The 72,089-nt window shown below is 39.3% G+C and overlaps 2 protein-coding genes across 2 annotated transcripts in view; one reads left to right on the forward strand and one right to left on the reverse strand.

Moving 5' to 3' along the window:
• Positions 1–749: 749 nt before the first annotated feature.
• kcnk10b (potassium channel, subfamily K, member 10b) lies at positions 750–29,565 on the forward strand. Its single transcript, XM_059352523.1, has 7 exons — positions 750–1,330; positions 5,443–5,858; positions 20,099–20,216; positions 22,464–22,624; positions 23,890–24,082; positions 24,950–25,092; positions 27,569–29,565. The coding sequence occupies exons 1-7, from the start codon at positions 1,276–1,278 to the stop codon at positions 28,208–28,210; spliced, it is 1,728 nt and encodes a 575-aa protein (XP_059208506.1). The 5' UTR covers positions 750–1,275; the 3' UTR covers positions 28,211–29,565.
• Positions 29,566–67,402: 37,837 nt separating this feature from the next.
• LOC131988611 (psychosine receptor-like) overlaps positions 67,403–72,089 on the reverse strand; it is a 4,742-nt gene continuing 55 nt past the window's right edge. The window contains exons 1-2 of the mRNA XM_059353763.1: positions 72,051–72,089; positions 67,403–69,752 (exon numbers count right to left, since the gene is read on the reverse strand). The exon at positions 72,051–72,089 is cut by the window's right edge and continues 55 nt beyond it. Of these exons, the coding sequence (XP_059209746.1) occupies positions 68,774–69,742 (969 nt within the window). The 5' untranslated portion in view covers positions 69,743–69,752; positions 72,051–72,089 and the 3' untranslated portion in view covers positions 67,403–68,773. The remainder of the gene's footprint in view (positions 69,753–72,050) is intronic.

Genomic DNA, 72,089 nt, shown 5'->3' on the forward strand with positions numbered 1-72,089 from the left:
TTAAACTTGTGTAAATACTGATTGAATGGGTGTACAAAAACATGCAGAAACAGTGACATTTTGCAGCACCTGTAGCATTTTTTTTAAGTAAATCATAAGCAAATCTGCAGTTATATCCTACAAATGTTTTCAATTATATTTACTCACTTTGTTAAGTGATTCTACTATATTCTACTCAGTTTTCCATATGGTTAACATAATATTTCAGTTCCATTTAGTCAATTTATGTGGTAATTGAGCCAAGTCAATTCATTCAGACGTACTTGAATATATTACTTAAATTTACTCATTACTCATGTTTTGTTTAGCTCTCAAAATCAATTTTTAAGTGTACAAATGTTGCACTGATTGAATGAAGTAATATGCAGAATTATTTTTTTGAGTGCAGAGTGGAGTTACACATAGAATAAGTCAGAATGCTTTATTTCCTAGAAACAATTTGGCCTCTACAATAAAATGCTCAGCCTCGTCATCTGACTTAATGCACATGCAGTTTTAGGGTTGTGACGCCAGGATGGAGGAGGAGGAGGATTGTCTTCAGCTGTCCAAATTCATAAATAATGCACTATTTCCCATTGACGTGAATGATGTAATGGTTTAAGTCTGCTGCTGATTTGGCGTACATCTCTGACTTGCCGCCCTGCACCATGTGCTCCGTCGCCGGTTGCCAAACCAAGAGAGGATAATCCTGTTTTGGGGGGGGATAAAACAATAGAGCGGTTATTCAAAAAAACTGCTTATGGAAATGATTGAAAATGTAGGCGAGTCAAGGCTAGAGGGGCATTTCCTCCAGCTAATTAGGATAGAGTAAAATGCAGGTGGAGTAGAGCGCTTTGGGAATGAAAGGGAGGAGGAGAGCATCCTTCCCCGTTGTTCCTGCTGTCGGCGTAACGCGTGGGTAAAGTTGCTTTTTTTGGACGCACTCTGGCTGCGTTTGTGGACCGGACCGCTTCAGTGTGTGTGTGTGTGAGACGTGATGGTGTTTGGTCCTGTGAGTGGTGCGACAGCCCAGTGAAAGGTCTCACAAGTATCTCTGTTGTCAGACGAACACGGCGCGTCCAAGCGAGGAGGAGGGAAAAAAGGAGGGGGGACAGCAGAGGCAGACAATGCGGTTTTGCGATGCGTTTATTCCACCCTACTATTTACACCCAGATCCACGAAAACATGATGCCCCGGAGATGTGGGAGAACGCCTCGTGATCTGGCTATTTTGCCTCATTTTTTACAATCGGATTGAACAAATTCCCTCCCTTTCTGATTGAGAACAAAAACAGAGATGAAATTTCCAATTGAAAACCCGAGGAAACAAGTTAACTGGGACCCCGAACAAGGTTGGTGAATACTGCATTCTTATTTTCTCACAACTTCATTTAATTAGCTTTTACTCCCAATCTCAGCAACATCTCATGGAGATACCTGAGACAATAAATTACTGCGGGCTGCAACAAATTTGCCCAAATTCTTATTCATTATTTGGTTAATTTCACTTGGTTTTTCCTTTTATTTTTTATGTTTCTATTCTGTAAAAAAAGACCCCAACACGACTCAATGCGGTTGGGGGGTATTTCTTTATTCTGTGTACATCCTCCCCAGTTGTGCAGGGAAACGCTGCAGGGAGCGGAGCTTCAACAGCTTCAATAGTAAGGAATAAGGAGCGTAAAACCGGAAATTGTATCAAAATAAAAGCATGGAAAGTTGACGCTCCAAGAATACTGTATAAAAGACTTGTAGGATAAAAAAATATCTGCATAAACTATAATTTCAGCCTTAACTACCAGGCAAGGCTGGTCACATACGGTACAAAAAATATTCTCAAAGGAAATAGTGTGCACTAATTAGGCGTTATAGCCTTTGGTCGATGTCATTTTTATTTATTTACTTTAACATAAAGATAATGAATTTGCTTGGTCTTTAACTTCTGTTTGAATTGAAAATTCCAATTTTGTTTTGAGATGCAGTTTGCTTGATAGATGGACTACTTGCTGCTTCCTTAGTAAATGTTTTATTTTGAAATGTGTCTCTGACGGAAGCCCATGTGTAATTTAAACTGGCTTCACGCTTAATTTTGTGTCTCAGCTGGTGAGTTTAACGCCTAAAACCTGTCTAGTACCTCAGGGAATTACTGGGCCAAGAGCAGACCTGAGCCAACCCAAAATCTGCCCTCCTGTTTACTATTCCTACTTGTTTTGTAATTTGTTAACCAGTGGGTAAATAATGATTTTTAACACGCAATATACAGCTGACATGCTGAAATGTTGACAAACTGCATGTTTCCAGTGTCTCACGACAACTATGCACCACTAAACCCTGTGGTAAATGCTTGATGCAATTTTTTCCTCCATCAAAGTCTTCATCAGCATCCAAACATTTTTCCATTCTTTGATGGACCCGAGTCTCTCCAGTGAACCTTTCCTATGCTTTGCCCAGACATGCTGGAAACAGAGTGATGGCCGAGAGAGACAGAGTATCAGATACCATCAGATAAAAAGCACTGCTCTCCACTCAGGTCTTATTCAATTTGCGAAAAATCAATATGAAGCAAATTCAGTGGTTTGAAAAGGATTTTAGATGAATGCAGCCTCGGAAATCTGAATCTGAAATAATGTTAATCACAGTTTTGGTTGTGCTAAAACATACATATATACATATAGGATATTTTACTTTGATTTTATTACTTGTACTTGGTTTTTTTTTTTATCACTTAGCTGTATTAAAGTCAATGAGATCCAGCTTATTCACATCTGCTGCTGCCCTGCTGCAGCTGATTTATTCAATTTCTCTCACTCATAAGATGAGATGAAAAGCAATTAATGCTTCAGTAAGACTGGTTATGGACTTGGCCCAATTTTTGCAATGAATTTACAAGTAGATGTTCAACTGCATCCATCAACTTGACTGCACCAAATGCACCAGAAGATATTAATGTAGGGTTATATTATTGTTTCTGCGGCTTCACCTCTCAGTATTATTTCTTCTAATTCATCTCGTGTTCTAAAAATAGCCAGCCGCCGCCCTTAAAGACATGTACTATAAATTGGAAGTGGCAGTTTTGCACCTTTCAAAGCTTTTGCCATCACTTTGCAGTATTGATTCACTCATGATGCAAACATTAACTAACAAGATTTATAGTTCCTGGATCAGTGACTGAGGCTCTTCCAGGATGCCCTTGACTCATCAGGGTGTGATGTGAGCGTGAGTTTACATTTTACTTAGTATAAGTGATCCTATCCCGATAAACAACAGAGCACCTATCTCCAACAAATCCGTTTTGTATCCCTACCTATACAAGAGTGGCGTCATTGTAAACAACTGGCTCCACCCATGGCTGTGAGGCGCACCAAGCTCTCTGATCTGAGAGAGAAGGGGGCGTTGGAGGTGAAGGCCGGAGCTCTGGATAGCTTATACAATGCTTTATATACGTTAAAGGAATCTAAATTTGGCTTCCTGCTAGGTGCTGCTTGCCACTTGGTTGACCTGCTCCAGCACCCATGCATTTATAATAAAACCCATCCTGAAGCCAATGACTGAAAGTGGCACTTATCCTTCTCCCTCTTACTGCCTATTAGAAAAATTGAATCCTGTTTTGCAGCATAGAGGGTAACTCAATTTTCACCTCCACCTAGAAACACTATAAGGGCTTAGTTGAAAAGGGTGTGCATTATAAACATGTGTAAATTCTATTTTTTTGTGTGTATAAATCAATGCAATATACTGTACATACGGTCTTTTGATAATTGCCAATTCTGGTTTCTTCAGGTTTTTTCTTATTCATTACAATAATTTAATGAGAAGGTTTTCTGCATTAGCGACTGAGCTGGTAGCTGTGGACTTCCGAGGCTCCATTTCACAGGAATAATTGCTTTTTATGCGCAGAACCCAAAACAAATTGTCAGCATGTAAAGATGTTAAGATGACGGCTTTGACGCAGCTGCAGGCCAGATAACAGGCCTGTTCTGCTGATAGCTCTGAGTGTTGGCTTTGCAAAGAGCTCTTTATTAGCTGCGGTGTAATAGAAAGAAATCACTTTCCAATGCTTCATACAGGAAAGCTATAGGTTTTTCAAGGGCGGAGAGCAAACCAATGCAGTGATTTTTGCTTACCAAGGACTCCCATTAAAATTATTTACTTTAATGAACCCAGTATGCAATCGATTTTGTTACCTCTGTACCTGATGAAGAGCCAGCTTAGGCTTGAAACATTGAATAGTTGTATTGTTTAGTTGCAAGCAGAAATCCTTGATAAACAAGGGCTCCTGAATTTGATATACAAGCCGCATAAAAACCACTAAAGGTGTGAGAAAATACTGCTATTAAACTCATTCCATACATTTTTTTTTATTGCAACAGCCTGGTTTCAACAGGACAGACATATGGATCTGCAAACACATCACTGTGTGATCATTTAAGACGCACTTAAAAAGCCACAGAGGCTGCTTACAAAATAACATCTCAGAGGAGTTTTTTCTCAACGTTCAATCTGTCCAGTCTGTAACAGATTCAGGGCCTTCAGCCAAGAACAGTCTGTTAAATTTAATTTGCCTATAATGATCAGAATCACCTCCACACTCAAAAAATACTGCATATTACTCAGTGCAACATTTTTACACTTAAAAATATTGAGTTGATTTGAAAGCTCTCAAATCAGTTAAACAAAACATGAGTACTGAGTAAATTTAAGTAATATTTTCAAGTACTGTACATCTGAATGAATTGATGACGGCTCACCTTGTCAGTGACCTGTCAATCAAAGCTAGCCACGCCCCAAATCATGCGAGAAGATGATTTTTTACTAGCGATTGAGACCATAGTTTTCAAATTTTGCAGTGAAATGAATGGGCACATTTTTTTTGCAGCCAAACTTAGCACCCCCTGCTGGAATTTTCGGTGGATTGCAGGCTTAAGGCACTTCCCGGTTGGCCTCCATGCTCAGACACGGAGATTGCTGCCTTCATTAAACGTTTATTCATTTATTTAAATAGAAAAATCACTATAGAAAAGGTTTGAAAATAAAGGCTATATTGTGAGAAAAAGGACATGTGTAACATCCCTACTGCAGTATACACAGGTAACCTCGCCTAGCGGTAACTTCACTTAGCGGTAACCTCACCTGGCGGTAACCTCACCGAGTGGTAACCTCACCTAGCGGTAACCTCACCTAACAACAGAAACACAGAGCTAATGGAAAAATGGCGAAGCGTCAGGGAGACTAAAATGCTGAATATCTCAAAAAGAAAAAGAGAGGGTACCATGAAAGTCACATTGAGTTCGGCTTCATAGAAGCAACGGACAATGGGGGGGTCGCCAAAGTTTACAATAGTAAAAATGTTGGTCCCTCAAGAAAATGTTGGGAATCACTGTCTTAGAATGTAGAAGATACAGAATTGCACAAAAGCTAAACAAAAAAAAATTAATCTTGTCTTCTCTTTCCTTTAACTCTTTCCCAGGGGCGGCCCAGCCCAACATGGCGCCTCCCAAAAAGATGCAGGCTGGCCTGACGAAGTCGAGCCTGGTCCAGGCCAGCGTGGCCACCATGCAGAACCCGATGGGCGTTGACCCCAAGACCAACGGCCACTGTCCACTGCCACGCCTGTCCATCTCCTCCCGGTCTGCCAGCGTGGTGGCCAGCATGGACACCAGCTGCGACGGCCCGGTTGCGGCGCTCCACTCAGTGATGAAGTGGAAAACGGTGGTGGCGGTGTTCTTCGTGGTCGTCATCTATCTGGTGTGTGGAGGTCTGGCGTTCAGGGCTCTGGAGCAGCCGTTTGAGAGCAACCAGAAGACCAGTATCACTCTGGAGAAGGCTTCGTTCTTGGAGAGACACCCCTGTGTTACTCCTGCTGAGCTGGAGGCACTCATCAAGGTGAGTGAAGAAATAAAAGTAGAGATGAGACCTCAAAGAAACTAAATAACTACAAAGAGACACAGACATTAATACAGAGACACAAAACATCTGCGAAAAGATCCAAAACAGCTGTAAAGAGGACTATTGCTTTTGCTATTTATGGCTTAAAATAATTTGGATCACAGATTATCTACAAAATGTAACCATTTACCACCAATAAAAGGGTCAGGAATCGCAAAAATACCACATTAAGATGCAGAAAACTTAAGAAAAACAACTGAATATTTTATTCTGTGATTTTGTGGGAATTTCTTTATTTTTGCAAGAATTGGCGATTGGATGGTGATTTCTTTTGTTCTGGAAACTGCTGAGAACCTTCCCTATTTATCATAAAACCTGGGGAAGATAATTCCATCCTCTGATTGCTCTATGTCTCTAGTTTGTGGTTGTAAAGTTTCATGAGGCTGTGACAGGTTGTGTGTGTCACATGGAGTTGGTGCACATCATCTGAAAATCAAAATGTTTAGTCGTAAATCTCTAATAAACATTTTGTTTCGCTGAGGCAAAAAAAAAAAAAAAAAGTAGAGATGAGTTTTAGATAAAGTGAGTGACTTTTCTACTTCCAACTGCTCAGACAGCGAGGGAGTACACTGCATTTGATTTTTTTCCCCATCACTGAACAGATTAGTTCGTAAGAGGATAAGAAGATAAGAGATATTTAATGAAAGTGATCTGATGAATAATACTGAGTGTCTATTCAGTGCGATTTGTAGATAAGACGAAAGTCAGAGGGCTGACCTTTACAGCAGCAGTTTGCTGCATGGTGATTACTATCAGGGGTAATTAGAGGTTCTCGGGTTAATTAATTCTGGTTTCATTAGCTTGTCACATGATCTTGAAAAGCTTGGATGCTACTTTCTTTCATGTGCAGATTGCCCCTTTAGGAAATTAAACCTCTGAAGTCCAGGAGATTTTGGTGCAAATTTGTCAACTTCCTCTGCATTCATTTCTGTCTGTTTAGCATCTTTCAGTCTGTCCTTACATCACATGCATGGCTCCTTTTTCTCCACACAAACTTGGCTCAAATCAGTCAGATTTTATTTTAATTAACAAAGTATAAAGCTGCCAGGAACCCAAAATACAAAAAAAGACAAAGGTGTCTATGGAAATGTACCTTTTTATTTTTATTTTTATTTTTATTTTTTACCATTTATACACACAAAACCAGCAGAAAAATAGTAAATAATAAAACTACAAAACAGTCTATTTGCATGTAAATTAAAAATAGTAATAGTTTTCATTGAAGAAAGAAAATTCACATTTTAAAAATGGTCTGGAAACATAAATGGCACACTGTGAAAGCTCCTATGATTGCACTTTCAATTGGCTTTCTCAGCTTGTCTACATATGTGCATTTTCAATATATAGATGGACTCCAGAGGGTTAAGCCTTCAATACCAGTGTCCACTGACTGCAGCAGAATGTGTTTTCATATGATAGATTTTGTCTTGCCTCCAAACTAGCATCAACCTTAAGTGGAGAAATATTGTTGATATTTAAACTCAACACCCAACCAAAACCCCCCTCAGTCAGAGTTGCCTTTTATACATCCATGCCCTTTCCCCTGTTTGGTGCATGAGCTTGAATGCGGTTGCTGTTGCTGTTTGGCTGCAAAAGTGATGCCTGGCTCGGTCCAAGCCACTTTGTTTGTTTCCCATTTACAGAGCCAGGGCTGTGTACGAGCACTGGGGTTTTATTACTGCACACAAAGACAGAGAGCAAGCAGAGCGTGACGAGATATTTGCTGAATTTTACAAAAAGTGCATTGGATCAGAATCACTGCACGTCCACTTTTAATCAAAATTTTCTTCATAACAATGTATGAAATATAAATGTGAAAACAAAAGTCCAAATGAATGATAATGTTGCTCTTTAACTGCTATGTCAATGCTGTGTTCACGACTTGTTTCTGCTGCCTCAATTGGTAAAAAATAAGTTCCAATACAACACTGCAGAATAACTCCACTACAAGTAAAAGACCTGCATTCAAAACTTACTGAAGTAAACGTACAAAAGTATCAGCATCAAAATGTATCCAAAGTAAAAGTACTCGTTAAGCAAAGTGACCCACTCTGATTGTTGTTTATAGGCCTATGCTAAATATATCATTGGTTTATTATTATAGATAGCCTATTGATTATGTTAGCAGCATTTTACTATTGTCAGGGTACGATTTATCGTAAATACTTAATATACTTTTATGTGGTTCTATTTATAAACATGCACTCACTTTATAAATTAATCAATTTTTCCTGTTAAATCTTGACCTGCTATGTAACTAAAGATGTCAGCTAAATGTAGCGGAGTAAAAAGTACAATATTTGCCTCTAAAATGTAGTGAAGTAGAAGTATAATGTTATGTTATACTGAAATACTCAAGTATAATTTTGACTTTCTTGTACTTTTCTTAAGTACAGTACTTGAGTAAATGTACTTAGTTACATTCCAACACTGACAATAAGCCGTTATATATAGATACTTGTGGTGATGATGATGATGATGACATCTGTGCCAGTCCTATTTGTTAAAAGTTAATGGCATGCAGTTGAAAGCTCAGAAAAAACTAGTAAGTAGACCTTTGAGTTGAGACCATTCCAAAGAAATTAAGCAACTTTTTAATACCAGGCATCAAGAAAAAGGCAGATATATAGTAAATTATATCCATGTGTGCAGTCCACGGCTCTTCTCCAGCCCTGGGTCTCTTCTGTCCAGTCAGCTAACGGACAAAACCACAAAGCTGATAAGCTGATAAAGCAATGTTGTAAATATGCAAATGTGGGTGACATCATTTGGCTACTTCTAGCCACTTTCGGAGCTAGTGCCAGTTACTCATTGGAAGAGTTGGCAACACTTTTAAAGGATGAAATTCCATGCCCACACTGTTTTTCATTTGTTTTTTATGACATCAAGCATCATAATTACACATTGTGTAAGCACTTGCTTGGAGCAGTTTAGTTCATCACACAGCACTTTATGATGAAACACCCCAGTTCTGAATTAGTTACAGATGAGTAGAAATTACAAATCTGTGTGCAACTTCAGCACCACGGACAGTGCCTTGCAATTATTAATACACAGCTGCTGATGTTTCAGAGCCGTGGTCGGGGTCGTAGATTCTAACTTGTGCAGAAAAACGTAATCAACTAAACAACACCTCCGACCCTGTGAGCTCTCTGCTACTGGGGGAGAGAAAGGAGAGATGCTCGGTTAATAAGAGGGATGCATTTTGGTCGTTTTTGCTAACAAATGTGATTGCTTCACCCCTCATATTCACCAAGTTGCTGTACCTGTTGAGTTAATTGCTTCTGAATATTTATCACACAATATATTCCAGTATCTGTTGCAAATTTTAATAGAAATTATTATTGGCCCCCAGAACTCTGGATTGTTATTATTGCATTTCTCTATTTAGGTGCACTTCGTCCAGCATCTAAGTAAGTATGCAAATGGATGCAACTTTTCACTAAAATAATGTTGCCATTGCATTAACCTGTTAAAATTCCAACGGCCCGCTCAGCAGTTTGTAGAACAGAAGTGCTCGTCATCTAATTGCTGAAATTACAGAAATCTCCAAAATTACCAAAGTTTCTGAACCCAAATCAGAGCCTGGATTTAATAATAATAATAATAATAATAATAATAATACATTTTATTTATGGGCGCCTTTCACGTCACCTTACAAACAGAGCAAATAACACTAGATAAAAACAAAACACAATCAACTACATAAAAACAAACAACTACATAAAAACAACAAACAGAGCAAAAATTAGGAGAGCAAGGTTACTATGTTGTTCCAAAGGTCTTGGCACATTGATGTTATATTCTGGAGGGTCTTTTAGACCATTTTCATCCATTTCTCGATCTGAATACAATTGCATAATTCAGCAAAAATTGTGTGAAACAAATTATATCAACCCAAAAATTGTTGCAACAACTTATGGAACATAGTAGAACATGGAAATGGACGTCAAAAGGGGCATATTTATTTATTTATTGAAACCTATTCAGGTCTATAAGGGGTTCACAACATTAATATAAGTCAATTTATTAGATATTTTTTGACCAGAACAGCTTGACACGCATCAAATTAATATTCAGGTTCACAGCTTTCAGATGATGTCACCACTTCTTTGTGGCATTTACTGTTGACCTGCTATCTCCCCCTAAACACAACCAGCAATTCTCCAAAAAAGGACCTTGAATGATAACTGGTTAACCCTCTGGAGTCCATCTATTCATTGAAAATACACTATTTGCATAAAGTTATCACTGTAAAACATGCTCAGACACGTTGTTGATGTTTTCATAGTTATTCATTTATTTCATTATTTTCCGCTGTTTTTGTGTGTATAAATAGTGAAAAAAATTGGTACATTTCCATAGAAATCTATGTCCTTTGTTTGTATTTTGGGTTCCTGGCAGCTTTATACTATATTATATTATATCAATAATTAAAAAAAAAATGAAAAGGGGCCATGCATGTGATGTAAGGATGGACTAAAAGATGCTAAACAGAAACAGAAATAAATGCATAGGAGATTGACACCTTTGAACCAAAATCTCCTGCACTTCAGAGGTTTAATAGATTTCTTCCTGTTGTGTTGATGAGTTAATAGATAATTTATATAATGACTAAAGCACTATGAGTAGATGCATCCTGTACTCTCTGCTCCTGACATTTACCCATCAACTGCCATCTGCCAGACTCAGAGGCAGGTCCATCCTTCAGCAGGGAAGCACATTAATACCTTCAGGGTTGTCAAAGAGATCCCCATGATTCTCAGTGACACTTCACATCTGTTGGCAAATACACTGTACAGTAGTACATGCTAGCACATGCAATTTAATGTTACATAACGGTACATAAAAGTCACCTCAGAGGAAAGGGCAGACGACCATCTTGATGTTTATCCTCATAGAAAAAGGTCAGGCCGTGCGACCTTTATGCTGTATGAGAGCGGAGAAATTGTGAAAAGTAATTGTGGCTCTATATTGATTTTGCTGTGACTTCAACAAGTACCACTAGTAAACCACCTAGATTTGTTTTATTACAATACAAGAGCATAATGAGGTCTGTGGAGATATAGATCGAATTGCCAAGTTGCATCTAAAAGCCTTGCAGCCTCAGTTATAAACGTATTAGTTCAGTATGAAATTCCAGAGTGAGGCTTTAACAACACCCACACGTTTTAAATAAGGAAACTTGCTCACGGCCATAAGAGCACTGTTTTCTTTACTGTAAGAAACATCTGATGCCAAATTTCTGTCTTCTACCAAAACCCCCTGTGATATATCTTCTATTTTGTCAAGAAATGTAGCAAAACTAAGGGTTTTTGCACTGGTGCAGATGGGGGGGGGGGGGGGGGGGGGGGGGGACTGGGGGGGGACGAAGATGTCAGCAAATGATTTCTACTCAGTTATTTTTCCACTCCATGCCTGAACCAAATATGTTTTATTTATACATTTTATATGAACTGTAGTGTAAACAACAACTAACATACTATCATAAATAAATGGAAGTTTGTACATGAAATTCCCAGTGCAGCCAAACAAATTTTATCTGTCCAGTCTGTCAAGCCTTTAGAACCAGTGTTTCCCACAGGATTTTTTTTGCCAGAAATTTTTGCCCTAAAAGCGTAAATTTGGTGCCTCTCGCACATTCTAATTCCACTATTCCATCTTAATCATTGTATTTTTTAATGAATTACTGTAAAGCAGAATAAGGGTTCTGTTTTATTTAAGGCTTCATATTTTGACAGTTTTCTTGTAAATTCTATGGTGGACTCTGCTAACACATCTATGTGCTCTTATTTTGAAAGCTACATGCTTTTATTTTGAAGGCGGATCTAACACGTTCCTACCATAACGCCTTATGGTGTGTTTAATTTCCACTCAAAGTCGTAACTTGGAGCTTGGAACAACGTTTAATTCTGACATTCATGTAGACCTTGAACGCACCATTAGCCGTACCAGACTCTCCATGTGCTGCAATGTAAATAAGTCTAACTAATGGGCATTAAGCCTCTGTTTACCGGCGATGTTTGTCGCCTTATGTAGGGAAAGTGGGTGGGACAGATCGGGATCACTATCAGGGTCCCTAGTGCCTTCTGCGCACATGGTTTTTTGAAAGATCCAGCAAGATTCAGGAGTGTCCTGATACTCTACATGACACTACATCAAAGTCTGTCTAAAATGTCTAAAATAAAATATGTCATCTATAAAGGATGATTCATTTCATGACAGATCACTAACATGTGAACCTTGATAAAACAGCAGCGGTCAGCTTGAATCAATCACCTGTGTCACAAGCTTGTCACTCATGTTTTTAACTGGCTGGTTCTGCAATACTCCACATGTTACCAACACGGCACAAGAAGCTTTTATTCTCAGCCAATACCTGTGTGAACTGGACCAGATAACAAGCAGCTCGTGAAAAAAACCCATTCCCATCATATCTCGACTTCACTGCTCGTGTGTTTTTACGGTGTCAGCCGCTTTATAACTGTAGGTACGGCGATGCTTCACGCCGCTCTGTGATATTACACACAGAATTATAGGTTAGATTTAAGGTCACTACATCAAGCTGACACGTGCAACTGGAAGCAGGATTGGAAAATCATTCGGGATGTGTCGGCGTGCAGTTTGCTGAGTGGAAAGTTTGATTTGTGAGGGAGTGAGGTGATTGAAAAAAGCCGGACTGAGATCAGTCAATCACTCCTTGGCAGGGGATGTTCTCAGAGAAAAGAAAGGGCGGTTCTGGGTTGTTTCCTTAGGAGAAAAGGGTAGTGACACAAGGATGACAAACCCCTTTCTTAACAGGAGTAATTAATGCTACCTATACATTAGAAGACTTTAAACACTTGTCTTTAGATGTGAGCAGGTGTGAGCTGATCCATTTCCAGGAGTCCTTTCCAAATCTTTTTAGAGTTTTAGACAGACTGTCAATCTTGCAGGGAAACTATTTACAAGACAACAACTAGACTCTTTTAGCAGTTTTTTCCCTACCATGCAATTTTCTTTCCCATCATGCCCTTAGTTAAAAGTTACAGAATGGACGAGAAGCAGCTTTTGGCTCCAGCTGCTCTAGTGTGTGCAGTGGAAAAACAACAACAACAACAAAAAGAGAAAACGCCACAAAATGCCCCTCACAAAGCTGAAAAATGTTTTTCTGACATGAAAAGTTGACTATTTTACAGTAAAAATAGATATAAGGAAGAAGGAAAGGAACATTTAGAGATGAATTCATGATATACATTTATGTCCTATTTAATTATAATGTGTTAAATTGAATGATTATATTTATCAGCTCTATCAACTTTCATTTAGTTAATCATAAATTAATCATCCATTATTTATTACTTATTTATGTATTCTATTTCTACATTTTAACTGGGTCTCCTTACGGTTCTCTTTACTAAGAAACATCTAAATATATGACATCACTATATTTTTATTGAGGCATTATTGTGAAGTTCCTTTTTCCTGTGGAAGTGGTTTTACTGGCCGGTCTGGAACCGGGGACCTTTCCCCCGCTCATCTATTGGTTGGTGATTGTGTTACGTCACTGAGACTTGAGATAATATCAAACACGTTTGATATGATCCAAACCCAAGACTAGGAAAAGACTGATAGGAAACAGAGCAGATTACTACCTTAAACTTTACCTTGAGATGACGGGAGCGCCATGGCTCCAGTTAAACTCCTAGATTTACTAAAGACACTAAAGTTTTTAGTCTGGGATTGTGGAAATCTTTTGGTGTAAGCCCAGCATTAGTGACAGTAATCTGCAGAAAACATATGGAAATAGAGAAGATCCTGCAGAAGAGAGGAGAGTAAAAAAACCTTTTGGAATAAATGTGACTTCCATGTTTTTCCTCATGTAGTGTGAGTAAATACAAGATTCACCTTAGTGCCACAGTGGACCCCTCGGATTCGCTTAAGCTTGAAATAACCCCAAAGAGATCACATGGCATTTGGTGTGCACTACTTTCCGCTAGAATGGCTCCATTCGGTGGTAGCTTGTTCAGCACTGCTCCAGTGAATATTAGACTCCCTCTCCTTCCCTTTCTCTCTCCTCCTCCACACCCACGTCTCTTCTGTTTTTCTTTCTCAGAGACGCATCTTTTCTTCTCCTGTGAGCCACAAAAGTGCTTTAATGAGTTTGTAAAAAAAAAAAAAATCAATGACAGTATTTCCTAAGGAGACGTGAGGAAATAAAAACCTTTAGCATGGTGTGCCTGTGGTCCGGAGGGAATCAATTATTCATTGCACAGGCCAGCAGTCACAGACCTCCTGCTGCTAGAAGCAACAGCAGCACTGGGAGAAGCAGCTGAATCACAGACAGCGCTGTCTCTTGGACAAATGATCAGATTCAGACGCATGACTTAATGGATGATGGCACGTCTCACCAGTTGTTTGCCTCAAACAAAATTTCCCAGAACTAACTTACAATAGTACATCTGACAAATGTAATTTACTCAAAGAACAGTTCAACATGTTCAGATTGTCGCTTTTCTGCTGCAAGTTAAGAGCTTCCAGTCTCATGTCTATAGGGTGAATAAAGTTATCACCAATAGCCAGTTAGCGTAGCTTAGCATAAAGACTGAACACAGCCAGACGAGCTGTTTCCCCGTGTTTCCAAACGCAACGAAATCCAACAATGAAAAGTAACTAAAGCTGTCAGCTAAATTTAGTGAAGTAAAAAGGACAATATTTGCCTCCAAATGTAGTGGAGCAGAAGTATAAAGTTACATAAAATGGAAATACTCAAGTAAAGTACAAGTACCTCAAAAATGTACAGTACAGTGCTTGAATAAATGTACTTAGTCACAGTCCACCACTACCTTTGACAAAACCAGGCTAGCTGTTTCCAGTCTTTATGCTATGCTAAAGTAACTTGCTGTTCAGTGTAGCTTGATATTTACCATACCAGGTTTCAGTCTCTGCGGGGAAGTGAATTTTCTCAAAATGTCACTTAGTTTAAATGAGAAAAGATGATATGGACGTTTCACTGCGACTCTCAGCACTTGACGCCATGTGTGAAACCTAAATTGATAATACCTTTTGCTGTCTCAAGAAAAAGGCCTGCAGGACATGCTTCTTCACTAAAGCCGTCAGCTAAATTTGGTGAAGTAAAAAGGACAATATTAGCCTCCAAATGTAGTGGAGCAGAAGTATAAAGTTACATAAAATGGAAATACTCAAGTACAAGTACCTCAAAAATGTACAGTACTTGAGTAAATGTACTTAGTTACAGTCCACCACTACCTTTGACACAACCAGACTAGCTGTTTCCAGTCTTTATGCTATGCTAAGCTAACTTGCTGTTCAGTGTAGCTTCATATTTACCATACCAGGTTTCAGTCTTCTAAGCTACCTCTCTGCATTCACATTTTGATTGAATTTTCTCAAAATGTCACTTAGTTTAAATGACAACAGATGAATGTTTCACTACGACGGTGCTTCAACTCTCAACAAAGGTATTATCAATTTGGGTTTCACACATGGCGTGAAGTGCTGTCTCAAGAAAGAGGCCTGCAGGACATGCTTCTTCACAAGGACTCCATCAAAGAGTCCGTCTGGTCTTTTAACAGGTTCTGTTATCGGTCCGTTCATGTTGTGTCGAGCCTGTCACTCAGGCAGAATCCCCCGTGGCCACCGAGCCGCGGTGACTCACTGTTGTCAAAGTGTTTGGTGGAGGAGTGAACAAAAAAAAAAAGGCAACCTTGGAAAGCATGTGTGAGCACATGTGCAGCCTGTGTGTGTATGTGAGAGACGATGTATAGAGCAAAAAGCTTTCCTCCACAGCATGTGTTCACTTAATGCGTGCATATTTGTGTGTGTGTGTGTCCTTGCACGTCTGTTGACCTCCTCATGTCTGCTTCAGTGTCTGTGCTGTCCACCTACCCACTGTGAGCCCACAGAGCCAGCAGACCTAATTGGCTTTTCCAGTGCCATCAGGATGACTCACGCTTTGGCTCAATGTGAAGCCTCGCTGTTATTGACACCAGTCAACCCTCATTTAATGATGAGTCACTTATCTACAAATAAACTTTTATAAACACTGAGCTACCTCCAGCGGATCTACGCCAGGACACGCAACCAAAATCATCATGATTTTTTTTACAGCATGAATTACATAATTTTCAGATTTGTTTTTGTGTTATATTTTTAATATTGTAAAGTTGTTTGTGATAATGAATATCAAGTCAGGCTGCTTTATCAAAATGCCAGTGAGTAATTAGCAATTGGCTCCTCAGGGACTACACAAAGTACACCAACTAATATATTTAAAAAATTATTTCCATTTTATGCCAATTTACACTTCATTTCAGAGGGAACTATTAAAACTTCATAACAATATATAAAGTAGATAAAATGTGCTTTCCCTTAACCTTTAGCAGTGTTGTAGTACTCGAGATCAGCCTTGGTCTCAAGACCACTTTTTGAAGGTCTTGGTCTTGTTTTGGAATAGACTACATTTTAACTTTTTTAACATTTTAACAAAGCGGACTCTGGATTTTACGTCAAGACCACAACTGTGCATTTTTGGATTTACTTGTTAACACTCTCAACTCATCTGTAATTAAATTTGGTTATCTGAACCACAAAGATTTTTTGTGCACAACTACAAAAAAAAACAAAAAACGGCGCAACTTGTAAATTTTGCAAAGCAACGCTAACGGAGACGGCTGGGACTGGTCTTGGTCTTGTCTCAGTCTCGACCCCTCAATGTCTTGGTATCGACTTGGTCTGGGTTTAGGTGGTCTTGACTACAACACTGGTCCAGGGTCTCTCAATCAAAACAATAAGCACATTTGGAGTTTAGTAACATTGTGAAGTAGTGTGGGATCATGGGAGTTATCACCAATAATGCAGGTTCATAATTCAACAAAATATATAACACAGGCCTAGTCATTTTTAGACATTTTAAAAAATGTCAAAAATGTGGAAAAATTAAATGTTTGACACAGAATATTAGCAACACATTTCAATATAACAGTGTAGTTCAGCACCACTGCAACTACAACCTCAATATTAAACACAAAGTTGTATGTATGTATACATCTGAAAATATGAATCCAGACTGATTTAATTTAAGGTAGTACTGTTTGCCTAATTGTTTTTTTAACAGGTTTTTACTTTTCTTATTTGAGCACAATTTAATGGTAATACTTGCTCTACTTTTATAACAAACTTTAAAGGCACACTGTGCAGGAATTGTGGCTGTTTGTAAACACAACAATTAAACTTGGCCCCTCCTTTCTGGCTCAAAAAAAGTTCACAGTCTCACTTTGGAACTAGCTTTGTCCATTTGTGTTTTTTTCTGCCTGGCAATATCTGAGATTCTCTCTGCCATTTCTACTATTTTCGCACTCAAAGGGTGATGCCAAGAAATGTCCCAAACACATCAAAATGAGAAGAGAGAAAACAGACAGAAGGTCGAGTCTTTGCAGATAAAGACACCAACACACACTTGTTGGTCATAAGATATTACTGAGAGGGATTGATATAGTACAAGCCTCTTTTTGTAAACCTTTAAAGTAAAAGGATCTGAGTGCATTATCAGTCCTTCAAGTTTTTAAAATCAGTCAGTTGCAACTGTAACATAGAAAAAGGTGTTCTTAATGTCAAAACAAAACTAAAAGCAGGTAAAAAAAAAAACGTACGCAGTGTATCAAAGTCAGATTTTGTTTTCCCTCCACTCACTTGACAAACACTTCTGATAAGCTCTAATCAGCCTTATCAGTAATGGACCAGAGTCTTCCTGCTTGGCGGACATCTGTGCAGCTTTTAATGCTTCAAGGTGGTTTGGAGCGAGCCTCAGATATTAGTGATGCGAGTGTGCTGCAGAGGAGAGTGCTTGGCAGCGGCTCACAGAGAGCGAGGCTCCATGCTGCCTGGATCACTGCCGTCACCTGCTGTGGGCTAGAAAGGCACACTGAGAGGATAAAGATCTGCAGCGAGTGAGCTTGCTCTCTAATGATTCTGCAGCGTGGAATATAAAAAACACACATTAACGAAGTCCCTCACAAACATTTGGTGCGTCTGCGAGCATGATTTGATTGTTTCTGTGCAATCAAAATGGAGGAGAGCCTGTGTGAAACGAAAACACCGTTTGTCGTCCTAATTAACACTCTGCAACACATATCAAAGTCTGCATCCTCGTGCCTCAAAAGTGCCCGTGGAGGAGGAGGATTTTCCACATCTTTAATGCAGCGTGAACTTGGCTGTGAAAAAAAAGGCGAGAGACAAAAATAGACCTGCTCATAAAGTATTCAGATAAATTGTGAGGCTATTTTTGGAGCTCCCTTGACTCCAGAATTAGGCTATTTGGGGTTTATTATATAATTAACGCTTTGATATTTCCCCTATTAAGTAGCTGCGTCTGCCAAAATCTATGAAATAGCATTACTGTAATTGGCTAATTTTAGATATCTGTCTCATTAGAGGGGCCGCGCTGATAGAGTTGAGGTAATCACATGCAAGATTATGAGTAGGCATGTGCAGCGATGTGTGAGCAAGTGGGCCGATACTTTGTCTGCTTTGAAATGTATGTCACGAGAGTTGATACATATTTTATTACATGGACGTGCAGCTCACAAACAGCTTGCATGGAAAGACTGAGGGGGTTGCCCTGAGTGGAGAAGCTGCACTTTATCTCACCAGGAATGTCGGTTAATGCACTGAAGCTTCCTCTTACCGAAGGCATTTCATGTCCGAAAGTGATGTTTATTCGAGGCCGCAGGCAAATCTCAAACTATTAATTTCCTCGGAGATAAGAAAATAAATGCCTTTCTCATAAAATGGCCATAAACAGGGAATTTAAAAAGAGCGAAAGATAGTAGATTAACTTTTCACGGCTACATAATGGCGCTCAGAGGGAGATCAATGAGAATAATGATGCAGTAAACGCACAGCATTGTGGCTTCTTAATGTTTTTTCTCAAGACAAGCTGGGGATATAAAGGAAAGCTGAGGGACTAAAGAAAAAGGCTGACACAGAAGAAAAGAGATTAAAAAAAGGTCTTCCTGCTGTAAGTGGAAGACTATGTAGATGTTGTCAGCATGAAGTGTAAAAACATGCAAAGTGGGTAAGAATCCAGAGGAGACACAGCTCCACGTGAGCAGCCAGACGCTGAATAATGTGAACAGATGTTCGTGCAAATACAGGAGGAGGATTGTCATATGTTGACATAATTGTTGATTTTTCTTTGTGCAAGTCATTTTTGTATTCTGCAAATACGCTGCCTGTGTTTTTATTGTGCACATATAGAGTAGGAGGGACAATATTTTGTTAAATGAAAATATAAAAGACCATGCTCGATGACAGTGGTTTCCAACACAAAATGTGAAGGTGTTGCAAATAAAAACATTTTCTGCACACTGTAAAAAGAAATCTGTTTAATTTATGGTTCAATACCAGCAGCTTGGGTTGCCAGAACTTTACCGTAAAAAATACAGTGAGTGGGTCTTCTACTGTAAATGTAAATGTAAATATCAGCAAAAACTGTAATTTAGACTGAATATTCCTGTTATTTTAGGATAATTGTGTCATTGTGACATCATGATATTTCTTAATTTTACATGGAAAAAAAGTGTTTTCTGCAGTTTAAAAATTTAATATCACCGTATAGGAATAGTACAAAACTTTGAATCTTACGCCCTATTTCTGATGCAATTTGACAGTGTTTTTTACAGTGCAATTTATACTTATTTTTCTCAGATATTTGCGTTTTTATCTTGTGAATTACTGGATCAGATTACATCTTTAGGACTCAAATAAAGCAAGGAAACTCTCTTTATAGTTGAACTGGTCACAATGACAGACATGTCCATCTAGTGATGAAACATTGCTTCATTTTAAGCCAAAAAGGTTGGGAACACCATTATATGGTGGACGGATTTATATTATATTATTTGCCATAATATAAACAAAATGTTAAAATGGTGAAATAATCAAATGTATAACAATGCAATGCTTACTTGTAATTGATCAGAAGTGAATCATTATGATTCCACTGTGAGATACAGTAACATTGGACTGATTGAATTAATTGTAACTGCATCCACTTAGTGTGGCTTTTTATCACAGCATTGTGATGTGGCTTCCAGGGTTAATGCAATTTTCTTAATCTAATTAATCTAATGGATATTCTCCTTCCCCTATTAACATTAATATTTTTCTGTTTGCAGCATGCTATAGATGCTGTGAGTGCCGGAGTGAGTCCTATTGGAGATACATCCTACAACTCCAGTTACTGGGACCTGGGCAGTGCCTTCTTCTTCGCTGGAACTGTTATCACAACCATAGGTAAAGTTTTAAATATATAATAATAATAATAATAATACACTCTTGGATGCTTTAATACCAGTTAAATCTGCTGATGTTATGTTGCAGAAGGTATTGTGGGACTGAAGCTGTACAGTAAATAAAGTTACCCACATTGTCCTAAAAAACTATGGAAGCCCCAAGTGTTCAATTTTAAATTCATGCAAAATATATAAGTATATTAAGTGTTATATAGATGTAAATGAACCAAGATTTGTGTATGTTTGTCATTTCAGCATGATTATTTTCATGATAACTGAGTTGAGATAATATAAATGGCTAAACATTCAATACATTTAATATATTTAATATTTCATAAATAGTAATATATTCACCAGTGTTAAATAAATATACAAGTATGTTAAGAGTTATATAGATGTAAATGAACCAACATTTGTGTATGTTTGTCATTTCAGCATGATTATTTTCATGATAACAGAGTTGAGATAATATAAATAAATAAAATTTCTTGTAGTGTTTTTCAAACATTCAAATTTTCTTGTAGTGCATTTTGCAGTAAAATCTGCAGTTTTATTTAATCTATTTTTTTGTCTTTTTACATGATTTATTCATGAAATGATCTATTTCATATATTATTTATTTTACTTATACAATATTCAACAATATGGGGTTCCATAAAAACCTATCCAAGCTGCTAACCCTGCTTTTGTACAGAGAAAAACAACATTGTATTGTCACTTTTGCAAAATTTTAGTCGTTACATTAAAAAAAAGGTAATCTTGTTTTAGGTTTATTTTATTTGCACAGTTAGAATTACATAAAATGACAAAGATAACATATAGTGTAAAGTGCAGGGAGAGGCAGAAAACCCAGATGGGTTTATTTAAAGCCTCCACCTAAAATGTCATAGTTATTAGAAAGTAATATACATGTTGATGTTAAACTGATAATAGAAAAAACACAAGTTTTAATGACAATAACAGAAACAATAAAAAACAAAAATGAACATGATATAAAAGTGTATTTGTGTGTGAATTAGAAGAAAAAAAAACAGTTAAATGAGCTTTTAGACATCTTTTGAAACATTTTAAAGAGATAGAGTCCTTTGCCAGATGGGAAAAGGTATTCATAATCCATAATTTGGTCCCTAAATTCAACAATAAATTGACCTCTGCATGTCAGAAATCTTGGAGGATGATCCTTTATGCCACTATTGCAAAATTTTAGTCATTACATTAAAAAAAGTAATCTTGTCAACATTTGATGATGAGCAAAATGCTCCAATAAAGTATGACTTATTCAAATTCAAGGCAAGACTAATGGGCAATTCTTTTTTTCAAAGTGTGATGAAGAGCTTTAGCTGGGATTTGTCCTTTGAGTTTGTCAAAGGTGTTTTCTAATTACAAATCTGTGTAAAGCCGTGTAAATCCTCTCCTCTGATTGCTGCCCTCAGGTGAGTTTCACAAATCCCTTTGCCCTCATGAGGTGGCGCTAAATGATGCAAAGCCAGAACACAGTGGGATTTAACAACCTGTGAAGATTGTTATCGAGGACGCTTACAAAACAGATACTGCTGACACGGACAATATGTTTCGCTTTATGTAAATAAATGCCTGTGTGCTTTTTCTCACGGAGAAAGACTTTGCATGCCTGAGCTCTAAGCATTGACAATAGCTAAAAGCTCCATTTACAAGCCATAATTCCTACATCAAAGCTGATGCATTCACGTTTCCATGCTCTTTAATGAAGGAACATTCAGCAATTAGAGTGGCTGGTGAAAGTATTACACAACGTCCCTGACCTGTTGTCATGGTGTCGTCCAGAGATTTAATTAACTGTGGCATTTGCTAATTCGCTGCCCAACAGTGGCTTCATTTCTGTCCGGCTACATTATTTTTGCAATATCAGAAAATGCGAATACAAGTACAAAAGACCTTCAGCTTCAAATTACATAACAGTTACAAACACACAAAGCATTTATTCTGCTCAAATTGGTTTAAAATGTATTTGATGCGTCTCCTCTTCATTGTGTCTTTGTCACTGCAGGGCCATAATTAATGCAATTTTCTCTCTGGGGAACCTAATTATTGTCTCTGGAGGAGCTTATTTACTGTATACCCCAGTATTACATATGGGCTTCAATTGATTACATTGCATAAGAAGTCTTGATTGTTTTCTTCTGCTTCTCGTCTCCTCCACCTCCTCCTCACCATGTCTTCTGCCATGTTTCTTCACTCTCTTCTCTCCTGTTTTTCTTGTGTGTGACAGGTTATGGAAACATAGCTCCAAGCACGGAGGGCGGGAAAATCTTTTGCATCCTTTATGCCATATTTGGCATCCCTCTGTTTGGCTTCTTGTTGGCGGGGATAGGAGACCAGCTGGGGACCATCTTTGTGAAAAGCATCTTGCGAGTTGAGAAGATATTCAGGGTGAGTTGCAAGTTTGAGCTGGTTTTTGGGCTTTTAGTCACTTGTTCTCTAAGGCCCCGTTTACATGAGGACGCCTGTGGGTAAAAACGACAAATATTTTATCGGAAGTGCCTTTCGTTTAGATGGTGACGGCGTTTTTGGGGCTTAAAAACGGCAAAAATCTGAAACCACCCTTCAAAGTGGAAAAGTTGAATACGATCGACCGTATCGTGTCCGTCTACACTGCCAAGACGCAAAACTCTGCTCAGATCTGCTCACGTCGCGTATGTGTTTACAGGGAAACAAACATGTGGGATTATTTCCATGCGTCGGACCTTCAAGCTGCTCTGGCAGCTCTAATAAACTTACAGGAGTGTTTCCACCAAATGTACAGGATATGTACAGATAGAGGTAATTACAGATCCTTCTCTGTTCACTAATACCATCACATTTTGGATGCACCAATTGGTCGTAGGCAAGCCAGACGGCTTTGGACGACCTGGGAGATCTAGTGGATGGTGGAGAACTTTGTGGAAGGAGTAGCTGATGAAAATGCGTGGCGTAAAAACTCAGTCATGGGTCTCAAACTCGCAACCCGCGGGCCAATTGCGGCCCTCGTGACAATATTTTGTGGCCCCCACCTTGATATGAAAGTTTAATATGAGTTTTATATGAATGGCACTTTACCATGTTGTGTGTGGAAGGTCCCTTTAATTACTTTTTTTGGTAATTCTGTGTCTTTTTTGGGTCATTTTGTTTCTTCTTTAAGTAATTTAGTTTTTTCTGTCATTTTGTGTCTTTTTTTAAATAATTTTGTGTCTTTAAAGTAATTTAGTGTTTTTTCAGTCATTTTGTGTCTTTTTTTAGTCATTTTGTGTCTTTAAGTAATTTAGTTTTTTTTTGTTATTTTGTGCCTTCCTTTTTTTTTTTTTTTTTTTTTTTTTTGTCTTTTTTTGGTCATTTTGATAATGCCTCCAGCGGCCCAGGTAATTTGAGTACGAGACCCCTGCTTTAAGTGAAGCTACCTGACATGCATACCCAATCAATTTCCACACACTTTTGCGTCACCGTATGCACGCAGATTTCCTCCCGAAAACGCTAGTCTAAACGCGGAATAAAAAATAAAGACACGACGCCACTTTTGCGTCTTCTGTTCAGACCGTCATCATGTAAACTGAGCCTAAGAGATTTCAGATTTGTTTAATTAAAAGTCTTGTATAAGGGCTTTTTAAATCACACTACCAGCTTGTAATGTTCTAAAAGCATCTCCTGTTTGGTTTTCTCAGCAAAAACACAAACAGATCAGTCAGACAAAGATCAGAGTGACGTCCACCATCCTGTTCATCTTGGCTGGCTGCATTGTTTTCGTCACCATCCCTGCTGTCATCTTTAAACACATCGAGGGCTGGACCACACTAGAGGCCATCTACTTTGTTGTGATCACACTCACCACAGTGGGAATAGGAGACTATGTGGCAGGTAAACAATTGCAACAGATCTCATGGTGACACGAGTGTAACAAACTCTTTAAATGTTCTTGAATCTCCCATATTTAGCTTTATGCTTCACCTTAACTCATTAAATCCCTCAGCGAAACCCTGGCTGTGACTGGAAGCAGAAACCTAAAAAAGTAGCTAATTTCAAAAGCTTATTTTTTTGTTCCGAGGCTATTTAAACCCATTTAACAATTCTAATCCATTAATAGGGTGTCCTTTATTGCATTTAACCCTATTAGGGTTTGTTATTTGTTTTTATTTATAATTGATTTATTATTATTTTGTTACTTGAAAACAAATCTAATAGTGCTGTTTAACAGCAAAATTTTCAAAGTCACAATTTTAATATATGTTGAAACTATGATAACCAATAACTGCCTTTCACTGTAACTGTTTTTAATGTTTTTGCATGTGTTTTCTCTCTACTTTGTTTTGTGTTTTCTCTACTCTCGACATCATTGTAAATGAGGCGTTGCCCTCAATGATTCCTCGAGAAATAAATGAAATGAAAAAATGTTGTGGAGATGCAGAAAAAAGGCAAATTTGTGTTTCTGTAAGCAGAAAAGGTGTTGTTTATATATTAAATTATATTTAAAAAAAAAAAGAAATATAACAATAAATACCATAAACACCCAATGTGACATACATGTCACATCACAGATCTTTGACATTTAGGCGTAGTATTTAAAAAAAACAAACGCATAAATGTGTTCTATGTGGTCCACTTGGTCTGTGGTATATCCCCCATAATTTTCGTTCAAGGATAAATAGGTCTGGGTTCTTATGGGTTAGATCAGGTTTTAAGTGACAGATTTGTCAAAGTCTCATGCCTTTTTTCCTTCCGCTGCAGGTGGGAACCGGAGGATCGAGTACAGGCAGTGGTACAAGCCTCTGGTGTGGTTCTGGATCCTGGTGGGTTTGGCGTACTTTGCGGCCGTCCTCAGCATGATTGGAGACTGGCTTCGAGTATTGTCTAAAAAGACCAAAGAAGAGGTGAGGCTCATTTAATTACACCTCTCAGTATTACATTAGAGAGGCAGAAAACAAAAGGTCACTTCTGCCTCCTCGGCCCCTTTTGTCTGCTCTGTTATTTGGCCTCTTAAAGTATCGAAAGCTGTTTGAAGTGTTCAATATGTGAAGCTCTTTTTACCTTTGAGTCCAGAAAGAAGGAAAAAAGGATGAACAAAAGCCTTTAAGCCTCTGGGGTTTGAGCCCATTTGCCCTTTATATACCACATAATATTTACTGTACTCGTGTTTGGTATTTGGTACTTTCTCAGCACAACTTCAACATGATCTTTGATGACTTTAACCCACTTTATTAACACATTGAGCCCAAAAATACACAAAAATCATGAAATCTGAAATAAAATGTTACCATTTATGACAATAAAAAACACAAATATGCTCAATGAACTGCTTCAGACCTGAAAAATGTAAACATAGGTTACGAATATGAACATATAAAAAGGTAAAATTCAAATATGTTTTTATGGTAATTTTTATGTATAGTTTGATTATGTTTATTTATAGGAACCGTGTTAGGCGTGGCATTTTGTAAAAATGGAAAAAAGGGCTCTAATCATCTGTTTCGTCCCATCCTACTTTTACACTTAAAATATTCTTGTAAAACCAAAGATATGATCGTTTTAATTTGATAGTACATGACCTTTAGAGCATCAAACAAATAACTCGAGAAAGTTTCAAGTCTGTAATTTGGAGTGAAGTCGACAGCAGCGCTCCATGTGACCTTTTTTAGTTACGGCTCTTTTAAAAAAAAAAAAAAAAAAAAAAGACTTTTCCATCATATTCTAATTTATTGAGATGCACCGCAAAGTTTCGAAGTGGTCGCTTGATATGTGACAGTCGCTGTCTGAAGCACATGGTTAACATGTACACCGAAAAAAAAGAAAAAGTTTTTGGCCCTGTAATTATTATTTTAACCATCTATATAAATTCTACAAAGAAATAATGCACTAAATGAAAAACTACTATTTTAGTGATTGATTCAATTTACATACAAAACTGAGGACACATAACATTCGTTCCAAGTAATATTCACTAAACCAGTTCATTGGCTTAATTAGTTGATGTTTCCAAGTAAAATGTAATTGAGGGACATCAGTGAATCTGTAATTTACTTGTGTATTTTCATAAAAAAGAGAAGTGGTTCTATTAAATAAATATTACTTAGAAACGTGACTAGCTTTTTTTTAAAGTAAATGTCACTCCAATTTTTTCAGTGTATGTGAAAGTCGCTGTCTGAAGCACATGGTTAACATTGTGAAATGGAACTACTTGGTTAACTACTTTGAGGTTGAGGTCATATAAAAAAAACAGTTTGTCTGTCAGCAACTAGTGGACGTAGTGATGTAACAGGTGTAGAAGGTCAGCGGTGGGGAGTTTATTTACATTAGTTCCAATGGGACATGAATGCTGACCTCCAGGGTCAATGACTTTGTTTGACCCTGAATGGTTTCTCTGCCTTAAAGGTTTTTGTCTTCACAACAAACAATCAATACGGGTCGAAATCAGCTCCAGGCTCACAATTACGTGGGTTATTCATGAATGAGAGTGCATTGCTTTTCTTAGGTATAACTATACAAACGGTGAATAAGCAAACCCCTAATCAGCTTTGTAGTGGATTGATGGGGTCCTGAATAATTGAGAAACTTGTTTTCAGGTTCTTTAAGAACGGATAGTTAAACACAGTGACTATAAAAGACTCGCTAACAGTATCTCCTCTGACTCATTGCATGTTTTAAATAGAGAACAGCTTCTGCCCTCAAACAGGCGATTCATAGTCCCTAATGCTCTGACTAATGCTGGGCTTACACCAAAATATTCTCAGTCTCAGACTAAAAACTGAAGGTCTAAAACAGGGGTCTCTGCCGCTGGAGGCAGTATCAAAATGACCCAAAAAAAAGAAAGACAAAAAATGACTAAAAAAGTAATTAAAGGGACCTTCCACACACACCACGGTAAAGTGCCATTCATATAAAACTCACATTAAACTTGTTTAATTTACCTGTTTAAATCAAGGTGGGGGCCACAAAATATCGTCATGAGGGCCGCAATTGGCCAAAACTCAGTGTCTCTAGAATATTACATAAGATCAATAAAAAAAAAAAGGATATTTTAAACACAAATGGCATGCTTCTGAAAAGTATCTTCATTTCTATACACTCAATACTTGTTTGAGACCCCTGGTCTAAGATCTCAGTGTGAAAAACTCAGACTTAAAACTCTAAACACTTGTCTTTAGATGTGAGCAGGTATGAGCTGATAGTTTTCCAGGAGTCTTTTCCAAATCTTTTCAAAGTCTTCTGATGTATCGGTAGCATTACATGAATAACTCATTACTCCATTACTCATAATTACATGAATACTTGTCATAACTGTTTGAAGTATGTCCACATGTGTTTTCCAAACCTCCTCCTGATCTTTTCCTCACTGTGCCGTCTTCACAGGTCGGGGAGATTAAAGCTCACGCGGCCGAGTGGAAGGCAAACGTCCGAGCAGAGTTCCGTGAAACGCGGCGGCGCCTCAGCGTCGAGATCCACGACAAGCTGCAGCGGGCCGCCACCATCCGCAGCATGGAGCGCCGCCAGCTGGGCCTGGAGCAGCGAGCCCACTCCTTAGACATGCTGTCTCCAGAGAAACGGGCCTTGTTCGCCAGCCTGGACGCCGGACGCTTCAAGACCTCCTCCCAGGAGAGCATCGACACCAAGCTCAACAACCTGAGGCTGAAGGGGGCCTGCGAGCCCTACGACAATCAGGGCAGCGCTCAAACGCCGCAGACGGCGTCCTCCTCCGAGGAGAACCTCTTCAACCTGCGCTTCGGATCCCTCACCAAGCTGGCCAGACGCAACAAGAACCGCGAGCTGCGGCGGAACATTAACGAAGAGGTGCGACGGGCGAGCGTCGCCATAAGCAACGGCAGCACCATCCTGGGGGAGGAGAGGACGGAGGAGGACGGGGAGCCGGATGAGGAGAACGTGGAGAAAAAGGAAGGGAACACCAGTCTGTCAAACCTGTCACAGTACGCCACGGAGCGCAGCAAGTTGAACGGGTTCACAGCCGCGGAGGCCAAAGACAGCGAGAACGACTAAACTGAATAGAACCAGAGACAGACAGAACAAGCAACATGGTCTCACAGGAATCCGTGGAATAGCCACGGAATCACTCAAATTTCCGTTAAATTGACACGGATTTCGCTACAATGCAAGTTAATGACAGTGAATGTACATAATCACTTTGTATGTTGGAATAGCCACAGGATATGACTGAGTGAATATTTAGAAAATTAAACAGTTTCTGCATAACAATGGATTTTGATCACATTTCTAGCGGGAAATACAAGTCAAAATATTGTTTTTTTCACTAAAAATGAGAGAACTGTCTGCCATGTTTTTTGTTCTGACCGCTGGGACCTTAAAAGTCATGTGACTTGGAACAAACCAATAGGAAAAATATCCATGGAATAGCCACGGGATATAAGTCATTAACTTGCATTGTAGCGAAATCCGTGTCAGTTTCACGGAAATTTGAGTGATTCCGTGGCTATTCCACGGATTCCTGTGAGACCGGGTTCCAACAAGAGTGCATGGTCCTTTGAGATGTCGATAAATGTGCCTTTCTGTTTCCTATGCTTAGATTGGAACTGCTGATATTCAGTCATCGTGCCATAGCCATGGGAAGAAAACGTGTTGCCAAAAAAAAGGGAAGAGACAGACGAGGCTGCAGTTAAAATACCTCACACTGGACATGACTGTAGAATGAACTCTCACCTACAGAAGCTCGCTCTCTTTCTCTCCAGCTTCGTTTTGTCTTTCAGCCTTGACGACTCTCACGAGACACTCGGGCATCGGCCGTCTGTTAATGTCCAATCGTATTTTTTAAACAATGTGGGCAGGACATCCAGAGAGCTAGCTTCATGTCATCCATCTTCAGAAACATTATCGATCTCCGCTTCGTCATCTCATACTGTGGTGGCTATTTTTAGCTCAGCTACTAAAAGGACTACAGAGTTGAATGAACAGAGGGTGGGAGGCTGTTTATCTGCTGGATCAATAGACGATACGAGCATTTACTGAGCTGACATGTACAACTGTTCCTACATGATGGTATGCGACTGAAAATGCAGCCCTAAAGGTATAAACTATTACATATTAAGAGCTCATATTAAAACAACTATTCACCTTGATTGTGCATGGTTATTTAAAACACAACCATAGCAGTTAATTGACAAACTTGAAAGCTTGAAATGACAGCTGTAATAATGTTTTGTTTTAATAAAAATAAAATGTAATGCTTTGTGACAAAAAAAAAAAAAAAAAATCAGTACTGATTGCCACCATTGTGGAGCAACACTGAGCTGAGATTCACCTGACAGACACATTTACAGGTACATCTAAAAAAAATAAGAATATCGTGAAAAAGTTCAATATTTTTTGTCAATCATTTCAGAAAGTGAAAGTCATATTATATAGATTCATTACACAGAGTGAAATATTTCAAACCCGTTTTTCTTGTAATTTTGATGAGTCTGGCTTAGAGATAATGAAAAAACAAAACTCTGTCTCAGAAAATTAGAATATTACATAAGCTCAATAAAAAAAAGTGTATTTTAGACACAAATGTCATGCTTCTGAAAAGTGAAAATGAAAACACAAAACTCAGTGTCTCAGAAAATGAGAATATTGTGAAGAAGTTGAATATGTGAGTCCTGGGTCAGTGGTGAATTGGTACAAAAAGCTGCCTCAATGACCATGGTGTTACTGGGCTAGACTGGCCAGCAAACTGGGCTGACCTCAACCCCATAGGAGTCTATGGGAAGGTGAGAGACACCAGATGAGCTGAAGGCTGCTATAAAAGCAACATGGTGCTGTAGGCTGATCACCTCCATGCCACCAAGTATTAATGCAGTAACTCATGCAAAAGGAGCCCAACCAAGTATTGAGTGTATAGAAATGTATTTGTTTATTCATCAGGGACAGTACATGGCTCTCAGCTGTACCAGAATTAGCGACTAGCTAAATTTCATCTGTAGTCCCTGGGCAGGAACAAATAACATAAATCCAACACAAACAAACAAGCCTTTCAAACAGCAACAACAAAGTTTCACACTCTTAAAACAGAATACAACAACAGGACAACAGCCAGAGTAAAGAGTAAAGGTGCATGATTGAGTGGATTTAAAACCATGATTTTATTTTAGATTTAAAACCAACGAATGTGCTGATGTCTGTGTTCATTTAATTATTGGAACTCAGTACCAAATGAGATCACTTTTCAGAAGCCTGATACTTGTTTAAATATCCTTTTTCTTATTGAACTTATGTAATATTCTAATTTTCTGAGACTGAGTTTTGTGTTTTCATTATCTCTAAGCCAGAATCATCAAAATTACAAGAAAAACAGGCTTGAAATATTTCACTCTGTGTAATAAATCTATATAATGTATGAGTTTCACTTTCTGAAATAACTGACAAAGAAAATTGAACTTTTTCACGATATTTAATTTTTTTTTAGATGTACCTGTAATCACCTTTGGCCACGAGATTGTCAGCCATGTTTAAAAACACTTTTTGTATATGACATTCACTTTTATCACAAATGTCTTCAGACTACTTCAGTGACTTTACTTAACGAATGTGACGCTGTTGATTTTGTATTCATCGAGCATGTTTGCATCCTTTTTATATCAGACGAGCACTTGAGTTGAATATTCCATCGAACTGTAAAATACCAACTAAACATGCCATGTTTCTTTTTTCCCGTACTTCTTTTCTGAAACACGGTCCATTATTGTGGCTTCGATCATTACCATCACACTGAAATGTCTTTTTCTGTAGTTCCTAGAGGTTTTCTCACTGAAATATTTCACACATCACCATTTTTTAAACTTTGTTTGCTTTTTACAAACAGGCACTGATACTACTCTACGGCTAAATATTGCAGAATCATTAAATGTAGCGTGCATTGCATGCATTTCTAAAGGCGAATTACACACTGGCTGTACTTGTAACCTGTTTCTGATATCGTTAACCTTTTCATGACCATGACCTGTGACAAGTTTGTTGTGTACAGTTTATTTTAATGAACAGATCACATTAAATGTAGTGAGTGCCTTTTCCCAGATAATAAATATGACAAAATGCATTTAAAAAGGTGGTTATTGTTATAGTAATAACAGTATCAGCATATCAATTCAAATGTACCCCGTTGTAGAACATAATGGAAGCTGCAAAAATTATATCATAGGCCTTTCTCACAGCAGACAATGACTTGTCAGATGTTTCTAGAAACATTAATGATGACTTTGTTCTATTTCAGTCTCCAGTGAGTCAGCATGCCCAATACCAGGAGCCTGAAGCTGGACATTTATAATTCACACCATGTATCTGTCATTGTGACATGTCAAATGTCTCTGATTGGTTATGCATATGCATATCTAATAAAAGATGAAGGTACATTAATAGCAACAAAAGAGTAAAACTTTCATTTCTTTCTGAACGTCACTGTGGTTGAGAAAATTGTCCCAGTGCATGTGCAAAAAGACTTTATAGCTATTTATTGATTAAGAGACAAAATTACCACAAAGAGACATACAACTACTCAAAAAAACAATTCAAGCCCTTCTTAGATGTGACACATTAATGTATTGTTTGTCTAATGAAAATATTTCAATTAAAATCAAATCAAAAGTAGTTTAAGAAGTGTAACCTAAAATGTATTAATTTACTCCCGTCCTTCCCTTCAACCCAAAAAGAATGAGTTTCAGTTTTCAAATTCTATGTTTTTAGGTTGAACGAACACATTTCTTTATTTTAGCTCTCCTTGACATAAATGAGTTGAGGTAACTCAATTTAAATACAATACATACATGTTTTTAATTTGAGTTCGACCAAATGTAAAAAAAAAGTGAGCTACATTAACTCAAATACATTATATTGCATCGATGCACTTGTTTTGAGTTTGGGCTACATATATTTGTTGGATGGAAATTCTGCCCACAATTGAATTGAGTTCATCCAATGAGTTATTTTTTTGAGTGTACAAAAGAAGTTTCAATCTCTGAAGTTGTTTTGTATGTCTCTAGTAGTTTTGTGTCTCTTTGTAATCAATGAAGAGATGCAAAAACAACTACAAAGAGTGCAAAAGTGACAAAAATACCCTTATTTTCATGGGTGGCTTATGAAACAGAGTCCTCGAGTGTGTGATAATTTTTGTACTTCTTAGTAACCTTAGGGCAGCAACCAAGGTTCTCCACTCCCGTCTGTTCTGGGCCATTTTCTGGACTCAGGTCAAAGTATTTTCTTCCATCTCCTCTTTCACAGTTTGACACCAGGTGGTTTTGGGTCTTCCTCCCTTCCTTTTCCCGTCTGGTGTCCAGTGCAGGGCTACTTTTAGGATGCTGTTGCCTTCTCTTCTCAGCATAGATACCATACTGCGCTGGAACTGGATCGGACATCTACTGTCTAGCTGGCATTTAGTGAGAAGAGTTTGGTTTGAGTTAGTGTTTGGCCAAAATATTCTGCAGATTCTTCTCAGGTTCTTTGTATGGAAGGCTGGCGGTTGATGTAATTCCCCGTCATTCTCCAGCACTCAGTTCCCTCCACCCTCCTGTATGGCTCTTAGTTTCATTAATTTTAGTGTCAAAGATTTCCGTTGCATTCTCTTTGGTGGCATCTATGGTGATAAGCAGTTATTGCAGCGTTTGTTGGCAGACTTGAAACGAGGCTGGTAAATTTATTTATAGCTCATTTTATGAGCCTGCAGCTGACGAGGGTTACCACAGTAAAGACTGTGTGTAGTCTTAAGCCTTGTTCTGACAGACAAGTATCAAACACACCGAGTACAACTTTAAAATGACATCAAATAACAAAAATGACACCTTTATCAACTATAAATGTCAGGACCTTTGCAGTCTTGCAAAGCCTGAACATATGCATGAACTGTACATGCATGTTGTGTTGTGTGTGAGTGGATTATCAGGGACTATGTGCCGTTTCTGCTTTTTCAGTGTTGCTACAGACGTTTATAATACAGAAAATACAAGAGATCTCACCAGTGGGGCTCAATAACCATTGTGTTACCTCATTCAGTAATAGTGACTTGACATTAATCTTTGAGATTACTTTAACCCACTGGGCCCACTTTATTTATTCCCCTTTGAAACCCTTCTGGCTGAAAATCTCTACTTCCAAAAAACATGATAAAAACTTTGAACCTCTTAACTCATTTTTGTGTTTTTTCTTTAAATGCCAGTTTAATTACATGATGTCACTGTTTTTCAAAGGGTTAAACACCTTCCGCCCTGCTCAAACTACCAAACATTTAAAGATTGAGGATTTTAAGAGGTTTATGTGGGAAAAAAAATCTGTAAATCTTCCAAAAATCATGTCATTTGCAGTATAACAGCCAAACTTATTGCCAAAACAAGTGAAAAATGTGGTCCCAGAGGTTTAAGAGTGTACATCGTTTGACTGTAATTTCTAATAGACGGTGCTTCTTGTGGTCGGTGGCTGTGAAGCATTATGGTCCATTAAAAACCACTGAATAGGAAATTTGACCTCTAGCATAATGTAATTCATTTCCAGGGATATTTTCATGTAAAACATTGTAGACAAATAGAAATGTGAATACATTAAAATATACAAATTAAACAAGATAAAATGTGAAATACAAGTCCTTAAAAATGGGACTAGAGACAAAGAAATCCCATAAAGACACAAATGCTGAGTTTATTCAAACACAACATGTCAACAAAAGCATCTCTGCACACTTGAGGGAGATAAAAAGAGATAAAAATAACTTTGTCTCAAAATTTCATCCCAACCAATTTTTAAATACATGATATGAATTTGACTTGATGCAGCTTTTGGGTAATTAACTGACAGAATTCATTATTATGTAACCGACTCCTAGCGTGTTGCAGGATGCCGGAGCCCCAGGTCTCCATCCGTGCTCGTCTGTGGCTCCGAGCCACAGTCACGTGTGTCAAAGTGTGTATGGCACCCAGGAAAAAAGACCCAGCTGACAGCATCACAAAAGAAATTAATCAGGGAGACAGGTCTGTAAAGGCAGAGCTATAAATTGCCGGTAATAAAAGGGCGTGTGTGTGTGTGTGTGTGTAGGTTTTCCCTTCAAGGTGGAAGTGACCTCAACCAGCTCCGCGCCCCCTCCTCTCCTCCGTCTGTCTCTCATTATATTTCTGTCCCCCCACTTATCTCCGTTCCTCTCCCATCCATGATGAATCATGATGGGTTTTTTAATAAAAAAAAATTCTTCTTCTATTTGTGCTTGTTAATTGATCTATAACTTATTGTTGTAGACAGCGGTGAGAGTCATGGATATGGAGGAGGCTGGTAGAGGAGATTTTACTACACAGCAGAAAAGAAAAACACTCTAGAAAAACATGTCTATCAAGCATTGAACAGTGAATGAGAACTGAAGAATTCTTTTTTTTAAAACCACAAAGTCCAGTAATATTCACATTTTCAACTGAAGAACCAGTCCTCGCGCAGTATTTAACCCTCTGGAGTCCATCTATTTATTGAAAATACACATGTTTTATTTACAGTAATAACTTCATTTATATATGATATGCAGACAAGCTGAGAAAGCCAGTTAAAGTTCAGTGTGCCGTTTATGTTTCTAGACCATTTTTAAAATGTGAATTTCCTTTCTACAATGAACTATTACCATTTTTAATTTACATGCAAATAGACTGTTTTGTAGTTTTATTATTTATTATTATTTCTGCTGATTGTGTGTATAAATGGTAAAAGAAAAAAAAGGTACATTTCCATAGACACCGGTGTCTTTTGTTTGTATTTTCAGTTCCTGTCTGCTTTATACTTAATTAAAATAAAATGAAAAATCTGACTAACAGATAGCCAAGTTTGTGTGGAGAAAAGGAGCCATGCATGTGATGTAAGGACAGACTGAAAGATGCTAAACAGAGACAGAAATGAATGCATAGGAAGTTGACAAATTTGAACCAAAATCTCCTGGACTTCAGAGGCTTAAAGTAAATGAAATAGGAGAAATACAATTATACAACTGCAAAAACAGCAGTCCTATGAACTCATAAGTGGAATATCAAAGATATGTACATATATGCAGTGTGAAATGCACCAGACCAGTTTTTGAGCACAAATGGGTTAAATATAGTGCAATCCCAACACTGCTACTAAATAAAGACTCATAAACACCTCACTAACACTGTCAGAGAAAACTTGAAAAAGGTTTATTGCACCTCATTAACTGGTAGATCTACTGTGTACTCTGAGGAAACAGGAAGTCCTAACTTTGTTTCTAATGCAAATGAGCCTGCATTTTTTTTTTTTTTTTTTTTTTTTACATTACATGTCATTGTAAGTCACTTTGGACAAAAGGATCAGCTAAATAAGTGCATTCAACCTGGTGGTACTAGCCTCAGACCACAGGAATCAAGTAAGTACATAACTTTAAAAATATAAGAGCCAACTGTAATCGCTACAGGATTGCTGTATGCTAAGTTTTTAAGGTGACCATGAATTGACCGAAGTATTGTTGGAAGAAGTAGGTCTTCAGCCTGCGGTGGAAGATGTCCAGGCTGTCTGAGGTCCTGATGTCGGTGGGGAGATCGTTCCACCATTTGGGTGCCAGGACAGAAAAGTCTGGAAGTGGTTTTGAGGAGAGTTGACCCACACAGGGTGGGAGTCACCAGATGTTTGGCTGATGCAGATCGGAGAGGACGGGCAGGGGTCTAGGGTTTGACCAGGTCCTGTATGTAAGCAGGTCCTGAACCATTAGCAGCAGAGTACGCCAGAGCTAGAGTCTTGAAGCGTATCTGCGCAGCCACCGGTAACCAGTGAAGGGAGTGGAGGAGGGGGGTTGTGTGAAAATTCGGGAAGATTGAAGACCAATCGAGCAGCTGCATTCTGGATGAGATGCAGAGGTCGGATGGCTTTGGCAGTCAGACCTGCCATGAGGGAGTTGCAGTAGTCCAGGCGTGAGATGACCAGTGTCTGGACCAGGACCTGAGCTTCTGGGTGAGAAACGGGCAGATTCTCCTGATGTTATGCAGCAAGAATCTGCAAGATCTGGTAGTGGCGGTGATGTTTGTTGAGAGGGACAGTTGGTTGTCGAGAGTCACGCCAGTGTGGAGGTAACCACTGTGTTCTGGACAGTGATGTGGAGGTCAGTGGTGGGGGAGCCCTTCCCTGGGAGGCAGAGTAGCTCAGTCTGTCCCAGGTTGAGTTTGAGGTGGTGTGAGGACATCCACTGGGAGATATCGGCCAGACATGCAGAGATACGTGCTGCTGTCTGTGTTTCTGACTGGGGGAATGAGAGGATTAGCTGGGTGTCATCGACGTAGCTATGATAAGAGAAGCCATGCGAGTGGATGAGGGAGCCAAGAGAGTTCGGGTATACCGAGAAAAGGAGCGGACCAAGGACCGAGCCTTGAGGGACCCCGGTGGTGAGTGGACAGGGTTCTGAAACAGAACCCCTCCAAGTTACATGAAAGGTGCGGTCCTTAAGATAGGATTTGAGCAGAGACAGGGCAGATACTCCCAGGTGGTGAAGGGTGGAGATGAGGATCTGATGATCAACAGTATCGAAAGCTGCAGAAAGGTCCATTAGGACCACCACAGACGAGAGAGAGGCCACTTTCGCCTTGTGTAGCTGTTCAGTCACAGCAAGAAGGGCAGTCTCTGTTGACCTTTGTTTACAACCCATTTCTCTCGAAATACTGGCACCAGGGCAATATGTTTACTGACATCAAATGAACTTCATGATAAACCAGGAGGTGTTGGAGCACCCACATTTGCCTCCTCCTGCCCATGAGCCTCCTTTTGTGCGTGAAGCTCGAGTTTACTCAGCCTTACAGCTTTATCTGCTTCTATTTCCATTTTTCTGACTTGCAGACGGAAATCAACATCAAGCTGGGCTTGGCGTTCCTGAGCCTCCAACTGAAGACAGGCTAAGCATACTTTCAGCCTAGCCTCATTCCGAGACCAAGACAACGCAGGAGAAAAAGGATCATACCGGGGAAGTGTAACAGGCGTTTTCACTCTGCCCGCTACCTCAAAGGCAGCACACTCGGGGCATCAGGTGCCTTTATCTCCGCCTCAGCACCAAAACTCTCTCCTTCACAGCTACCCTCTGCCGGGCCGCTGACAAACTGCACATGAGAAACAGAAGCAGTAGGCGACAAAACCAAAACACCCAATTCCTCCAGTTTCCTCACAATACGAGCCCTCAGCTCTTTTTTCAGAAGCTGCCGGGAGACTGAAATACTGAAGTGTCCAGCAATTTCAAATAAATCATCCTTACGGCAACAATCAATTTGCTCAAGGGTAGGATTTTCAATGAACTCTTCCAAATTGAACGGGGCCATTTTTGCACACAAATAATTCGCTATTAAACAATATAAATCTTTAGCGTCACGGGAATAAGTTATATCCCGGACGAGCCCCCATTTATGTTACAACCCAGTTGGGGTCTAGGGGAAAGGGAAGCAACACAACGCCGGTGTACTCAGGCAAATACAGATTTTTTTTAAGTAACAGCAAAATAAAACAAAGGTAACAAAAGGAGAACCTTCTTCAGGCTAGATACAAGTGATACAAGGTGAGGTACTGAACAAAGGGCGAAGGGTGGCGTCAACTCATAAAAACAAACTAAAACAATCTTCTTAACTTGCTTTTCCCCAAAACTATCTTACTTAAAACACAAAAAACAAAGGAACTCTGGCTGACTACGCTTACACTTACTCTACGCAAACAAAAATACAGAAATGCAACCACCCATAAACTAGTGAGACTAACAAAGGTAATAATCGGAGTGTGATGTGAATAAATGTGAAAAAGAAAAACTAAACTTAATGCCCAATAAACAGAAATTGAGGCACTCGTATTGTTATCTTTGACTAATACCCACACTAGGTTTTCAAATACCTTCTAATCAAGCCAAGAGACACACTTTACACAAAGCCATGCAAAGACAAAGAAGGGGCCGTCCACAGCCCCGCGAAGCTGCTCTTAAGGCCGAGCTGGAGGCAGGTGCGGCAGATGATTGGACGCCAGACCAACGAGCGGACAGAGGGCGGAGCCAGGGGAACACTCGATCCGGCCTTCGGTGGAGGCGTTACCCAGCGGGGATTCCCTCTTACGGAGCCAGTGACGCTACTGCGGTCCTGCGGCACAAACAAAGCAAAACCAAAACGCACACCCAAACCCAAACGTACCCCAAGGACGTAACAGTGGCCCTTCTTAAAACCAGACTGGTGGGGATCAAGGAGATTGTTCCCATGAAGATAGCAGAATAGTTGATTGAAGATGGCCCGTTCCAGAGTTTTGGAGAGGAACGGCAGGAGAGAGACTGGTCTGTAGTTGTCCACTAAGGATGGGTCAAGGGTGGATTTCTTTAGGTGAGGATTCACCCTTGCTTCCTTCAGAGAGTTAGGAAAGCAGCCAGTAGTCAAGGAAGTGTTGATTAGATGGGAGAGGAATGGAAGGAGGTCTGGAGCAATAGACTGAAACAGGTGGGAAGGAATAGAATCCAGCTGACAAGTGGTAGGACGGGCAGAGGTTACAAGACTGAGCACTTGAGGAGGAGACAGTGGAGTGAATGCTGAGAGTGGGAGACGATGACGAGGAAGGAGGAGAGGAGAGTTGAAAAACTGGATGGTCAAATGATAATAATAATTCATTGAATTTATATAGCGCTTTTCAATAACCCAAAGATGCTTGCAAGTATACATACAGGGGGGGACAACAAAAAACGAGCAGGGTGGTGGGGAGCAAGACAAGAAACTTGTTATGGGTAGGGGAGGTCAAAAGCTTGGGAGAAGAGGTAGGTTTTCAAACGGGACTTGAATGTGGAGAGTGAAGGTGAGTCGCGGACAGTTTGGGGAAGAGAGTTCCAGAGTCGGGGTGCAGTTCGGGAGAAGGCTCTGTCGCCAAAGGATTTGAGTTTAGATGCTGGTACTGTCAGTGAGAGAGTGGAGGAGGATCGGAGGGCACGGGTGGGGCGGTGGGGGATGAGGAGGTCAGACAGGTAAGGGGGAGCCAGATGGTGGAGGGCCTTGAAGGTGAGGAGGAGAATCTTGAAGTTGATGCGCTGTTTGATGGGGAGCCAGAGGAGAACAGGAGTGATGTGTTGGCGGGACCGGGTGTGGGTAAGGAGGCGGGCAGCAGAGTTTTGGACCAGTTGGAGTTTGTGGAGGGAACGTGAAGTGATGCCAGTGAGGAGGGAGTTACAGTAGTCGAGGCGGGAGGAGATGAAGGCGTGGATGAGGGATTCGGCAGCAGGGGGAGAGAGGCAGTGTCTGATTTTGGCGATGCGGCGGAGGTGAAGGTCTTGACGGTGGAGCGGACATGAGGATCAAAGGAGAGGGTGGGGTCCAGGATAACACCGAGATTGCGTGCCAGGGGGGAGGGAGTGATGGTCGAGGTGTCGATGGTGTAAATGAATGAAGAACGTATGTCCTCAATCTTCAAGAAGTGGTTGACAAAATGGCTCAGTAGGAGGGAGGAAGGAGGAGGGGGGGTTTGTGGGACCAGGAGGTTCGTAAAGATGGAGTAGAGCTTCTTCAGGTTGGAAAATGAGGATTGGATCTTGGTCTGATGGAGCTTTTCGGCGGAGACCAAAGACGAGAAGGCAGCAAGAAGAGATTGGTAGTCGCATAGATCTTCAGGGTGTTTAGATTTCTGCCACTTCCTTTCTGATGCCCGTAGGGGAGCTCTGGTGGCACGCGCGGAGGACTTGTGTACTTTCCGAGGAGTGAGAAAACCGAGCAAGTCAAGAGAGGAGGAGAGGGTAGCAAGAAGTGTGTTGGTTGCAGAGTTGGGCTGCAGAAGTGAAAATGAGTCAGATGAAGGGAGGGAAGAAAGAACAGATGATAAATTAAAGTAGTTTCTATGTGGATTGGAGAAGAGGTACTCAAAATGCTGCTTTCTGAAACAAATAACTTTTAATACCATGTATAAAATTGTCAACATGTTCTAGAAAAATTAAATAAATAGCTAAATAAACAGCAGCAGTATCAGTCAACTGCCAAATGCTTCACTCTTAAAACATTTTTTTTTTTTTTTAAATGGTTAAACCCCTTTCTATGTCTTTGTGCACATAGGACTGTTTCTGCAGTCGTATCTCAAACACAATCCTGTTTTTTATCATCTATGAACTCATAACAAGTTGAAGATATGCACATATATGCAGTGTTAAAACATTCTACAGTTAGATACTTGCCCAAAGTGTCTGCACCAGACTCAAATAATCAACACCTCAATAACACAGTCACTGGAAAAAAAGCTGTTGCATTGGATTGCACGTGTACCTCATTAACCGGTATATCTACTGTACACCCTGAGGAAACAGGAAGTCTTAACTTGAAACACCTGTTTCTGCTGATTAGAACGAGGAGCTGATGGTGTCATGAATCAGGCAAGATCCAAATGCAACACAACGGTAATTGAAAGCAAGGTCTTTTATTTCTCGACACACAGCAGGTAACACAGGAAACGAACATGAACACAAACTTTTAACTACAGTCTCTGAATGCAGCAGAAACTAGTGATGGGAATCTGGTCTCTTTTTAGTGATCTGGAGCATTTCACTCAGCTCACCAAGAAGAGTCGGCTCTTCAATTTACCACTTATACCTTTTATAATTCAGCCAAATTAAGCGCTGTTTTGACTTGTGATTTGTAGTTGAACATATATAATCACTTAAATTTCAATAAATTGCTGTAGCCAATTGCATTTACAGTTGGAAAATCCCGTGTAACGCTCTCACTGGCTTGAAAAACTGCCTCCCTCTGGGTACTATAGCACAGACGTCTGCCTGCCATCTGCCTATGATGTCTTTCTGCTGACAGAGTTAAGGCCTCTGACTCCGAGGACCGAGACACGCCCACTTCCTGGTCGTCTCACTTCCGTTCGTCCCGTTGCTACCGGCTGCAGGAGCAGGAGCAAAAGCTCTGAGATGGACATAATCATCAAAAAGCTGCATAGATCCTGGTCGCTATAGAGCCTCCCTCTGGTCGGTCGGGGCGCCTGATGGGAGGGAGAGGAACCGGTGGGAATAACGTGATCCTCCCACGCGATACGTCCCACCGGGGAATCTCCGTGTCAAGTGACAAGAAGCGGTCTGCTAACTCCGCATGTCTCGGAGGAAGCATGTGGCCAGTTCAGGGCTCTCCCCAGACCGACAGGGACGAGGTGATACGAGGATCATGATAGGAAATACTGGGTGATAAATAAATGGGTTACAAAATCGTGGGATAAAAAATTATAGAAAAAGTCAACGGAAATAGTGGATCGTAGGGGGAGAGGCAGAGAGTTCCAAAGTTTGGGTGCCACGTATTGAAATGATGGAACACTATGGTTTTCAGACGGATACGTGGAACAGACAGAAGACGTCGTGTGTTTGACCGGAGACACCGAGAAAGTCACAATAGCTCTTGAGACCGGTCTCCTTTTCAGTTTGTCCCTTAACGAAATCTTGCTCTCCTTATACAGCCCTTTGCTTTGTGTTGAACCTTGCATCCGTCCACTGTTATGTTACAACCATAGGGGGGAAAGAAACGAAGGGCAGCTAAACCAACCCAAAGACCTCCTCTGGGACGGATCACACTACTGAAAGGTGAGTAGAAAGAGTTTGACCTTGATGGCTTGTGAATTATTCATTACTTTCATACAACTTGTGATCAAAAGATCCATTTCATTGGCACATGCAGTTTTGGGTGCAAAAAAGAATATATCAAATTGGAACCATTCATTATGTTCCTAAATCATCATTATTTACTGACCAAGTTTATGATAAAAAATAAAAGAAAGCCACAATCAGATGGTTGGCAAGAATTAGTAAATATAAAAGATTGGGATAAAGATCAATCATTTTTTCTTTAATTTAATTTTGATGTTTTAGACAAGTTTCTATCGCTACCATATATTTTCCTATTTTTCTGTTCTGGCTGTCATGCAGTTAATAGCTTAAATATGTAAATGGGTTTACATATGTAAATGGATTTTTGGGAGCAATTTGGGGATTTAAAAAAAATATATATATCCTTAGTACCCTTATTTACATACAAGACATGCAAGTAAATGTGTTTTTTAAAAAAATGCAGATTTAATGACATTTGAACGAGATTGCTGTTTGTTTGAAGCAGAAAAATATATTTGATAGTATGGCAAAGCATTTGCATCCACCTGGCCTTTGTCAAATCACACTTGTAAAATCGGGGATATACGTTTTTACAACTTCTGATGTCCAAAAGCATATTTTATGGCGCCAGCTTTTTTCCTGGCATACTGACAGAAACATTAACTGATGTCAGCTATCAGAGTGTTGTAGCTTTACAGCCCTGAGAGATCCATTAGAGAGCTGTGCAATTTACCCCGAGGGCTGCTGCAGAATCACAAATTAATCTATCAAGAATTGTTTGAGAGTGTATGAATGAGACAAAAGGCTTCTGTGTCTCAGACTGGATGGCCTGCACGCATGAGCATGCATCCTAATTTTAAAGTTTACAAGAGCTCTTAAATAAAGGCAATCTCAGTGGAAAATAGCCTGAACAGAAACATCACTCCTATTTCTACTTTATTTTAGTGATGAAGGGCACAAAAGAATCTCACTCCCTGTTGCAAATAGATGAAATCCGGGGGTGAATCCTTCCCACTTTCACTTCCCATTATAACATGTTCAAAATGGCCATGAGTCATCGACGAGGAAAGCCTCTGCGGGGGCCAACTCATCTCTGATGTTTGTTCATCTTTAGTCATGCATAAAGCATTCAACTAACGGGCAATTACACACCCAAAACTACAGCTTTTCTCAGAGGGAAAATGGACTTTACTCCCTCTTTTAAGTACAAGTATGATCTTAAGCACTCGTCTTTTCAGAGTTCTACTTTGACCTGAAAAGGAGCATGACTCACCAAGGCTGTGGGGTGGGAATCACCTCATGTTTTCTCCAAAATGGAGGATTTTTTTAAGGAAATCCCTGAAATGAAACACCTTAAAGCAGGGGTGGGCAATTAATTTTCCCAAGGGGCCACATGACCAATACCACGAAGGTTGCAGGGGCCGGACCAAAACTCTGAACTAAATTCTGCTCAATATTAATTTAATCGCTTTATAAAATACAGTAAATTATCTGGTTTTGAGCTGCTACTGATAGGAATACATGTTATGATAAGACTGTTAATGTGGAGTAAATCAAATATAGCAGTAAAAAGTAGTAAATACTCCAATCACTGTATCACTAGTCCATTTATTTTAAACACAACTGCAAATGTCCTTTAGTAAGCTTCCTATTTGTGTTTGTATTATAGAGCTTGTTTTTCATGTTTGTACATTTTCAAGGTGTTTAACAATGTTGAGGTGCTTTTATTTTGAAAGGTAATAACCGGTAGAACGGTTAAATGAAAAAAACGAACAGTAAATAACGAGTGCGTAGTAATTCATATAAAGTTGATATAAAGTATCAAAAAGGCTTCTATAGTGGCTGACTGACAGGACACAAGGTTTGTTAAAGTTTATTTTCTTCTGTCATATATATTAGTGGCTATATTTGTTGTCTTAACTATAGTAAAAGTATTGTTAGCTAGTGCTAATGTTTGCTATTTTTCTCAAAATTAAAGCACTGCGGTTATATTGATTTCTAATTTCTGGGTAACATCACGCGGGCCGGACAAGGACAGCCAACAGGCCGGATGTGGCCCGCGGGCCGTCCAATGCCCAGGTCTGCCTTAAAGGCAGAGAGGACAAAGGAGGTAGAACCTTGGGGTCATTATTGACAGCGACCTAAGCTTTAATAGCCACACGAAGGCAGTTTCAAAATCGGCTTTTTATCACTGTAATAGTCTCTTTACTGGTCTCCTTATAAAAAAAAAAAAAAAAAACAATAAAACCCCTTCAAATGATACAAAATGCAGCAGCAAGGCTAAAAGAAAAGATCATACCACACCAATTTTAAAATCCCTACACTGGCTACCGGTGACCAACAGAATTGATTTTAAAGTCCTTTTACTTGCTTTTAAAATCACTAAATGGCCAAGGCCCTCTCTATAGAGCAGAGATGTTTGAAACATAACCCCTCAAGATCATTCAGATCAGTAGGAAAACAACCCAGCGCCCTGGAGAGGCAGCCTTTAGTTGCTATGCGGTCTGTCTCTGGAACCATCTTCCTATAGAGACCTCTCCCACCATCCCCATTTTTAAATCCAGACTAAAAACCAAACTTGTCCATGCTGCCTTCCACTAACCCACTCTTGCACCCGTGGTCTGTTAGCCTTTTTTGTCATTTCTGTGTAATTTGTTCCCTGTGAATTCTCATGTCTTAATTTTTTAAATTTCAAATTATTTTAAATCGATTTGACCTCTTATGACATGACATTTTAGATATTTTAATATGCGATTGTTATGATTATGTGACACACATTGGGCTACCATTCTGTGTATGAAATGGGCTATATCAATAAACATGACTTGAGCAAAAGGAGAGCAGAACGAATGCTGCATGATAGAAAGATGTCATTTTTCAGTTAACTGGGGCTAATGTTAGGTACACTAACCTACATCTTAGTAGCAACCCAATGATTTCAGAAATGCCACCAGGCTTTTACCCGGTGATTAATTACTAGCCACAGTAGCGGCCCTGGTGTCGTCTTCACCTTGTCAGTCTGTGTCATCATGGTGAAATGTGGTCTTGGAAATGTCAGCAGGAAGGAGCAGAGAAGTGGTCTGAGGCGGTTATACTTCTGTCTGTGAATGGATGATTTCAACTGTAAGTCACAACCATGCAATATGCAGTCCAAAGTTTACAGCTATATGCATTGAGATCAATACAAAGAATCTGTCATCCCGAGGCCTGCCGAAGCAAAGGGGGAACAACATCTTAATTAGGTGCCTGCTATCAGTCACCCCACGGACTTCATCCTGGAAAATTGCACCTGTAGGCGCGGCTGCATCTGGACATTGAGATAATTTGTGTTCTGAGATGAAACTGCAGATGTTACTGCTTCTTTAAAGGACCAATTCCTCTTGCTTCTGTTTTTATCATTACATCAATTACCTTTACATGATTTAGTTAAAAATCTACAAGATTTATGTGATGCTGTAGATTTCCCCCGGTGTGGAAATCCAGTTGAGAAATTATCCCACGATTGCAAAGCAAACCAAGGAATTGATTTCTACGATTTTTAAACACTGTAACAGTCCTCTACTTCAGCTATTCTCAACCTTGGGGTCCCACCCCCAAATGGGGTCGCAAGAATTTTGTGGTTTATTTGAGTCCTTTTTTGCGGTCAATTTAATTCTTTGGGTAATTTTGTGTCTTTTCTGACAAATCCCAAAGTATCAAGTTATTACTTTCCAAGGAGTCTCTGGCTTGAAGCTGACTGTTACACTCAGGAGGTCAGAATGGACCTTTAAACTACATACATACAGACAGAGATGTTTTAGTTGTTGTCTGCTTCATTATTTGTCCAAAATTCGTTGTATCAACTGAGTTTGTATGATCTGAACTGTGCGCGTGAGATTCTGTTCAGTGAGCGGACAACATGCATGTTAAATTGGGGGTCGCGACTCAAAAAGATTGATAACTACTGCTCTAATTGGCCCTGTGCCCTTTCCTGCCTTTTACCCCCCTGTGTGTGAGTGTAGGGGCGTGGCTTCCTGACAATCATCTCCACCTGGTCCCTCTGCCACAGCTGCCACTCATTACCTCGTTATCCTGCAGTATGTCCAAGTGGTATACTCGGTCCTGACTCCTCTGATTGTTTCCTCTGAGGTTTTTTTGTGTCTCGTTCCCAGGAGTTTTCCTCGCCCCTGTTCCTGCCAGCTTCCACCTGCTTCCTCGTCCCCGGCTTCCCTTCTCTGGATTACCTTTCGCGTCATTACCCTGTTCTTGTTCGTCTTGGAAACAAGTAATTCGTTTTTTCTACCCGTTGTCTGCGTTTGGGTCCAGTACTTCTGTGAAATGACATGTCACTTTTCGTGTATACAAAAGTCGATTTACAGTACTCAAACGCCTCCATCCAGTGGTTAGATTGGCCTTAACTTTGTAGACCGTTATGCCAAGATTGATGGCATGGCAAAGTTTGGGAAACCCTGCTATACACCAAGGACCATCTATAGCATTAGCCCCTAGTGGGGAGCCCCCTGTTGAAATTTTTTCCTTTAAATGACATGCACACTATGATGGCAAAAATCAAAGACAGCTTAATATATTTTCTTTATTTTTATAAATAATCTTTCTGTTCCTTGTCATTTCTGCCTCAATATTCAACAGTAAACATTTAGAATTTCCCTTTTGTTGTTAGGCCTTATTCATTACATTCACTGTCTCCTGTTATAAAGACAATAATCCAAGTTTCCGCAACCCCTCTGGACCCTCTCTGCCCCTAGTTTGGGAATTTCTAGGGTGAATTCTTCACACCTCTCCATGTTTTCAACCTCTCTGCACATGCATTCTCAAGTGTGGGAAAACCCACACAAGTGTGCACACACACACACTGACTGGGGATTTCCACCGGGCGTGGAATGGCTCCGCCGCGGTTTTGCCCCGTCTTCTGCCTGGCGTCAATTCACACCGGGCCCAGAACGGCAGCGTAGCGAGCCAGCCGTATACATGAGAGATAAGAACACGCAATAATCCTGAACATACAGGAGACCGCGAGATCCCGTGATAAACAGTGTATAAAGAAAACAACTACCTTACTTTGCTTCTCCGACATGGAAGATCTGTTGATCTGACCATCTATCCTTATAAAAATGTGTTATGTCAAATGATTGTATGCTGTTCCACTTCATCAGTCTCTTGTCATCCATGTCTCCGATCCTCTGAAACCTCTTCAGCACTAACCAACTTGCAATCCTAAAATTTCGATTAGAGCACTATGAGAAATCGAAGGAATTAAGGAAGGTTGAAGTTGACTGGGAAGAACATACACATTGTTTGCTATCCAACTGTTAATGTTTTGTTTGTTTTGTTAATAAATGTTTCTTTTTGTTTAAATTGAGACTTAACTGGAGGGAGAAAAGGCAATATCGGCTTCAAGAATCGGCCCCAAAAAACAGCAGCACATATCGGGGATCGGTTAAGACTGATGTCAAAATAATCGGTATCGGCCTTTAAAAACCCGTATTGGACCACTAATCTCCACCTTCTGCACCAGCACTGAATACTTGCAGTGATGCAACGAAGGATCTGCCTGTGACTTCCCCCATACCTGGCCACTGCCACCAGCTGTCGATGCCGGGGATTGAGACTCCATCCACACTGCAGAGTGGCCAATTTATTGCAACCTTGTGCAGCCCGCTCGCTCAAAACACACTCAGCACCTCGTCAAGGGTGGACTCAGGAATTGCCAGTCTGCATGTCGTAAGACTGAGTTCATCTCTGGCTTTGCTGCTCAGTAGTCACTGGACTTCCTTGGCCTCACTGAGACGTGGTTAACACCAACCAACTCTTCCACTCCTGCAGCTCTTTCTGCTGCCTTCTCCTTCACTCACACCCGTAGACCCACTGGTAGGAGTGGAGGAACAGGTCTTCATCAACCGCGATTGGAAGTTCTCCCTCCATCCACTGCCACAGTTTTCCCCATGGTTCTTTGAATACCATGCTGTCACCATAACTTCTCCCTCACCAGTAACCATTGTTGTCCTCTACTGCCCACCTGGTCCCTTTGGGAGAATTTCTGGAGGAGCTTGGCGTCCTACTTTCAAACTTCCCTGAAGATGGACCACCACTTGTCCTTCTCGGCGACTTTAACATCCAGCTTGAGAAGTCAGCAGACTTACTGCTTCTTCTCTCCCTTTTGCTCTTCTGCTCACTCCATCATCACCACCACCTACTCACAAAGCTGGCAACCACCTTGATCTCATCTTCACCAGGAGTTGCTCTACCACCAATCTTTCCGTAACACACATCAGAAATGAAGTGGCAGAAATCTAAATACCCTGAAGACCTATGCGACTACCAATCTCTTCTTGCTGCCTTCTCGTCTTTGATCTCAGCTGAAAAAAAAGCTCTATCAGACCAAGATCCAATCCTCATTTTCCAACCTGAAGAAGCGCTACTCCATATTTACGAACCTCCTGGTCCCACCCCCCCTCCTTCCTCTCTCCTAACTTTTGCCCCCCGGCCCAACACCCAAGATTTAGAAACCATTATTCGAGGGAAACTGCACCTAAAATGGGGAATGATCAGGGGTGACTGGAAGAGGTCATCATGGGGTATGTTGGGGTTCACCCTGGGCTTACAAACAAAGGCAGGCCTACATGGAAGGTTTAAAACCTAACTTTGGGCCTACATGCCGATAACAAAGCCTAACCCCTGCCCTTTGTAAACAAGACCACGAGGGACGGAACCCCCGTGATGAGACCATGCGGGCCCCTTGATTAGATCAGGCGGTCACCTGAGCACAGGGGAGCTCCAGCTCAGGCCCCATTGGTTGAGACCAGATAGATCCGGTGATGGCACTGTGGCTTTAAAAGCAACAGCAGCACAGAAATCGGCCTCTTCCACGCGACCCCCCAGTTGTGTAAAGAAGATCCACAGCCGCCGACTTTTTTTTTTCCTTTTTCTTTTTTTAAATAGATCAGTTTCTTAACTCGCGGGACGAGACAAGTCTGTTACTATAACCTCCATAGCTATTACTGCGTTATTAAACACAGTTGGATCCAAGTAACTTGTGGGAGCAAGTTACTTCTACCTGCAGAAGGAAGACAACGACTGCCGTTTCTTCACGAAGGAAGTGTTTTGGATTCACTTTCTTTCCTCTCGACGTCTCCAGCTGTTTTCCTCAGTTTTCATAACTGAAACAGCGCAGTTATCTCCGCGGACGCGCGCATAACTGGTCTGCCGGCAAATCTCCACTTCAAATCGTTACAAGCGCGATTCAAGTAAGAGGCTCTCTTTGTCTGGGCAGAGTATAGGTTTATTTAATTAGTAAACCATTTGTGCTGTTGGTGTACAAGTTAACGGACCTCCGAGTCCTAATTACCTTGTGTGTTGCTTATACCTGTATTGTTTTGACTGTGTGCGATCGCACAGAATATTGATCTATCTACTACGGTGGTGGTCACTGGTGTGTTGTTAAATCACCGCTCGCAGAGACAATAACTCGTATTTTATAGTGAAACAATCTGTGGTGGCTGTCGGTAGCACGCTCAATCGCCGAGTTCCACGTGATAAGGAGATTACAGTGTTCTGTGACGGTGAGTTTCTCATTCACCCCTACGTCCATTCATTCTCTCTCCTCTTACTAACGCTCGTACACACACACATTTACATCCACTGTTAAACGCCGTTTATACAGTATAAAAGTGTATACGTGCAGACGCTCAAAGTCCGCATCACGTGCGTCGAGGTGGTTCAGTACCACGACGCCATGCGGCCAAAGCGTGTAGCACACCCCTCCCTGAGACTGCTTGAGCCTAGCCGCCATTTTGGCTCTTGTTACTGTCTCCTCCCCTTTTCTCTCCCTTGAGACCTCCCCGAGCCTGTCGCCGGCTGTGACGTCATTTTCAGGAATACGCCCGCCATTTTGGCCACACACGCACAGTGCTTGAAGCCTGGTTTTGCTGTCCATTTTAATAGATGTGATTCGTAGTTTAGGATATAAAGAGCATTTGTTTGTGATTGTTTGCATGAGTGTTGTAATAACAGCTGGTTGTGAAGGTCAGTGCTTGAATTTCACCTTTTAATGTTCCTATTATAATTATTAATATTTTAGAATATTAATAGTTCTTTATAGTGAACACCCCTTTTTATGAGACTATTTCACAGTTTGGTTATTGGTCCCTGTTCAGGGTGGTGCCCCGATAATAACTGATTATTAATAATTACTGTTTGATATTGGCAAATATTCAATATTAAAATTAATATTTGCCAATATCAAACTTGCTCCTGCCATCCCCAACAGGTACAACTGAACTGTTCACCTGTACAGAATTGCCATCACTGAGCTGACCAGTCGCATCTCTACCCATTTCCAAACGAAAATGGATTGGACAAGAATCCATGGAACAAGACAACAAGGTGTTTCAATAATTTCTCTACGAGGATGACTGAAATCTTCAGAGATCAGTGGCCAAAAGGAACCTGATGACCAGTATGACTCCATTCTGGCAACAGTTAAAAAATGCAATTGTGCAAGGACTAAGACCTGATATAAAAACCAGGGTGAAAACACTGCACATGAATATATGTCCCATACTTAACGTGGTGTACCGAGTGAATCGACTAAAGGGAACAAAGGATGATGAATATTTCTTTTTCCTAAATGAGGGGAATACGGTGCAACATTTGGTCCCCCCGCTGGTCAGCTGGCCTCTGAGGAGCCGCTAGCAAACTGAGGGATGTGGTGACTGGCACCAATATGTAGGCAGTGCCTGGTTAATGTCGCTTCAGGACATCTCCCTTTTAAAAATAAAATAAAAAAGAAAGTAGAAACATTTCATTTGGATGCCCTTGTAGGAGTCACAGCTACTCCACAAGTTTCATTTGGATTTAATGACTGAATGCAGTGAGAATTGTGTCAACAATTTCTCTCCATACTTCAAGATGGTGGTCTGTTCCCCAAACAAAGACAAACGACCCCCACGGGTATCTGCAGATGCTTAAGGCATCTCATTGGCTAATAACAGGAAATACAACTTCCAGGTTGAGACACAAAAGCCTCCTGCAGCCTTCCCTTCTCTCTTCTCGACTCCCTGGGAGGGTCAGCACCGCGCCTGCACTCCAGAAGACCAGACCATCTCCCGTTCTCCCCAGCTCAAAGGGGAGGCCCAAACCAAGCTTGGGCCCACCACCTCCAAGTTTCCTGCCTGTGATCTATACTGGATATAATCACAGAGACCTTCACCAAGCTTCTGGAGCCAACAACAGCAAATAACTCTGGGACCACCAAAACCCAACCAGGAACCGGATTCTTCCTCAAGGATTTCTGCTTTCCCCTTTCAACTCTGGACTCAGTGGTATAGTACTGGGCAGTTAGTAAGCAAGAACAAGTTTGTTAAACTTAAATCAATGGTGTTGATCTGTTGTGTGTTTAAATATATTTGTTGTGATATTTTATGTAGCTAGATCACTTGAAGTGTATGATTAATCTTGCTCTACATACCCTAAATTGTACATGTAAATTAACTATAACTCATTTGATTTGCTCACACACTAATCCACATAAAATATACTTTAATTTGGCATCCTACAACACATAGACCTTCAAGACCGCATGGTCTTTTGTTCTTCAACAAGAAAAGGGCTTCCGCCATTTTTATTTATTTAAATGACCGCCTTTCGTCAGCCATTTTGTTACACATTCTTTCTCACCAACATTCCACTGTAAATAGTCTTTTAGATTAGTTATGTGTTCTGTTTGCTTTGCTTTATTTAGAATAAATCTTTTTGGATTAATATGCTTCTCCTTTAATGTTGCACATGAATGAGCGATTTGCTAAACCTCTGCTATGAGAAGAACTCAAAATTCCTTCAACCGTTACTAAATATTAAGGTAATTCGATTATGACTATATTCATAATAATCAATGTTCCAAATTGATAATTTGTTAACTTTGAGACTGATTCACTATAATTTGCTATCTTTCCCATTCCTAAGTGAATAGGTGGTGCTCCGAGAATAACTTTAATTCATTTAAAGTATTAAATATTAATTTAGTCAATTTCTGATAGCAAAATGGATCTAAATTAGCTTTACCTCTAAATATTTTGGTACCCCTGCTGGAGGCAATGTGTATCTGAACCAGACACCCCTACACCCTGTAAAAAAAAACAAAAAAAAAACCCAACAACTGTTAGTCAGACTGTTTGCAGTGCATTCCACTGAATCATTTATGCACTCACAAAAAGAGAACACTTTCTTCCCATACATTGGCTCTTGGAGTGGTGCACACTTTTAACCACTCACTGCCAAGGCACAATATTTTTGAACACAAGTTTCATGGAGCGCATTAGCAAAAATCTGAATCAGACTATTCCTGAATTGAGAAGTTACAAAAACTGGGGATCAAGGCTGAAGTGATAAACCTAAAAACAGAGGGTAAGTATCAACATGAAGATGATAGCCTAGTAGAGCATCTACATTACATGTCATTTAGCAGACGCTTTTGTCCAAAGCGCCTTACAATAATTGCATTCAACCTGATGGTACTAGACATAGACCATAGGAATCGAGTAAGTACACAACTTTAAGAGCCAACTGTCATTGCTAAGGAGTGCTATATGTTAAAGAAGAAAAGAATACGTTTTTTTTATTATTTTTTTTATTTTTTTATTAAATATATCTGTTAGGTGACCATGACTTAACCGAGGTATTGTTGGAAGAGATGGGTCTTCAGCCTGCGGCGGAAGATGTACAGGCTGTCTGAGGTCCTGATGTCGATGGGGAGCTCGTTCCACCATTTGGGAGCCAGGACAGAGAAAAGTCTGGAAGTGGTTTTGAGGCGGGTTGACCCACGCAGGGTGGGAGTCGCCAGCTGTTTGGCTGATGCAGAGCATAGAGGACGGGCAGGGGTGTAGAGTTTGACAAGGTCCTGGATGTAAGTAGGACCTGAACCGTTAGCAGCAGAGTACGACAGAGCTAGAGTCTTGAAGCGTATCCGCGCAGCCACTAATAGCCAGTGGAGGGAGCGGAGGAGGGGTGTTGTGTGTGAAAATTTGGGAAGATTGAAGACCAATCGAGCAGCTGCATTCTGGATGAGTTGTAGAGGTCGGATGGCTTTGGCAGGCAGACCTGCCATGAGGGAGTTGCAGTAGTCCAGGCGTGAGATGACCAGTGCCTGGACCAGGACCTGAGCTGCCTTCTGGGTGAGAAACGGGCGGATTCTCCTGATGTTATGCAGCAAGAATCTGCAAGATCTGGTAGTGGCGGTGATGTTTGTTGAGAGGGACAGTTGGTTGTCAAGAGTTACGCCAAGGTTTTTGGCGGTTTCTGTGGAGACAACCACTGTGTTCTGGACAGTGATGTGGAGGTCAGTGGTGGGGGAGCCCTTTCCTGGGAGGTAAAGTAGCTCAGTCTTTCCCAGGTTGAGTTTGAGGTGGTGCGCTGACATCCACTGGGAGATGTCGGCCAGACATGCAGAGATACGTGCTGCTGCATGTGTTTCAGACTGGGGAAATAAGATTAGAGGATAAGATTAGCTGGGTGTCGTCGGCATAGCTATGATAGGAGAAGCCATGCGAGTGGATGAGGGAGCCAAGGGAGTTGGTGTAAATCGAGAAGAGGAGCGGACCAAGGACCAAGCCTTGAGGGACCCCGGTGGTGAGTAGACAGGGTTCTGAAACAGAACCCCTCCAAGTTACACGGAAGGTGCGGTCCTTGAGATAGGATTTGAGCAGAGAGAGGGCAGAGCCCGATACTCCCAGGTGGTGAAGGGTGGAGATGAGGATCTGGTGATCAACAGTATCGAAAGCTGCAGAAAGGTCCAGTAGAACCACCACAGATGAGAGAGGCCGCCTTCGCCTTGTGAAGCTGTTCAGTCACAGCAAGAAGGGCAGTCTCTGTTGAGTGGCCCTTCTTAAAACCAGACTGAGGGTCAAGGAGGTTGTTCCCATGCAGATAGGAGGACAGCTGATTAAAGATAGCCCGTTCCAGAGTTTTGGAGAGGAACGGCAGGAGAGAGACGGGTCTGTAGTTGTCCACTAAGGCTGGGTTGAGGGTGGATTTCTTTAGGAGAAGATTCACCCTTGCTTCCTTCAGAGAGTTAGGAAAGTAGCCAGTAGTCAAGGAAGTGTTGATAACATGGGAGAGGAATGGGAGGAGATCCGGAGCAATAGACTGAAACAGGTGGGAAGGAATAGGATCCAGCTGACAAGTGGTAGGACGGGCAGAGGTTACAAGGCTGAGCACTTGAGGAGGAGACAGTGGAGTGAATGCTGAGAGGGTGGGAAACGCTGATGGGGAGGGAGGAGAGGCAGGTTGTAAGACTGGATGGGTAAATGACGAGCGTATGTCCTCAATCTTTTTCAGGAAGTGGTTGACAAAGTGGGTAGGTAGGAGGGGGGGGGGGGTTGGAGGGACCAGGAGGTTTGTAAAGATGGAGTAGAGCTTCTTGGGGTTGGAGAATGAGGATTGGATTTTGGTCTGATAGAAAGAGCTTTTTTCAGCTGAGATCAAAGATGAGAAGGCAGCAAGAAGAGATTGGTAGTTGCGTAGGTCCTCAGGGTGTTTAGTTTTCTGTCACTTCCATTCTGATGCCCGTAGGGGAGCTCTGGTGGCACGCACAGAGTCCGGCAGCCAAGGGGCAGGGGAGGACTTGCGCACTTTCCGAGGAGTGAGAGGACAGAGTGAGTCAAGAGAGGAGGAGAGGGTGGCAAGGAGAGTGTTGGTTGCAGAGTTGGGCTGCAGAAGTGAGAATGAGTCTGATGAAGGGAGGGATGAGAGAACAGTTGAGGCCAGAGCAGGAGGAGAGAGAGAGCGAATGTTGGAGCGGACCAGTGCGGTATCTGTCGGTGAGGGCAGACAGTCTGATCGGGAGAGTGGGAGGGAGAACTTGATAAAGTAGTGATCAGAGACATGAAGTGGGGTTACAGAGAGATTGGTAGTAGCTACCCATAATTGATCATCCTCTTCCCCAAAACAAACATTGTGGACACAGAGATTATGCATTGTTCTCTGTTAGTTATGTGGCAGTATGCATTCCCCAGATTACAACTGGTCAGGAAAAACCCTGAAAACCAGTCCCAAACCATACATTTACTTCAAGAAGTGTCTTCACAGTGGAAAAAGAATGCCCCTTAAATTATAATAAAATGTGTTTTCTCTTGCTCTTTGTTACGATGTATCTGAGAGGTAAGAGTTATTTGTTTAAAGGGGTTTCAATAGAGAGTTGTTGGGCAAGTTAAACTCCTGCATGAACACTAAAGTCTGTACTGATGCAGGTTATGATGCGGGTTAGGGGAAAGGGGTTCCTTTAAAATTCCTCCAATCTTCAGCAGAAGACAGGTTAAAGACACAGAAGGGCTTAAAGTTCAGCATTTCTGCTAAAACGAGGTCTGCTACACATCCTGGAAAGCTCAGAATGCCTTGAGTGCTCAGTTCTCCAACCATCTTAAGCCCCAAAGAAACCGTGATGTCACATCCTGATTGGCCGAGAGACGAAACACACCAAGCTGCTTTCAATTCTTAATTATGAGCGAGTCCCCACACCCAGTGCAACAGGTGATCTGAATAACCCTCTAATCAGCTCAGGGTTATTGGGAATTTCAGCTAAAAATAATTTAGAAAGAACTTAAATTATTATTGTTACTATTATAACCTTTGTTTACCAGGAAAATCCCATTGAGACTGAAGTTTGAAGGGTTTTTTTTGCACAATAAAACAAAAAGAAAAAAGAAATAACTAGAGGAAGGTGCAATGTATAGCGGCAAGAAACCCAAAAGGGCTTCTACATATTATACAGGCCTCTACCTGTATTAAAGTCCACAAGTTAAAATAAAAACAAGTAACTATTGAATAGAAAAAAAATTACCATTTATCACAGCAAAATTATAATATTAAAAGTTAAAATAAAACAAAAGTGTAGAAATGTGTGTGTGTGTGTGTGTGTGTACTACTTAGTGAGCTGAGCAATCAGAGCCACTAAACTAATCAGTCAGATTTTTCATTTTATTTTAATTAAAGTATAAAGCTGCCAGGAACTGAAAATACAAACAAAAAACACAGGTGTCTATGGAAATGTAACTTTTTTATTTTTATTTTTATATATAGTCTATTTGCATGTAAATTAAAAATAGTAATAGTTTTCATTGTAGAAAGAAAATCCACATTTTAAAAATCATAAATGGCACACTGTGAAAGCTCCTATGATTGAACTTTCAACTGGGTTTCTCAGCTTGTCTACATATGATATATAAATAAAGTTATTACTGGAAATAAAACATGTGTATTTTCAATAAATAGATGGACTCCAGGGGGTTAAGGAGAGCTGACTCAGGCTAGTACGATAGTGAGGAGGGTGAAATAGTATTGTACTTATGTAATTGTGAGTTGACATGTAAATATTCACTGGAAGCTTTAGGAATGGAATTTGGACTATGCTTGAACTTAGAGATAAAAAAAAAAACACATATTGATATATATATATATAATGGTCTGAAAAATTTTCATTATCTTGAGATTTTTGAAAAAGGGGAGCAGAAGGTTCTAGTTGTTTTGAAAATTAAGAGATTAAGAACCCCCTTTTCAAGGGAGATATGGCCAAATACAAAACACTTACAAAATTACACAGTTAAAACACAAACCAAGAACAAACAAAAAGCAAAAAATGATTACATTTACAAACAGATTATAAAAAAATTGTTTAAGAGTCATTCTCAAGTATTCTCATTCTAGATTTAAAAGCGCTCAATGATATTAACGGTTAGTATCCAGTCATTCTGAGTGGACAAAAGTCCTTAAAAAATATAGAAAGTACCAAAGAATGAGGGACTGCTATGACTGTACCCTTGCCCTGATTTTACATTGTGGCTGGTGAGATGAAGTTTTTCATTTTAACCCTTAATAGGGCACTCATTGAAATACTTGCAAATTCCAAATTTCAACCCTAGAGAATATTGGAAGATATTACATACAGCCAGAATGTGGACTGTGGAATGTGTAGAGGGGGGTAATATTTTGAGAAAAAAATTTACGAGATTAAAGTGGCAAATCTACGAGAAAAAAATGCTCAGAATTATGAGATTTAGTGGTGAATTTTCCCCCACTTTTTTTTCGTAAATCTGTGACTTTTTTTCTTGTAGATTTGCCACTTTAATCTAGTAAATTTGCAACCTTTTTCTCGAAATATTACCATTTTGGATATCCACTGAAGTTACCAAATACGGTTTTTCGCCTGATAAAGGGTTAATTTCTTTTTTTTCATTTCATTTTTGCATTGTTCAGGTCTAAATGAAATATAAGAGACCAAATCTCTCATCCTGCCATGTACAATTATTGTAAAAATCAGAATGAGCTAATCACAAGAAAGTATGATTTTAATTTTAAATAAAAGCTAGAAATTACAATGGAACACAATTACAAGGAACCACTTAAAAAAACCTTTAACAAAACTATAAAAAAGGCAGTTAAAAGACCATTCATATGCAGATTTTTCCCACATTAAAAGTTGATAAATGGGTATTTTTTAAATAATTATCAATACATAAACTAAATAAAAGAGTAGGGCATGACTTTTTCTTATTTTCAGCAGCAGCTGTCAGTCATTAGTGGTGGTGGAGTCAGGTTGATTTGCTAAACAATCAGTCAGATTGATTACACCTGAGCGGCTCCACTGGAGTCTATACAGGACTGCCTCCTCCAACACTTCTGCTTTGCCTGTCTTGCTTGCGTGAGCTCTGCTGCTGTTTGATCTGCAGCTTATTTTTGCCTTTGTGACTTTTTTGACACACCACAACTTTCAAAAATTAGATGCATGTTTCTTTGGTGTTAAACTGAGCAAAATGACACTCAAAGAAAGACTCAAACACTTAAGTTTCCCTGTATAAAAATAGACAGGATTTCATCTAATGCATTCAATTGAAACACAAAAATTACCCTATTATAATCCCAACCACTGCTACCCTCCTTTAACTGATTAGAACTTCCCCACATGGAAGGTTTTGAGGTCTTGGTGCCACAACTAGGAGATGTAAGGAAAGTGTGAAAGGCGCCCAGAGCGACAGGGCGGATGATGAAGAGGAGGAGGAAGGGTTGGAGGGAGTGTTAGACAGTCACCTAGAGGAGCCCACGGTGCTTCACATCAAATGCAAACGGAGAAACATGTGAAATGTGCCTGACAATGTGTCTGGCAGCTGAGATGCTGAAGTGAAGAGAGGTGCAATATGATGTCATCTAAACCAGTCAGGAGAAACTGACGAGTACATCATGTGACACTGAAGAGGAGCTGCGTTTGAACTTAAGACAGATTTTTTTGATTGAATTGGGTTGACAGCTACAGCAGTTTATTTAAAAATATCAATTGTTGCGGTGCAAAACATCCCTCGTTTGAGTACAGTTGACATTTTTTGCAAATCATCTCTTGCCCCTGTTTTCCTGTCACCTCCTAAACTGTCCACTACTAAAAATTATAAAGAAATGCATCCAAATATACTTTAAGAAGATATAATTTGTGGCCCGACACAGGGGCACAATTTACCTGAGGAGTACAATATCATATCATTATACTTCAGTACAATTATAAGATATGGATGGCTAATAACTGACACACAAAGAAAACCCAAAAAGGGAAATTATTTTTATGGGGACATCTATTTGAGTCTGGTTTTAACAAAAGTTTAGGAAAATATCTTAAAATGCAAATATTGATAAAGGGAGAGAACTAAATGGAGAAATGTATAGAGACAGACATTTTTAAATGTTTCTACTCTTTTATTCACCTTTTATTTAACTAAGTGTCACACTGAGGTTAGAAATGTGTTTAGCAAAAGAGTCCTGGAGAAGACTTTGAGCATTGGTAGTTGTATGTAAAGCAAATCAAATAAATAAAAACTAGAAAATGCAATTTCTGAAAAAACTGGTGCGAATACTGAATGGTGAAAAGCCATATGAATTAAACATGAAAAATATTTGAAAGGAGATTCTAACTGAAGGTATGTATAGACATGTTTCCATTAGGTACTTTTCCCTCTAGTGAGCCGATATGGGTGTGGCTTGGGAGAGAGGACCCACCCAACTTCACCGGTTAGTGGCTCAGAAAGTACCTGCCTCGGGTCGGTACTTTTCTGAGCTGCTACTGATTGGCGATTTTGCGCATGCTTGAATAATTTACAGACTGGACGTTGAGCGGTTAACAGCTCCTGCTCTGCTGACAGCAGCTAGGAGAGACTGCTGAGGGAGGACTGGGCAGATTGTGAGTGCTTTGGGACGGCACTACTAGTTAAGAAGAGTAGGAATGAGTCTTCAAAAGTCTCCATAACAACAGAAAAAGTCACTAGATTTGTGCTAGAGGCTTTTTTGAAAAAGAGTCTTCAGCGGGTCTGAATAGTTGCTAAATATAGCTACAAAAGTCACATTGTAACTCCATTGGTTAGCCGCTATAATATTATAATTAAAGTATGCAACATGGAAATGGCAAAAAACTATGAATAGTGCGATATTCAATCCAAAATGGCCGACTTCCTGTTCATGTTCAGGTATGGATTCTAGAGACTTTTTGGTGTGTCTTACCATGATACATGTATATACCAAATTTCGTGTGTCTAAGTTAAAAGATCCTATATTGTGAGGCTTTTTTGAAATTTTCTAGGGGGCGCTAGTGAAGCAACGTCCATTCCCGCGAATACTAGAACACCTAAATTTCATGGGAGATTGACGTATATTCCAAATATGGTGAGTTTGGGAATATGATAAAGCCCCGAAATAAGTGATTCAATACTCGGGGGTAATAATAATAATAATAGACGGACCAATTACAAAGGGTCCTCTGGGCTCGGTCCCTAATAATATGTAATAAGTACCTGTATGGGAACAGAGGCTGAGAGGAACAAACTAGTGGGCGGAGCCAAAACACTCAGCCGCTTTACAAAAAGTACTCAGTGGAAACACGCCTAATGAGTTGATAATTCATGAAAATCTGCAAATTTTTCAGTTGAACATAAGGTCTATTTATTTGAACTGGCAAATTTTCCCAGAATGTGAAATATCTCTAAAATGAAGTCTTATCTTAAATCAAACATGATATTTCTAGCAGATAAAGACCACTGTAAACTGTTAAATGTCAATTGTTTAGGATTTTATGTCTTTCATAGTTTTTAATTACTTTTTTAAAATTTAACAACAAAACATTCAAGTATGACTTAATTTTAGAGATTTAACATTCTTGTCTAATATATGTACAGAGTGTATTTGTTCCTACAGTAATAGTTTTCTTTATGAGCAAAAATGCCTTTAAATAAACCCATTTGCAGTAAAAGAAAGAACATTTAAATTATTTTTACTCAGAATCATGTCTACCGGTGTCCCTGCAAGTCCTTCATCACTTTAATATGACTTGATGCCCTTATAGAAGAAATAAAATGCCAACATTTTTCAGCATTATGTCACACAAACTAATAATCCATTACAAATTCATAGAGTTGGGAGAGAGTCAGAGTGAAACAAAGCGCTCTGTGCTTCCAGCTCTACAGTGACAGAAGATAACTGTTATTATATCTGAGTCAGACTGAACACGAGCGGCAAGAGGGAAAGAGAAAGAGAGGGACAGTGAGAAAGTTTGGATTATAGATTAGGAGATAGCTGGAGAGAGATGTGTCTGAGAAAAGCAGATTTATTAATGGGTTTAGATTAGAATAATGAATAATTTAAATGGAGGAAATGGAATGGAAATGGGTGGCTGCATTAAAAGGAAAAAGATTTTAAGCTAATGAGTCAGGGAATATAATATTTTTACTGCTGTGAATTGACTTTTTAGTTGCAGAAACTGAAACGGTGAACTTTGATGGATTCTATTTTTAGTTTGCATTATAAATAGCTTATGTAATATTGTTACCACGCAGCTGCTATATTTGTCCATCTGTTTCCTTCTTTAGCAAGTCTGTATTCAGTTCAGGTTTTCTCTGCGGCACGTGTATGTGTACATAATCATGAGTGCTCCCTCAGCCTGCCTGCCAACACCCAGCGCCGGTCACAGCTGCCAGGCCTCGGATTGGACAAACTGTGTCCGTGCATCCTGATTCAAGATCTGTTTTTTCTTTTTAACCGCATTCCCAAAGGCGTGTTGCATGAGGTGGACCTTTTTTTAATGACACGAAACCAGGAGTAATCAGATACAATATGACTAGTGCAGTGCCCATAGGAAGTATGTATTCATATAGTGGGAGATGAAGTAGATTTTTCAATTATGGCCAAATGAGGTTGTGTGTCAAAGTGTGATGTACAATGAGGTGTAATACTCTTACATAGTGTTTATATTCAAAGTGTATATTGGGTAATACATGGATGTACATTGAGATATAAAGAAACACAGAAATAGTTATTTTAAGAAAAAGAAACTTAATCATTCAACATGGTTAGACATATATACAGACACAGATATAGGAGGGAAGAAGTTTACATGCAGCACCAACAGATGGATGTGAATATCATAATTTGCACATTACATGCAGACCACTACAACGTCTGCAACTCCATAAAACACTTACTTTTCATAAGGTACACACACCATCCAGCACATACATATTGAACATTGATATTTGCTGGAAACTATTAGAATATTATTGGAAAATCGAACCTTGTAGCCACTTTAAAACTCCGAAACATAGGTAGGCTAAATAGACTTACACATGAGATGAGTCAGGGTGTAAATCCAGAGTGAATTGTGTTACTGACCAGGTGTAGGCCTATCACACAATGGGGCGGAGCTCCCCTAAAAGGGGCCGGAGCTCCCCTAAAAGGGGGCGGAGCTCCACTAAAAGGTGTCCGATCGGAAACAGTGCAATGCCGCAATACCTCCTACGTAAATTATATTTTGAAAAATTAATCCAAAAATCTTCAAAATCAAGGATGCACTCCTTCATGCCATGCACAAGCCACATATCATATCTGAAATCTGAGGTCAGTCTGACTAACGGTCAGCGAGATATGCCCTAGACCAGGAGTCTCAAACTCAAATTACCTGGGGGCCGCTGGAGGCAGTATCAAAATGACCAAAAAAAGACATGAAATTAGTAAAAAGACACAAAATGACAGAAAAAAAACAAAATTACTTAAAAAAGACAAAAAATGACCAAAAAAGACACAAAATTACCCCAAAATACACAAAATTACCAAAAAAAGTCACAAAATTACCAAAAAATAAGACACAAATTATTTAAAAATTACATAACATTTCCACTTCTTCTGGTAACAACACGGCAGATAATAAACGGTCTGGTAGCAGCTGCCTTTCTTTTTGTTAACATCGTCATAGAAACAAGTGAAACAAAGCTCCAGCTTCCGCAATAAAGGGACAAAACGGTAAAGTGGCATTCATATAAAACTCACATTAAACTTTCATATCAAAGTGGGGGCCACAAAATATCGTCACGAGGGCCACAATTGGCCCGCGGGCCACGAGTTTGAAACCCATGCCCTAGACACACACACGCACACACGTAATGTTTTTTGCTTTTATAGATCAGCACCAATCCTGTGACTCATTTTGCACTCTGCCTCTTTATGCCAATGAGGTGTTTTCATTCCGTGTGTGTGCTCATCACCAGCGTGGAAACATTTATCATGCCTGAGAAGGAGCAGACTGTCACACACGTGCCGGTGCCGGAACTCAGCCAACGTCAGCCGGGATTCACTGACGAGACCTATTGATCCTCCGTTATCTCCATCTCTACACACCTGTACTTTACATATGAAGAAGAAAAGGCTGTCTGTGGCAGAGTCAAGGACTGTGGAAGGTGAAGGGTGTTCAGATGAGCTTTATAGCCTCCAGCTTCTGCTGATGCGGGTTATTCAGTGTTAGGTGAAGCGTATTATCTGACATGGATGAATAGATGGAAGGAAGAGGCGGGACAAGGACTCACATGGAAGAGCAGGTGTCCTCTCCAGCAAAATGTCACACACCTGAGAATAAAACGTGACGAGATGCAAACTGTTGCAGGTTTGCCCTCCTGAGGTCTATACATCAAAAATAATTACAACATGGTCTCACAGGAATCCGTGAAATAGCCACTGATTTGCTTAACTCAAAATCCGTGGAATAGCCACAGAATCACTCAAATTTCCATGAAACTGACACGGATTTCGCTACAATGCAAGTTAATGACAGTCATATCCCGTGGCTATTCCAACATACAAAGTGATTATGTACATTCACTGAGTGAATATTTAGAAAATAAAACCTATATTTCTCGCTAGAAATGTGATCAAAATCCATTTTTATGCAGAAACTAAGTCAAAATATTGATTTTTTTCACTAAAATTGAGAGAACTGTCCGCCATGTTTTTTGTTCTGACCGCCGGGACCTTGAAAGTCACGTGACTTGGAACAAACTAATAGGAAAAAATATCCATGGAATAGCCACGGGATATGACTGTCATTAACTTGTATTGTAGCGAAATCCGTGTCAGTTTCACGGAAATTGACCAGGTTCAATAAATAAAACCATAGTGCACTTTAAGAGCACATTGTGGAAAGTAACTAAGTACATTTACACAAGAACTGTACTTAAGTACACATTTTGATTTACTTATATAAATAAATATAAATATAAATGTTTTATTCTACTTTATACTTCTACTCACATCTCAGAGGCAAATAATGTACTTTATACTCCACGATGTTTGTCTGATGCCTTTAGTTTATTTTTCATACTGTTCCTGTCTAGTGAAAACCACATATCCATTGGTGTGTTGATTTTGAATGTTTTGTAATGAAATGAAGGATATAGTGTTCCTTGCATGTTTTTGGAATCTAAAATAAACAAAAGCTGAAAACTGATATATTTCTGACACCATCATAAGTCACAAAAGTTCAAAAGTTTTCTTCATGAATTCAAGGCAACATGGGGTTAATTTTTAAAAAATGAATGTTTTTTGGGGGTAGTATTCTATATAAGTTTTCCTTGAATGAGAGGCAAGGTCCTTGTTCTTTGCATTTGCAGTGTGTCAGTGGATGGACTGAAGATTATCACTGGGTAGCTTGGATATCGAAGAAAACTTGAACTTCCCCTGCAAGTTCTTGAGTTATAATAAGCATATTTTTCTTGGATTTCTAAGGAATTGTGAAAAACTTTATTCATAATGAATCAGTGATAATGATATCAGGAAGTGAAATGTGTGTATTATGTCTGTGTGTTATGATGCAATGAAGTTATGATCACTTTTTTTTTTTTTTTTTTTAGACAATACTTCACACATAATGATCCTTTTGAAAATCCATTGCTGTAAATAAACTACCCAACAGCAGGTAAATAAGTTAAAATGATCACAACCTTAAAAATCTACAGCAGTAAAATTCAACTTACACTTACCAAAAACATAATATATAATAGTAATATACTGACAGGGGATATTGTACTACTAAATGAATAGGCCTTTTAATACATTTTGCTTATAATACTCACCTATTTTTAATTAAAGGCTTAATTACAGCATTTTTTAAAAACTTCTAGAGTATTAACAGTGTTGAATCAGTACTTTTATTTCAGTACAGGGTTTGGATATTTCTTCCACCACTGCTTACCTCCTAGAGATCTTGTGTGTATGAGCTGCAGATTTGTGTATGGTTAATATAAATGCAAATACCAGAACGACCACAATAAAACACCCCTCAGATCCTCACTAATGTATAATAAGTAGAGATATGTACAGAGAATGTTTATGGCTTGTACTTATGTGTTGATTGCTGTAATAAGACACTTCAGATTATGTAATAAAACAATTGGTGCAAAGGCCACACAGAACTCTGGTATATCTGAAATCCTCAAACATGTGTGAACAGTTTACTGCACTTCCATAATTGTCCACTAGAGGGCGTCACATATCCACAAACAGTCTGCAGCACTTAGACTAGAAAGCAAAAGCACTTGCAAAAATCTCTTATTAGTGACAAAGCTCTTGAGCAGCATGTTTCCCTGCTGTCAGCTTTTCTCTAAAGTTTTGGCTTTTCCACAAGTTTCCATTTCCAATTTAATGCATCAACCCTTTTTTTAGCAAAGGTAAAATAAAACACCTCGAAGTGTATTAACATGATTTTACTTTTTTGCTGAGATTTTTCTAATTTAGCTTTGTGCATCTAGCATTTGTAATGCAATCTTTTGTTTACTGTTTTTTTTATTTATTTATTTGTATTTTTATCTGTGTTTTTTGTAATTTCTTTGATTTTTGGGGTTTTTTATGTGTGAGTTTTTTAATTTTTGTGTGTTTTTTGTATTTTTATTATCTTTTTGGTGTGTTTTGAGTGTGTTTGTATGTGTTTTTTTGTATTTTTGTGTGTGTTTGGTGCGTTTTGAGTGTGTTTGTATGTGTTTTTTATTGTATTTTGTGTGTGTTTTTGGTTTGTTTTTCATGTTTTATGTGTGTTTTTTGTATTTTTTGTGTTCAAAATGTTGACCCAGTAATTGAAAATGAAAAAAATAATAATCAGGTCATATAGGTGAGGTTGTGCTGAAAACAATGATACCAACACATCATGGTAACGATTTTTAAGTGGTATAAAAGGAGTCAATCATTAAGAGAAGAAGGAACTGTTTCTCTGTTCAATTCAAATATGCCCTTCTCATGACACCTAACCAACACTTCTCTCACCAAAAATATAAATAGTCTGACAGCATGAGCTGAAGTGAAACCACAGTCAAATGTGTCGCCAGCTAGTCCACTGTTACAGGTCACACAGAGTTCGTTAAAAACATTCTTTTCCTACTCAGACTTTATTCAAATGATGAATGCCATCAGATTTGCATTAAAATCCCAGTTGTTTTGGGCCTGCATAGAGAAGGTTTTCCATAACAGAAGTGTGATGTTTGGCAAATAATCCCTCATGGAACAGCTGTTCCCTGTGAGCTGCTGCTGATAAAGGCCTACAGTACAGTATGCTAACAGTGCTGTAAACCTTGATAGCAGAAATGTGCAGTACAAGCAAAGTAAACTGTCAATTTAAACATGCAGGACGGCGTCATTATTACAGTATAATGCAACTACTGTAAGATGCATGTGTAGAGTTAATGTTTTTTAATTTATCTGCTTTTTACTTATTGGGTTTTTTCAGATGTCTGCATGCAAAAATAATTTTGGAACCTCAACACTTCTTTTGGAAGCCAACTAAGGTCCAACTTGCAAACTTCAGTAATGTAGCACATACACTGTGAATGCACTTTGCAGCTATTTTTAAAATAGCAGTCATTTTGTGTGCAGTAAACTTTTAAAATGAAAAAAATATATATTTACATGACTTTAAGAGTGTTTTGGAGTTCTTTAATAATTCCCATAACTTGCTATTCATGTTTAGCTATGTACTCTCTCTCACTCACTGTCTGTGTGTTACTGTTTTTTTTTCTCAGATTACTTTTTTTTTTTTTTTATCCCCTTCCTGTACAGTGAAAAATGCATTTTTCCAAATTTGGTGATTTTTGTATGTGAATTTCTGATAAATGGAATGATAAAGTGTTCCTTTGTGGCTTAAGGAAATTATTCTTCAGATAAACTATTTAAAAAAAAAACATTCGAATTAGGTGGGAAAGCTAAAAACAGGGCTATGACTAGAATATGACACATTGCTGTAGATTGTGGCAAAGTGCCACAGACAAAACATCAGAACTTTTTTAGAGACGGACTAATCCAATGTTGGCGTCAATCTTTTAATGAGATTTGTTGACAGAAAAAAACATATCTACACACTAGCAGCTGACAACTATGCCACATTTGAAGAAATGTCTAATTGTTATCTTCAGGATCATACACTGTAAAAATGTCCCGTTTTACAGAAAAAAACTGGCAGCTGTAGCTACCAGAATATTTCCGTCAAAAATACAGTACATATGTCAACATCTTTACAGAACAACTTGTACATTTGACATCCTAAAACTGTAGTAATTAAAAAAAATAAAATAATAAAAGTTGTAGATTATACCGTGCTTTACTGCTAATTTAACAGGATGATGCTGCTTTTATACTAATTATTTATGCAAAATGAAGACTTTACATGAAGATTTTGCTTATTGCGTATTGAATACCAGTAAATTAACATTCAGTTACTTTTTATTGCACACTACAGAACAACTTGTAAATTTTACTGGTTTACTCAAAGTTGTTTACATTTGTACTGTATTTTTTTTGCAGAATTATTCTGATAACCACAGCTGCCATTTTTTTCTGTAAAAGCAACAAAAATCATTATTTCTGTAAAAGCAACAGAACATTTTTACAGTGTACACTTTAAACTGGCAGCTGTAGTTACCAGAATATTTCCGTCAAAAATACAGTACATATGTCAACATCTTTACAGAACAACTTGTAAATTTTACTGGTATTCAATGCACAATAAGCAAAATCTTCATGTAAATTTTGCATAAATTAGTATAAAAGCAACATCATCCTGTTAATTTAGCAGTAAAGCACGGTATAATCTACAACTTTCATTTTTTTTTTTTAATTACTACAGTTTTAGGATGTAAAATTCACAAGTTGTTCTGTAAAGTTGCTGTATTTTTTACAGAATTATTCTGGTAACCACAGCTGCCTTTTTTTTCTGTAAAAGCAACAGAATTTTTTTTTTACAGTGTAGTCTATTTATTGTATAACTGTAAAGTTTACCTCAATGTTGTTGCATTATTCACTCCTGTACTTTATTGAACCTACACCACATCTTCCACTCTGCTCTTCCTCTTCACCTGGAAGAAGAGAACAACCTGATTGACATTTTCCTTCCCCATTCTCGTAACAAAGCAGTAAAGTAGAGGGTCTGCAAGGCAGTTGAGGCTCGAGATAGCAATGCTGATCTTGTACGGATAAATAAGCCATTCAACATTCCTGCAGTCGTCCACTATTGTGTGGACGAACATTAAAAAAACATATCTACACACTAGCAGCTGACAACTATGCCACATTTGAAGAAATATCAAATTATCTTCAGGATCATGCACTGTAAAAATGTCCCGTTGTTTTACAGAAAAAAACTGGCAGCTGTAGTTACCAGAATATTTCCGTCAAAAATACAGTACATATGTCAACATCTTTACAGAACAACTTGTACATTTGACATCGTAAAACTGTAGTAATTAAAAAAAAATAAAAGATCCTTTACTGCTAATTTAACAGGATGATGCTGCTTTTATACTAATTATTTATGCAAAATGTACATGAAGATTTTGCTTATTGTGCATTGAATACTAGTAAATAAACATTCAGAACTTTACAAGTTCTGTAAAGTTGCTGTATTTTTTGCAGAATTATTCTGGTAACCACAGCTGCCATTGTTTTTTTTCTGTAAAAATGAGTTTTTTTTTTTTTTTTACAGTGTAGTCTATTTATTGTCTAACTGTAACTTTATTGAACCTAGACCACATCTTCCACTCTGCTCTTCCTCTTCACCTGGAAGAAGAGAACAACCTGATTGACATTTTCCTTCCTCATTCTCGTAACAAAGCAGTAAAGTAGAGGGTCTGCAAGGCAGTTGAGGCTCGAGATAGCAATGCTGATCTTGTACGGATAAATAAGCCATTCAACATTCCTGCAGTCGTCCACTATTGTGTGGACGAACATAAAAAAACATATCTACACACTGGCAGCTGACAACTATGCCACATTTGAAGAAATATCTAATTGTTATCTTCAGGATCATACACTGTAAAAATGTTGTTTTACAGAAAAAAACTGGCAGCTGTAGTTACCAGAATATTTCCATCAAAAATACAGTACATATGTCAACATCTTTACAGAACAACTTGTACATTTTTTGAAAATTAAAGTTGTAGATTATAAAGTCCTTTACTGCTAATTTAACAGGATGATGCTGCTTTTATACTAATTATTTATGCAACATTTACATGAAGATTTTGCTTATTGTGCACTGAATTCCAGTCAAATTTACAAGCTGTTCTGTAAAGTTGCTGTATTTTTTGCAGAATTATTCTGGTAACCACAGCTGCCATTTTTTTTTACAGTGTAGTCTATTTATTGTACCTCAATGTTGCATTATTTACTTCTGTACTTTATTGAACCTACACCACATCTTCAACTCTGCTCTTCCTCTTCACCTGGAAGAAGAGAACAACCTGATTGACATTTTCCTTCCCCATTCTCGTAACAAAGCAGTAAAGTAGAGGGTCTGCAAGGCAGTTGAGGCTCGAGATAGCAATGCTGATCTTGTACGGATAAATAAGCCATTTAACATTCCTGCAGTCGTCCACTATTGTGTGGACGAGCATCATGACGTGGATGGGTCCGAAGCAGAACAGAAGGCAGAACAGAACGATTCTCAGCAAATTGGAAATCCGTTTCCGTTCCTGTTCCTCTGTGGCCTGGTTGGATTTCACCGCCTCACGGATCCCCCAGTGGGAGAACACGACCAGGAGAACGGGGACGATGAAGCCCAGGACGAAGCGTGCGACGTTAGCCCGAGCCAGGCTCTCTGACAGCGGGAGGACGATGTCGAAGCACATGGAGAACTTGTTGATTTCCCGGTACGAGTCGTCCCAGGTGATGGTGATGGCGTTGAAGCAGACCACCAACACCCAGATGGCCACACTGATCCCTGCTGCTGTGCTCACTTTCCTCCAGAAAGTGTACTTTAACGGGTGAACCACCGCCAGGTAGCGGTCGACAGCGATGCAGCAGAGGAGAGCGTCGCTGGTGTAAAAGTTGGTGAAAAGAAAATAGACAGATAGCACGCAGACGTAGCCTCCGTGGGCCCAAACTCCTTTCCACAGGAAGTCGAGCCACAGAGAGAGGCCGATAGTGAAGGTCAGGTCGCTCAGCGCCAGGTTGAAGAGATACACGCCGAGCTCGTTCTTCTGTCTGATGTGCTGCCAGGACACGTAGAGCGAGAAGGCGTTGGATGGGATGGCGGAGACGATGAGGGCCAGGTAGAAGAACATGAACGGCTTCCTCCTGGACGCGCTGTCAATAGAATAACATTCTGACTGGTTGATGGCCAGGCTGAGGTTTTCCATTGCAGATGTGGCGTTCATGTACTCGCACCTTGTAGAGAAAGAGGGAAGGATATAAGATAAGAGTAACCATATGCATGTAAATTCACTTTATTCATCAGATAGTAAACTTAAATAAGCAACATGGTCTCACAGGAATCCCTGAAATAGCCACGGATTTGCTTAACTCAAAATCCGTGGAATAGCCACGGAATCACTCAAATTTCCGTGAAACTGAGACGGATTTGTATTTGTATTTTTTGGCCTAAAACAGTGATTTAAGTTGGTAAAACTTGGAAATATAAATTATTGACATTTAGGGCAATAATGTAAGTTAGCACAACAAAGGAAGCCAGTTGTCTGCTCAAAAACAAGTTTGTGAGTTGTTGTTACTTATCTTTAAGTTTGGGTTCACAACAAGGGACAATAGTTCTGATAACTCTTATTTCTTTGTTGTGTAATGCGGGAAAGTGGTGAAATTCGGTCATTAGCAAAAGCTAGTGGCTAACTGATGCTAGCGGCGCTGCTTGTTACAGCTACAAGAGTAGCCATTAGCGTATCAATGCTAACTCAAAATTGTGGTCGCAACATTAGCTGACATTTCATAACGGCGTTACAATCGTGCCAATTCAGCACATTGCAGAAGTTAGCAGAAGTAAGGATTAAAAGTTATTAGAATGTACAATTATACGTTAGTACAACTTACAGTTGAGTTGAAAAAAATCTGAATTCAGAGTTGAGCAAACTCAAAAACAAAACTTAAAATATTTAGTTTAATTGTCCAACTTAAAATTTTATCGAAGTTTGTTGCCTTGAAATTTTGAGTTCACTCTAATAAATAAAACATTGGGTCAACAAAAAAAAGTATGTTAACGTTTTCCCCTGGAATTTTTAGGTTAAGCCAACTGCTGCTATTAAATTAATTCAAAGCAATATTTTCAGTCAGGTGAATTTCCTTTTCTAAGTAACATGAACTCAGTAATTGCATGAATGCAAGTATTTAAGTCGATCCAACATGTTTTTAAGTCAGGTGAAGAAGCTCATGCATGCAGGAAACTGGGCCATTTACACGTCATCAAATTGTATTTTACATTAACATAACTTAAAATTGAATTATTTTTTGATTAACTAAAAAATGTAAACTGACAGATAAAAAATAAACAATCTAATAGAAAAAGACATTTAACAATATACTATATACAACCTAGTGCAAATTAAGTGAATGTGCAGAGAGCAAATTATATGCAAAATGTGCAGAAAAGAAAGAAAACAACACATTGTTGTTGTGCTGGTGTTGTCCAGTCTTATGACAGCTGGAATGAATGACATGCGGAAGCGTTCCTTCTTACACTGTGGATGTAAGTCTTCATTAAATATAAGCCGTAATCATTTTAATTAGAAGAAATTAAATAAATGAAGTATGTCTTATTTCCACTTCCATTTAATTACTGACATAAATAAACTTTTCTATAATAATCTAATTTATTGAGATGCACCTGTACATCACCATGTCCAGTATAATATATGTACAGAAGTAGCCATTTTAGTATTATGTAGAGTTTTAATCTTAATGACACACTTTTAGTGCACTTCACTAATGAGCTTTGTGTTATTTTCTATTGTCAGACTACTCTCTCATTCGGTAACACTTTACAATAACCAACCCAGTGTTTATAGATGGTTTATAATCCAATTATTAACCATTTACAAAGTGCTATAAATATTTAATCTTTAAATGTTTTCAACCAATTTCTTAACGGTATATGAATCATTCAAAATCATTAACATACTTAATTAAATTAAAACGTATAGTTTATTAATGTTTTAGTTGCACTCATAACATTTTGATCATATTACGTAAAGTAACTTTAACTACATTTATAAGTGGCAAATAGATGGTATATTAATGTAAGTTTAAACATTAATAAATTCTGTATTTACCATTCTAAAAGGCCTATATACAGTTTATAAATGATGATTAAACATTAATAAACTATCTGTTTACCATTTATAAATGATGGTTATTGTAAAGTGTTACCAAGCATTTTAATCACTAACTCATGTAGCCGGTTTTAAAAACTCTGATGTTGCGTTTTTATTTCTGTAAGGAAGTTGTTTCACAACAAATCCTGCATCCTACCACCTGACAAAAACATGGTGCAACAGAAGCAATGTGGATCATATGTTATCTCTGATGGATTACCTATCTAGAACAAGCCATATTTTACAGCTTGCTGAAATAATAATAGGCAGCTTAATGGTCTACAACATTAAAACACTGGTATGTTTAGGTTTTCAAGTGTCATTCATACTTTAAAAGCACAGTCAATTCATATGAAGGTCTACTTACTCTTCAGTTGGCTCCGCTCCAAATTCTGTCCATAAAATT

Source organism: Centropristis striata, chromosome 16 (assembly GCF_030273125.1).
Source record: "Centropristis striata isolate RG_2023a ecotype Rhode Island chromosome 16, C.striata_1.0, whole genome shotgun sequence".
NCBI lineage: Eukaryota > Metazoa > Chordata > Actinopteri > Perciformes > Serranidae > Centropristis > Centropristis striata.

Excerpts from the sequence above, each read along its gene's own strand:
- kcnk10b (XM_059352523.1), top strand. The coding sequence starts at position 1,276 with ATGAAATTTCCAATTGAAAACCCGAGGAAACAAGTTAACTGGGACCCC. Across the intron at positions 20,217-22,463 it reads AACTGTTATCACAACCATAG|GTTATGGAAACATAGCTCCA; the intron begins GTAAAGTTTTAA and ends TGTGTGTGACAG. Across the intron at positions 22,625-23,889 it reads GAGTTGAGAAGATATTCAGG|CAAAAACACAAACAGATCAG; the intron begins GTGAGTTGCAAG and ends TGGTTTTCTCAG.